This window comes from Equus asinus, unplaced genomic scaffold (assembly GCF_041296235.1).
Source record: "Equus asinus isolate D_3611 breed Donkey unplaced genomic scaffold, EquAss-T2T_v2 contig_583, whole genome shotgun sequence".
Taxonomy (NCBI): Eukaryota; Metazoa; Chordata; class Mammalia; order Perissodactyla; family Equidae; genus Equus; species Equus asinus.
In genome coordinates this window covers 183,884-246,949 of record NW_027225275.1, presented here as the reverse complement: position 1 = coordinate 246,949, position 63,066 = coordinate 183,884, and the positions used below count along the sequence as shown (strand labels likewise).

Below are 63,066 nucleotides of genomic sequence, written 5' to 3'. Positions count from 1 at the left end.
GAGCCGCCCGCCACGCCGCTCGCTGCAAGGGTCCTGTTCTCGCGGCGCCTTGGAGAAGACGCGCCGCGGTGCGCCCGGAGCGCGCGACGGCCCGGCCCGGGAACCGGGCTCCCCGCCGCGGGCTGCCGGCCCGCCCTCCCCGCGCGGCCTCGCCCGACCCTTCCCGCCGGCTCCCCGCCCGCACAGCGCCTAAGGCCGCCAGCGCCGCGCCGCCGAGCCCCGGACCCGTGGAGGCCGCGGGCCCGCCCGGGTCTCCCGCGCCGAGAGGGCGGGGCGCCGCCTGGGGCGATGCGTGCGGGCGCCCGCCCGGCCGTCCCTGGGCCGCGGCGCAGCCGGGTCCCCCGCGGGCCCGCCCGTCCCTGAGCCGCGGCGCAGCCGGGCCCCCCGCGGGCCGCGAGCTGGGCCCCCGAGACGCCAGGGTAAGCGGAACCGGCGGGGCCTCAGGGCTTGCGGGCCGGGGGCGCGGAGGCGGGCGCGGCCCTGGGGTGCGTGGCTGTGTGCGCGCTCACTTGTTAGTTGTTGCTGCCGTGGGTTTCTCTCGTTTATTTTAGTTCTTAAAACAACCGGAGGGTGTGGCTCCTGTGGGCCGAGGTGCCGCTGCGCCCAGACGCCGCCGCTGGAGCCGGCACCACTGTCGAGTTGGGGGCGGCCGTGCTGCCCGGGCCTCCCGCGGGGGCGTCAGCGGCCCTGCAGCCGGCGGTGCGGGCTCTGCCGCCGGGGCTGCGTGCGCGCTGCGGGGCGCGGAGAGATGCTCCTCTGCCTTCCGGCTCTTCTGGCCGCTCTATGATCAGATCGCCACGAGAGACTCTAACGGGAGAAGGAAAGCCTAATAGCGTGTGTACACGAGAGAAACCCAGGAAAACAAGTAACTTGCCAAAATGGCCGAGGCCCTCGCCTTAAATGCCATCCTCAGCTGAAGACAAAAGATGTTGGGGGTGGGGAGAGCCAGGGGCTTCAGAGGGTAGGAAGGCAGTTCACAGGTAGGAGAAAAGGAGCAAACATTTGGAAAACAAGTGTTTGGCCACGCAGAAACAGAAGACAGAGGGGAGCCCAGCAAACAGGCTTTTCTAGGCTCCTCCCGCTCTACTGCCTCGTTCTTGTCACACCAAGGTGACATAGCTCGCTTCCTGAGACAGGTTTTTGTATCACTTTTAGGCGCTTAAAGTGAAGGTAACAAGAAAAACCTCTGAGTCTTTTTTTTCTTACAAATAATCCTAAAATAATGTTCATGTTGAAAGAACACATTTTGGGGTCACACATTTTGTTCCGCTTCAGTACACTCTGATGCTTGCACAACAAAATTGCCCGAGAACGCATTTCTCAGAACTATCAACATGTCAAGTGACTGTACTTCCCAGGCAGCAGCCTGTTATCTCACCCTAGAAGCTGGTGTACTTGTTGCCCTAGAAGATTAACAGCAGGAAGCCACATTTCCTTTAGCCTCCGGTCAAGAAATGGATAACATGAGTGGATAGAGAGAGGCAGATACCCTACTGAGACAAGTCAACCTCTGTTTCCACTGAAAGACTAAAAGCCCTTTTCAACCCCACTCCATCTCTCTAATGGGGCCTCCGCCTGAAGTTATTGCTGCTACAAAGTGCTCTCGTGAAATTCTAGTTTACTGTTTCTCTCCAAGTCAAGAATGTAACGTTTCAATTCAGCAAGTACCCGTGTGTCTTCTCTGGGCCACGCAGGCATGGGGACAGGAGATACAAATATGAATTAAATAAAGTTTCTGCCATTCAGTAACTCAAAATCCAATGGATCAGAATATACCTAACAAAAAATTAGGTAGTGGATTCATGGTATGCTAATGATGTGAGCAAAGTGACTGAATCGCATAATATATTTTCCAGCATATTTTGCCTGTATTTTTATTTTTTAATTTTTTCCTTTTTTTAGGATTTCCCTAGAAGGCATTGTAGAATTAGTGGGAAAAGGTCGATGATGTAGGTCTGAGCCCTGGGGCCTACACCAAAAGTTGCTATCCTGGATGTGGAAGTTTGGCCCTCACATCCATTCCTGCTTGCTTCTTGTATGCCTCTTTGTACAGGCGAAACTGGAAAGCTAAAGTATTTCCTAGACTCCCTCGCAGGTAGAGTTCTGGATGTAAAATTAGCGTCTGGCAAGTAGATGACTTGCCTGAGATTTCGAAGGCAGGGATGAGGCAGAGGCATCTCCCTGCTATTTTTGGCGAATTTCTGTTGACAAGGACGGTGCAGGAGATGCGAGTGTCCAGTCTCCAGAACTGTGGGTGTTGGGAGGGCCTTACAGCAGCAGGGACAGCCAGGTCAGCGTTGTCGTGTTGAAGCACCAGCTCTCTGGCTGTCCGGAGGTGGTTGAGGGAGGTGGGAAACATCTTCTGTGTTCTCTGTCCAGGCAGCTTCCAGATCCCAGCCTCTCTGGGTCTCAGCTACAGTGTTGTTCTTGAACGCTGTAGTCCCTGTGGGGTCTCCTGATTGAGGCAAAAATAGTACATTCCCCAGTGGTTCAGTTACTAGTGTTCTAGAAGTCCTTCCTGGAGGCCCAGCGTAGACCCTGCTCTCTAGCCCTTTCAACAGTTCACTCAATTCCCTGTAGAATCTCTTTCTGCTTAAAATACCTGGAGTGGTTTCTATTTTCTGCGCTGACTCATTAATATGTTTGCTCTGTAGCCTCCAAGAGTCATCTAAACCTAATCTCTTCAGTTTCTTTTGATGGGAAGTGAAGACATGAGATGAGGCCCAGGGGTCTGCAGTGATCTGATGCCTTCAGCTGGGCTGTGCCCTCACCGGGTGCTGCAGACCCCACATTGAGTTTATCCCTGAAGGTATTTGAGTTTGTTACGCATAGACTAGATTATCTCTGACATCTCTTGCTGTACAAATATAATGTAAACGCCTTCTTCATTTAAAACATTTACAGAATGTATTCTGTAACAAGAAATTGTTGAGTATCTGGTTCATGCCCAACTGTTTCCTAGTCCTATTGATAATTGATAGGCTGCTCACAGACCCCAATGATAGAACAGATGTTTCCTCTAGGGGAAAGGATTTACATCTTTTGCACACAAAGCCTAGGAACACAGTATGTGGGGAATGGAGCTGCCTGTATATACACTTGTGTGAGGCGGTGGTGTTCTCAGTGTTTTTAGAGTCATGTATCCTGCATGTTAAAGAAAGCACAATTATGATAAGTTCTAAAGAGTTTTTAACAGCTTTATAAAGTTATTAAAGATATCTTGTAGATATCATAAAAGCTCTTTGCCTTTTTCGAAATCCATTCCTTTATTTTTCTGTGCTTTACATGAAGGACTGAAAGGTTTGAATTTACCAGTGTCCCTTCAGCACATGTATGCTTTCTTCTCAGGGAAAATCCTATAAAAGGAGGAGAAAGCATTGAGGGGACTATTTTGGGACTGCATGATGTACTTAGTACTTTTTTAAGATTTTCTGTGACATAGGCATTTTCACCATTTTACTGATGAAGAAACTTATCTGTACTGGTTAAGTAACTTGCCCCAAATGGCCCAACTAGGAGGCAGTGACACAGGATTTACAGTAAGGATTAATCCCATTGTCCTCTAACCACTCCGCATCTTGCCGTTTATGGTGTAGTTGATGCAGATATACACAGAGTTCCCTACAGACACATTCTCTTTCACCTCTCATCCTTTAATCCTGTGGTTTCTCTGCCTGTACTGGTCTTTATTTTCTTCACAAGAGTGGGTCCTCTTTCAAGGCTTGACCCCAGCCAAGTAGGCAATACCTCCTTTCTCCATTTAACTATGTGACTGTACTTCTCACATCACAATTAAATTACCTTGAGGTAACACTAGCTGCTATAACAGATAAACTCAAAATCTCAGTAACAACACAGAGGCAGCTTATTTCTCCCTCATGGAAAGTTCAATCAGGTGTTCAGCTAGTGGCCTTCTACTCAGTGATTCAGGAACCCACACTCTTTTTATATTATGGCTGTGCCATCCCCTAAGACCGTCGAGTCCTTAGTTTCCAGGCAATGGACAGGAAAAGAGAGGGTATGTGGAAGACTGCATGAGAGGTTTCTTACAAGTGAAGAGTAGAAGTAGCAGACATTGTTCATGCCCACGTCCTGTGGCCAGAGCTCAGTAACATGCCACACTGACTTGCAAGAGAGGCTAGGAAATGTCAAATACCTGTGTGCGCAGGCAGCAGGGGAAACTGGTTTGATGAACACATATCAGTCTCTGTGCCTCCCTTAAAGAATAGAGACTGCATCTCAGTCATCTTGGTATCTTATCCAGTGAAAGTCTGATGAACGTCACTGATTTTGAAGTGATGGGGTTGCTGTCTTATGTGCCCCAAATTGAAACTTACTACATTCTATTATGGTTGCTTAAGGAATGATCTGTCATTCTCTGATTAGGTTTTAACCTCTGAGTAGAGGAACTATGTCAGACTGTTTACTTTTGAATCCCCAGCACAAGGACTAGAACATAGCAAGAGCTTAATAGATGTTTGTCAAATAAGTGAGTGAGTCCTCAGAGAGAAGAAAGAGGGACAGAGCTAGTCTATGTGGAGTTAGGAAATACTAATTGACAAGGTGACTTGTAAGTTAAATGTTGAATGACTGATAGAATTTTACCAAGTAGAGAGAGCAAAAAGGAAGTGCAGGCAGGGATGGTAGTGGTGTTGTGTTACTGTTTTGTTTGTTTCATGGGTAGAAATTTAGAAAACAATCACATGTTTATAAGCCCAATTTTTTTTAATTCGATATTCAAATATTACAAATGAACTTCAGGGATGGGGAGGGAAAATATACAACTTTACAATGTATATGATCTCTATTGACTAAAAGGGTGGTCCTAAAAACCTTGGTATTGGTCTTTAGCTACTAAAATTGTTATTTTCGGTTTATTTGTTGAGATATATCAATACAAAGGCAGTGTTCTGGTTGTGTGTCCTCTGAAGATTTTGCACCATGTCAAGAAGCTAGGGAGATAGATATGTGTGAGCCAAAGGTCCCTCATCACTGCTCCTCATCAGAACTTCTCAGAGCTGGCTCTGCGTCAGAATCACCTGTTGGATTGGTTAGGGTGCTTTTGGCTGCAAGTAACAGGATATTTGGCCAAAATTACTTTCAAAAATACAGGTTTAATTTTTCCCACACAACAAGATGTCTGAAGGTAAGCGCGTCCAGGGTTTGTTCGGTCCCCAGTGATATCAGGCTCTAGGTCACTTTCTATGAGCCAATCTTGCCTTTTTCTTCATGGGTGAATGATGGCTGCTAGAGTTCCAAGAAACATAGTGCCCCTCCACAGCTCCATTTCCACACACACACACACACACACACACAATTTAAAGGCACAAAGAGGAGAGGGTTCTCTTGCTTCCCTGTCTTTTTATTAGGAGTCTTACCCAGTGGCCTCCAATAGCCTTGCTCACAAACTTCATTGGACAGAGTGAATTACGCTCAGCTCTGAACCACCAGCCGGCAGAGAGGAATGGTGTTAGAGAGATTGATTTAGCCCAGTTGTGATTTACCCCTTGGGGTGGAGGAGGGCCCCACCGGCATGCCTGAGCAGTGGTTTTAGGTAGTTAGTAAGTCCTGTCTGCCACACTTGGGGGGTTCAGTCTCTGGAGATTCTGATTGTAGTAGGCCTAGAAATAATATTTTAAACTTTCAATTAAATGCTTTTTTCCTAGGTGAGGAGAGAGATTACAAAGGAGAAAAGCAAGTACTGGGTCCTTTCTTACCTAGGGATAATTTCCTTTCATTCATATCTCATTATACAGTGTTTTACTTTACGTGTCTGTATCAGTTAACCAAACAGCAGAGCAGTTGTTTTTCTCTGATAACTTGGTCCCATGTGGTTGGCACGCTAACACTTTCAGATGAGGTCGTTCTTGTTCAGGAAAACATTCTCAGTCGTTTCAGTACTTATTTATCAAGGACATTTTAAGCCCTACTCTTCACTTGATCTGAATTCGTCACGGCTGGGCAGTGCTCCTTTTGGAAAATGAGCCTTAGATCAGAGTTGGTTAGCAGGACCCAGGAACTGGAAGGTTTCTGTATGTTCTATATAGAAGTACTGCGTGAGACTGAGAACCCCCCCTTTCAACACGTGAATGGATAAACCCCGAAGGTAGGTGATGTTTATCATTGTAATCATTATAGAAGGCTTCATGAACAGTCCTGGAGATGCTCCTTCAAATGTACGAATACAGCACATATTGTACTCCAGCAATATATGTAAATTCTCAATAAGAACATCCCAGTAAATGTTGGACAGTCCATATCACAGACAACAAACAACAGGAATAATCAGCCTTTATCCATGTAATGATCTTTTAGCAGTAATTCAGTCGATAGCAGTAAGCCTTTGGACATTTGCAAATCATAGTTCTTTTATTTCCTCTGAAATATTACTGAAAGCACTTTTTTTTTTTTAAGGAAGATCAGCCCTGAGCTAACATCTGCCTCCAGTCCTCCTCTTTTTGCTGAGGAAGGCTGGCCCTGAGCTAACATCCATGCCCATCTTCCTCTACTTTATATGTGGGACGCCTGCCACAGCATGGCTTGACAAGTGGCATGTCGGTCCGCACCTGGGATCCGAACTGGGGAACTTTAGGCCACCGAAGTGGAACGTGTGAACTTAACCACTGTGCCACCAGGCCAGCCCGCAGAAAGCACCTTTAAACATTTAGATTAATAAGATAACCTGAAAAAGAGAAGGCTGATTTAACAAACATCTCCTCTATGTGAAAGCGTGTTTACAAAAGGGTTTTAATTGTGCTTCACTTGCCAGAAGGAGCAGGGCAAGTGATAGGCTCCTTCAGCTCCACCTTTTCTCTGTCCCATTTGTTGGGTTTCAGGAAAAGGTTTCATTTGGTGAAAGATTTTTGGCTTAAGAAATATTTGAAAACTGCTGTAGAAGATTCTAGGCAGTTCTCCATTTTCTTAACCACAAAAACAAAAATGACCTTAAATTGTAGCGGGTGGGATTAAGTTACCTAAAGTCAAATGACGAGATTCTATCTCTGAAAAATAGTGTTACCAAGGAAAGCTGTATTCCTTTTCTCTAAAGCTTTAAGAATTGCATAAATTTTTTCAATGTATTTTAAATTGCGTAAGAAAGTCTTCTTGTAAAAATCCTAACAGTACAGAAATATAGAGAATGAAAATGAAATTTCAACCTCTTCAATTCCATTTTCCACCCCAAAGGCAACTACTATTAACAGACCTTTTTTCTCTATTTACATCCATACTCATATACAGAACTGCTCATCTTCTTGATGTGCAGTTTTCTCTCAGGTTTGGAGGAAAGACTAAGGAAACTGTTCAGGTCCACAGCTCTATGATTTTGGTGGCATATATCCATAATACTGGAAAGCAAAGCTCAAATTGAGCCAAGATTGTTTCTAAGTGTTTGGGTCAGTCCTGTAGGAAATTCTGTATATTAAGAATGCTAGAGAGTCAGCAGCCGTTGGCGTGTGTATGCAGGTGACACCTGACCTACTGACCTACATGCAAGTGGACAGGCAGATGGTCTTAGCAGCCACGTCCCTGGGCTCAGGTCAAACCTCCTTCTTCTATTGAAATCTGTATTTGAGTCACAGAATTTGATTAAATTCATGTTATTTACTGAATTTATGAAATCTATAAAATTTCACCATTTGACGCAGGATAGGTTTTTTTTCCTAATATAGTGTACAGGTTGTGATATCAGTCTGAATAAGGCACTACCTTGATGGAGAAGCAGAAAAAAACTTGTTTCTGTGTATAGGCGCTTTTATCTAAAATATCTTCCGAGTTCTCAGTGTAATTTTCTGATAAACAAAAATCTCTCAAAGCCTCTCAGCTTAACTGGATTTTTTTAAAAGAAAACCTCCTTAATTCTTAGAATCTTAAGACATGGTTAAGTGGCAAGGTGTCAGCCAGTTAACTATTAATTGAGAATATGTAAATAATATTTGTCATGAGAATAGGACAAAAGTTCTTGTTCCATTCATTTTGTCACCAATGTTGTACAACCATTTAGGTTAGTACAATTTTTTATTCATAATAAACTCTATTAACATTTCTAACAATGGGAAAGAGTAAAGCTGAACATAATACAAGGTAGAAAATAAAAATATTTGTATTTGCTTGTAGAAGATGTTTTCAAACTTCTTGTGGAATGTGTTTTCAAACTTAGAATTAACTATGAGTATATATGAGTGGGATTTTAAATAAAATATTATAGCAAAAATGTAAAAATATAATATAGTGATTTGGTAGCGATGCATGAAGTCAATGATACAGATTAAAGAACCAACTCATTTCACAAGTTTTTACACGGTTTTACTGTGAGGCTTGGCTGACATTGGCTATTAGTTGAAAAAGTTACTTAGCTTCTCTAGGCAGTAGTTTTCTCATTTGAATGTTAAAGAGATTAGACTAGGATATTTCTAAAGACCTTTCCAACTTTTTTTATTCCATTACCCTGTGATTCTTAATTTCTTGGAAACCACCTAGTTTCTCTGAATTTCCCCACTTTTTCATTTTTCCATCCCAGATACTCAGCATCTCAGATGCTTAACAGCTCTTAAAACTTCCCTGGGACTGAGGACTTCAAAAGTCTTCCGTGAACACAATGAAAAAATAATTAAGGTCCATTAACTAGAGTATTTTATTTAACCAACATTGTTTAAAGAAAGAGCATTTCACTTAAATTTATTTTTTGGATAACTGACACCTATTTTATTGAATACCAGATTTTTGCTTATTTTAACATTCTCTTTAAAGAAAATCTCTAAATTGTATTATATATTTTAATGCCTTTAATAACAGAAAATATCTCCACATCATTTTCTTTTCTTTTCTTTTCTTTTTCTTGGAGATGTAGAATCACCTTTCTAAACATCTCTTATAATACTGGGGATCTTTCAGGGCAGTTCAGGTATGAAGGTTCTTATGAAGGATGCATTTGGTGGCAAGTGACAGGAACCCAGCTCGAACTGGTGAGGAATTAATTGGCTCACCTAACTGAAAGGAGCTGCTTCTAGGTGTACCAACAATATGAGTATTAATCTGGAGCTCTCTCTCTCTCTCTCTCTTTGCATATTCAGAATCTGCTTTGCTCTATGATCATTCTTTGGAAGGCTTTTCTTATATGTCACAAAGATTGTCAACAGCAAGTCTGGGCTTAGCAACTCTAAAAGAAAGCAAGCTCTTTCCCAGTGATTCCAGGAAACACCATAAAGCTGACTCTCATTAGCCAGGTATGAGTCACTTGCTCATGCCTAGAACAGTCAGTGTGACCAGGGAAGGAGCTCCTCATTGTCTAGGCCTGTCCCCCTCTCTGGAACATTGGTGCAGTAGGGGGTTGGGGAGGTGAGGATGACGTGAGCCTCACATGAACCATGGATGGAGACTAGGGGAGCTGTGGATTCCACAAGAGAAAATTAGTGTGCTGTTGCCAAAAAAGGAGGGGAAGAGACACTTGGCAGGACAAAACTGTAAATACTCCTGTGGAAAAGACATTTATCCCCACGTTTTGTACACCTAGATTGCTCTTTTCCATCTCTTTCACTGTCAGCTGTCACTCGTGCTGTTGTCAGTTTGCTTCTTTACAATCTCTTCATTCGTTTGTTTTAATTTATAACGTCTTATCTTCTGAGGGTTTGGAAACCAGATGAGCAGAGTCATTAGAGTTGTTTTCAAAATAAGAGTTAATGGGCTCTGAATGAGGACTGGAGAGCCTCTCTCTGAGTAAGGGGTATAAACTTTCTACTTTTTAATGGATTTCATCACATTTCTTTTGGCCCTTCAAAAGTCATTTCTGGGGGCCAGCCCTGTGGCCAAGTGGTTAAGTTCACACGCTCTGCTTCGGCGGCCCAGGGTTTCGCTGGTTCAGATCCTGGGTGCAGACATGGCACCGCTCATCAGGCCACGCTGAGGCAGCGTCCCACATGCTGCAACTAGAAGGACCCACAACTAAAATATACAACTGTATACTGGGGGGAATCTGGGGAGTTAAAAAGCAGAAAAAAAAAAAAAGATTGGCAACAGTTGGTAGCTCAGGTGCCAGTCTTTAAAAAAAAGTCATTTCTGCATATTTTCTGATTTCTTTGCCAAAACTGCTTTCTTAATAGGTGATATACTATTGTAATTTTAAGATCCAATGACTATGAACAGTAAATGCCATGAACACAGTTGCTTTAAGTAAAAGTTACATTTTTGTGATTTTTCTAAATTTAAGTGGGTTTCTGACGATAGCTTACGTGTTCTTTTGGAAATGAAAACAGCAGAGAATAAACAAAGCTGAGCAGCTGTAAGTTGCTTTACTGGACTTACTAAAAGACTGGCATTTTATTTTACCTTTCCTCTTTGTAATACTGCTCTGATTGCAGATAAGTAGTTTAGCATTCATGGTGGAGTTTAGGGGAGAATAGGGAAATTTTTTTGAAACACAAAACTATGTATTTCCACAAATATCATATACTGTGCAACACACCAAGTTTTGATCATTTATGTTAAAAAGGACCAGAATAACATTAATAAAATAAATTCTCAAAGGCTTCATTTTAGTTAATAGTTTATCTCTACTAGAAATAATCAGTTGTACTTGTTGGCTGTTTAAAAATACTCTTCGTAAGTAGCATAATTGGCTGATTTTGAGAATTTGGTGGAGGTAGTTCTAGTGGCGCTGCCCAAGAGTTTCTATGTAATTCTACTAAAGAAAAAGGTGAAGAAATGACAGTGGTGAGTGTTACATCCACCTAATCAAGAAGCTGGCCTTGACAGAAAGAAGTAAAAAATATGGTCAAAGAAAATCAATGGGCTTAAGTAATAAATTCTTCAAGGTTAATAGGAAAAGCAGAAGGATTCTTAGAGATTTATGATAATTAGAGAGAAGGAATATGAGTGGCTTATAACCAACACTGTTGGATGCTTATCGTGTGCATGGTTGGAACTACTCGTCTCCATTTTGTAGATAAGGAATTAGTTAGAAAGAGGCTAAGCGATTTGGTATATGATGGAGCTGAACTTCAGACCCAGGTTTGTCCAACTCCAGAGCCAGCAGACCTGGTCACTTACTCTGAGATGAAGGGTCATTCTCTACAGAGGGTAAAGGCCAAGCCCCATGGTTTTGGACGTGATATTCCAAATCTCTACCCTCCTCCCCCGTTACTCTCAGCCTCCTCCTACATGCAAAGTGGGAGCAGCAAAGTTTCCCTCACACCCCACTGGCTTTCATGCTTCTATGCCCTTAAGACAAGGGTTTTCTGAGCCCAACATTTTCCTGTCAAAATGCTGTTCTTTCTCATTATGAGTCTAAATTTTGGAGTAAGTTTTTTAATTCAAAAAATTATATATACATATATATAATATGTCATCATATATGCATATGTTTATTATACATAATAAAAATCAAGCTGAAGGTTCTTTGAGATGCCTTTCTGGCTAACACTGTGTTTTGTAAGGAAGAAAAATGGTGGTGGTGATGGTGGTCGTGGTGGAAAGGATATAATTTTCTTTGAAATTTTAAATTCAAACATCTTGGCACTTTGTTAAACAGAAAATGATTCCTTGAGGCAGGAGTCCTGTCTAATTAATCTTTGTCTTTATGGCCTAGCATAGTGCCTGGCACATATTAGGCACTTAAATATGTGTTGAATTAGATTTTCCCTTATCTTACATAATTTTTCCTTTGGTCCTACCTAGGTTTGTAGTTTGTACCTCTACTATAATATTCATCATACATGTTGCATTAGGAATAACTTTGGTTACTAGTAAAAAGAAAACTTGACTAATAGTGGTTTAAACCATTACCTCAAAGCTTGGCAGCCCAAGACTGATGCAGCAACTCAAGGATGTCATCAGGGAACCCACTCCACTTCTGTACTCTCTTTGGTATAAGGCTTTTTATTCTCTTGGTGGAAAGAGGGCTGCTGTCCCCCAGGTAGTGTATCTACATCCAAGGAAGGAGAAAGGGAAATGTTAGAGGTGAAAAGTAAACAGTATGATTCTCAAAAGTCCTTCCCTTATTATTTGGGAATGAAAGCCCTTCCCAGGGACTCCCACTTATGTCTCATTACATAGAGCTGGGACACATGGCTACCTCTAGCTGCAAACATGGCTAAGAATTGGATTATGTGGCTTTTCAGCCTCTATAGCCTGGGCAGCCAGGGGAGAAAAGGTTGAAGTGGGTGTTTACGAAGCCAACCTTGTAGGTCTGCCCTACAAGTTTTTAGTTACTTGGTATAAGTTTATGTTTCCTGGCATACCATAAGCCTATGGAAAACAAAGAATGTGTTTTGGCAATCTTTGAGTTACCCATAATAACCAGCAGGAGACTACCATAGCACTTATAGTGTCTAAGACATTGTGGCTACTCAATCAATGTTGTATTTTTTTACTTTAATTCAGAAATAAGAGCCGGGCAGGAATTAGTGACTCTGGTTTCTCTGAAAATGATGGAGTCCATAGATTTCTCTTTGGTGACTCATTTCCTCTATCAACATTGGAAAATTACCTGGAGCTTTCCTGCTTCATCAAGTTGGCCCATTACAGAGGACAATTTAACAGTAATATTGCCTGGAATGTGTAAAGTATAACTCAAAAAACAGGATGGGAGAGAAATCATGAACATATGATGGTCAACAAGGGCTTTTTTAAGAGAGATAAAAAGGTAGATAAGCAATAGGATAATATATTGTAATCAAAGAAAAGATTAGCAATTGAAAGTTAAGAATAATCTAAAATATCTTAGCCATTCAGAGTTCTAAGGGGAAAAATAAGTACAATTCATTCCTTTAAATGGCTCAAATTGCTGTCTGATTCATTTATTTAAATCCCAAATTGCTATTCTATATCTATACTGTTTCTCCTTCAGAACAGATCTTGTTCCTTTTCCCTCTATCATCTTACTCTTAATTATCAATCATGGAGAATGAAGATAAGACAATTGAACATGAAGATTTGGCACCATCCACAGAGATGAATAACATAGCCTCTACGGATCAAGAAACCCAGGTAAATCTGTGATCAAGTGTAGACCGTCTCAACCATTTCCTTAAGGAAGGGACTTCCAAATCTATGATAGCAACGTGTCCTCTTCGTTCTCTGTCACTCAGTTAACAATTCTCCCATTCTTAATCCCCAAGCTTGTACAGTAGGTGTGACTACCAATTTTCCCAGTCATTTTAGCAGCTAGCCCTACATAAAACTGCAGAAATAGAGAGCCTGTGAAATGCTTTGTGTTCGCAGCCTAAACCCTAGAATGCTTCTGGTTTCTTCCCTCTCTGTTTTTATTGCTTAAATTTAAGTAGATGAATGAATGTGAATTGTTTTTCATCACAGATAGTTATTTTTTTTCTGAACCACTTTGATATATTTACCAACTATTGCTTTGAATCATATCTTAAATAGGCTAATTTTTAAACAGTATTGCAAATGTAATGACATTGTATGTGACTCAGGCATTTATAATGCTACAATAGTGACTCAGTGGTAAACACCCCTAAGAGAGTTCTTGTTCCAAGCAGTAGCTGATTAGCTAGAAATGAAGCTGTATATTTCCCCTATGAACTGTTACCCTTAATTCTAATAATGGAAATTTTATTCGTGATGTGGTGGCTCAGTGAGTATAAAAATGGACAGCAAATGTACAGTTTTAAGTATTTTTTTAATTGCTTTAAACACAGGAGGAGACAGTTATGAACCTCAAAGGTACAGAGGGAAATGAACCAACAGAAGGAAGTAACCTATTGAGTAGCAGTGAAAAAAGGCTGCAGGAAACACCAACTGAATCAACTCATTTGCAAAGACTGAGACAAACATTTGCTTGCCTCCACATGGTTTACTGGATAGAGTGATAACAAATGGTATGTAAATGGTACGGGTGAATTCAGAAAGATGGTAAAAGATGAAGTTGTCATATAATGAAAGATTTCAAATAATATGGTTTAAAGGACAAAAAGAAGTTTATTTCTCTCACACATAAAAACTACTAGGTGGGGTCAGCCAGGTGGTGTACTGGTTAAGTTCACATGCTCCCTTTCAGCAGCCCAGGGTTTCACCATTCGGATCGTGGGTGCAGACGTAGCACCCCTCATCCAGCCATGCTGAGGCAGCGTCCCACACAGCAGAACTAGAAAGATCTTCAACTAGGATATACAACTACGTACTGGGGCTTTGAGGAGGAAAAAAACAAGAAAAAAGAGGAAGATTGGCAACAGATGGTAGCTCAGGGCCAATCTTTCTCACCAAAAAAAGGATACCTTAAAACCATATTTAAAAAAAAAAGAGGGGTCGGCCCCATGGCCGAGAGGTTAAGTTGGCAAGCCCCACTTTGGTGGCCCAGGGTTTCACCAGTTCAGATCCTGGGCGCAGACATGGCACCACTCATCAAGCCACACTGAGCGGCGTCCCACATGCCACAATTAGAAGGACCTACAACTAAAAATACACAACTATGTACCAGGAGGCTTTGGGGAGAAAAAGGAAAAATAAAATCTTAAAGAAAAAAAGGGGAGAGTAGAAACGGGTGGGCTTCCCTTCTGAAAAGAAAAAAAAAAGTTACTGGGTGAACAATTCACAATGGTATGTGTCTTTATTCCACACAGTCACTAGGGGCCCAGGCTGAAAAGCTCCACCATCTTCAACATGGAGGGCTTCCAAGAGCACTGTGGTCACCACCATTCCAGCTGTCAGAAAGAGGAAAAGAGCAGAGATCAAGGACCTTTTCCTCTTCTGCGTCAGAGTAATCTCACAGGATTATGTTAGACCTCCAATGAGAAAAGTGATTGAGAAATCAGTTGTAAACAGAAAAGCATTACATAAATGTTGGTTGTTATTACTGTTAAGTAATGCAACTAAGGTTTAAGCCAACACAGCTACACTTCCAAATGTCACATCATTTTATAAGGAAGAATCCTCGTTTGCAATTCAATTTATTCCCATAGAGCTGCTATTACTTAAAACATTTGGGAGGAGTGACGTCAGCAATATGGCTGAGTGAGCTAGTCCCTTCCTCGCTCTCCCTTTTGAGTTATAACTAAATGGACACTTACTGACCAACAGAGGAAACCCACACAGCACAACAGGATGCCTGAGAGACACACGCAGCTATAAATCTGAGGGTGGGTGGACTGGCCCCCCAGGAAGTGATGGAGACAGGTGAGCACACCCTGTTCTCCCCGCTAACCCTGTGCATGCAACACGAACACTCCAACCTGGTGCAAGCACCTGGAAAGTGGGAACACGCAGCAGGGCAACCATAAGAGGAGGCGGCGGTAACCCTTAGCCTGCACTCGTGGTTGATCTCCCAGTGGAGAGAGGGAGCCCACCACACCCCTGTGCGGTAAAGGAGCAGCCATAGCCCAGGTCCCAGCAGGGAAGCCCTGCCCACCAAGCTCAGCAGCCCCACGGACTGCAGATCGTAAACAGGGACCTCAGCAGATTTCCAAGCTGGGGCAAATACTTCGCAGGTGTGCATGAATGCTCACAGTGCAGCTGTGCTCCCAAAGAGGTAACCAGTCCAGGCAACTGTGGGAATAGGTGTGGCAGCTTTGAACCCACATGCACTTACTTTCCTGGTGGGGAGGGGGAGCCCACCATGCCCCAGGGCTGTCAAGGAGCAGCCATAGCTCAGGTCTCTGCCTGGAAGCCCTGCCCACCAAGCTCAGTAGCACCACGGACTGTGGATCATAAGGGACCTCAGCAGATTTTTGTGCTGGGACAAACACTTCCAGGCACACATGAGTGCTCCCAAAGAGGGAACATGTCCCAGGCAGCTGTGGGAATAGGTGAGGTAGCTTTGAGCCCACTGGTGATCACTTTCCGGTGGAGAGGGGGAGCTCAGAGTGCCCCTGAGGCACCAAAGAGTGGCCCTAGCCTAGTGAGGAAGCCCCGCCTGACAAGGACAGTCCACACAAGTGCCTGAATGCATCCCAGGCTGGGGCAAGCACCCATAATACCCCCACAGCTTCCAGCAGATGGGGTACGGCCAGAAACACTACTCCTGCTCCCCGCTAGCGGTAACAGGGGGAATCTGCATCCTAAGAATACCACAAATGCCACAACAAAAGATTAGTTCATCAAACACCATGAGAAACTGCAGCAACAATTCAGACCAGGAGGAAAATGACAATTCTCCAGAAACCAACATGGAAGATACAGAAATATACAAGCTAAATGACCGAGAATTCAAAATAGCCATCATAAGGAAACTCAACGATTTACAAGAAAACACAGAAAGACAGTTCAAGGAGCCCAGCAACAAAATGGATCTCTTCACCAAAGAGATTAAAACTATAAAAAAAATCAAGCAGAAATTCTGGATATGAAAAACACAAATAATAATCTAGAATCATTAAGAAATAGAATTGATCTTATGGAGGAAAGAATTAGTCTTCTTGAGGATAAAAATGTAAAAATTCTACAGGTGGAGGAGGAGACAGAACTAAGATTTTTTCAAAATGAAGGAATTCTTCAAGAAATATCTGACTCAATTAGGAAAAGCAACATAAGGATTATAGGTATCCCAGAGGGAGAAGGGAGGGAGAAAGAAGCAGAGAGCTTATTCAAAGAAATAATTGCTGAGAACTTCCCAAACATGGGGATGGTTTCAGATTTACAGATAAATGAAGTTAATCGTATGCGCAACTTTATCAATGTGAAAAGACCCTCTCCAAGGCATATAATAGTAAAAACGGCAAAAGTTTGGGATAAACAAAGAATATTAGGAGCAGCAAGGTACAAGAAGATAACCTACAGAGGAAGCCCCGTCAGGCTTTCAGCAGATTTCTCAGCAGAAACCTCACAGGCTAGGAGAGAATGGAATAATATATTCAAAATACTGAAAGACAAAAACTTTCAGCCAAGAATACTCTATCCAGCAAAACTTTTCCTCAGATACAATAGAGAAGTGAAAGCTTTCCTGGATGAACAAAAGCTGAGGGAGTTCACTGCCACCAGACCTCCCCTACAAGAAATAATTAAAGATGCCCTCACACTGGCAACAAAAAGGCGAAGGTCTACAAAGCTCTGAGCAAGAAGGTAAATAGACAGACATGATCAGAAACCTGCAGCTCTCTACCAGAATAGGAAGGTAAAGACTCAATTACAACTTAAAAGAGAAAGGGAAAGAAAGCATCAGAAGCAATGATAAACACTTCAACTTAGCCACAAACTCAGGAAATTAAAAACAGAACATTGTGTAACAGCAATTACCCAGAAGGGGAGAGGAAATGGAAGGAACTTGCTTAGGTTAATGGCGATAAGAGGCTATGAGAAAATGGACTGTCTCATCTCCAATATCTTTCATACAATCCTCACGGTAACCACTAAACAAAAAAATCAGAGCAAAACCACAATTCACAAAGAGAGAGAACTGAGAAATCCCTCTTGGAAAACCAACAAAATGAAATGGCAGTCAGAAATGGAAAGGAAGAGAAACAGTGGAATCATAGAACAACTAGAAAACGAGATAAAATGGCAGCATTAAGCCCTCATATAACAATAATCTCTCTAAATGTAAATAGACTGAACTCTCCAATCAAAAGACATAGAGTAGCTGGATGGATTAAAAAACAAGACCCAACAATATGCTGCCTCCAGGAAACGCACCTCAGCTACAAAGACAAACATAGGCTTAGAGTGAAGGGATGGAAGACAATACTTCAAGCTAATGGCCAACAAAAGAAAGCAGGGGTTGCCATACTTTTTATCAGACAAGGCAGACTTCAAGTTAAAGAAGACAATGAGAGACAAGGAGGGGCAGTATTTAACGATAAAAGGGAAATTCCATCGAGAGGACATAACACTTATTAATATATATGCACCTAGCACAGGGTCACCAAAGTACATAAAGCGATTATTAACAGACCTACAGGGAGAAATTAAGAGCAACACAATCACAGTAGGGGACCGCAGCACCACACTTACTTCAAGGGACAGATCATCCAGACAGAAATTCAACAAGGAAATTGCAGATTTAAATGAAACACTTGACCAGATGGAGTTAATGGACATATATAGAGCATTCCATCCAAAAACAGCGGAATATACGTTCTTCTCAAGTGCCCATGGAACATTCTCAAAGATAGACCATATGTTGGATAGCAAGGCAGCCTCAATAAATTCAAGAAGATTGAAATCATCCCAACCATCTTTTCTGACCACAATGCTAGGAAGCTAGAAATCAACCACAAGAACAAAACTGGGAAAGTCGGAAATATGTGGACATGCTATTGAACAACCATTGGATCATTGAAGAAATCAAAGAGGAAATTAAAAAATAACTGGAGACAAATGAAAATGAAAATACAACATACCAATTCTTATGGGATGCAGCAAAAGCAGTCATGAGAGGGAAATTCATAGCAACACAGGCCCACTTCAACAAGCAAGAAAAATCTCAAATAAGTAATCTTAACATACAGCTAACAGAGCTAGAAAAAGAAGAACAGATAAAGCCCAAAGTCGGCAGAAGGAGGGAAATAATAAACATCAAAGCAGAAATAAATGAAATATAGACTAAAAAAGCAGTAAAAAGGATTGATGAATCTAACAGCTGGTTCTTTGAGCAGATAAACAAAATTGACAGAACCTTAGCCAGACTCAACAAGAAAAAAAGAGAGAAGGCTCAAATAAATAAAATTAGAAATGAAAGAGAAATTACAACAGATACGGCAGAAATACAAAGGATTATAAGAGACTATTGTGAAAAACTGTATGCCCACAAATTTGATAACCTAGAAGAAATGGATGGATTCCTATACTCATATAACCTCCCAAAACTGAATCAATAAGAAACAGAATCTGAACAGACCAATCACAAGTACAGAGCTTGAAAGAGTAATCATAAACTTCCCAAAAAACAAAAGTCCAAGACCAGATGGCTTCTCTGGAGAATTGTACCAAACATTCAAAGAAGATTTAGTACCTATTCTCCTCAAACTATTCTGAAAAATTGAAGAAGAGGGAACATTTCCTAACACATTCTGTGAGGCCAACATTACCCTGATACCAAAACCAGACAAAGACAACACGAAGAAGGAAAACTACATGCCAATATCACTGATGAACTTAGATGCAAAAATCCTCAACAAAATATTGGCAAACTGAATACAGCAATACATTAAAAGAATCATACACCATGATCAAGTGGGATTCATTCCAGGGACGCAGGGATGCTTCAACATCCATGAATCAATCAGTGTGATACACCACATTAACAAAATGAGGAATAAAAATCACATGATCATCTCAATAGATGCAGAGAAAGCATTTCACAAGAGCCAACATCCATTTATGATAAAAACTATCAATAAAATGGGTATTAAAGGAAAGTACCTCAACATAATAAAGGCCATATATGACAAACCCACAGCCAACATCATACTCAATGGGGAAAAACTGAAAGACATTCCTCTGAGAACAGGAACGAGACAATGGTGCCCACTCTCACCACTCTTATTCCACATATTACTGGAGGTTTTGGCCAGAGCAGTTAGGCAAGAAAAAGAAAAGGAATCCAAATTGGAAAGGAAGAAGTGAAACTTTCACTATTTGTAGATGATGTGATTCTATATATAGAAAACCCTAAAGAATCCACCAGAAAACTCCTAGAAATAATCAACAACTACAGCAAAGTTGCAGGGTACAAAATCAATTTTAAAAAATCAGTTGCATTCCTATACGCTAACAATGAACTAGCAGGAAAAGAAATCAAGAATACAATCCCATTTACAGCTGCAAGAAAAAGAATAAAATACCTAGAAATAAACTTAACCAAGTAGGTGAAAGATGTGTACACTGAAAACTATAAGTCATTACTGAAAGAAATTGAGGAAGATGTAAAGAAATGGAAAGATTTTCCATGCACATGGGTTGGAAGAAGAAACATAGTCAAAATGTCCATACTACCTAAAGCAATCTACAGATTCAGTGGAATCCCAATCAGAATCCCAATGACATTCTTCACAAAAATAGAACAAAGAATTCAAAAATTTATATGAAACAACAAAAGACCCCAAATAGCCAAAGCAATCCTGAGAAAAAAGAACAAAGCTGGAGGTATCACAACCCTGACTTTAAAACATACTACAAAGCTACAGTAATCAAAACAGCGTGGTAGTGGCACCAAAACAAACAGATCAATGGATCAAAATTGAAAGCCCAGAAATAAAACCACACATCTATGGACAGTTAATCTTTGACAAAGGAGCAAAGAATGGAGAAAGGAAAGTCTCTTCAATAAATGGTGTTGGGAAAACTGGACAGCTACATGCAAGAGAATGAAAGTAGACCATTATCTTTCACCACACACAAAAATTAACTCCAAATGGATTAAAGATTTGAATGTAAGAACTGAAACCGTAAAACCCCTACAAGAAAAAACAGGCAGTACACTCTTTGACTTTGGTCTTAGCCACATCTTTTTGAATACCGTGTCTACTCGGGTAAGGGGAACAAAAGAAAAAGGTAACAAATGGGACTACATCAGACTAAAAAGCTTCTACAAAGCAAAGGAAACCATCAACAAAATGAAAAGACAACCCACCAACTAGGAGAAAATATTTGCAAATCATTTATCAAACAAGGGGTTGATATCCAAAGTACATAAAGAACTCACACACCTCAACAAAAACAAACAACCCGATCAAAAAGTGGGCAGAGGATATGAACAGACATTTTCAAAGGTAGATATACAGATGGCCAACAGGCACGTGAAAAGACGCTCAACATCACTAATTGTTAGGGAAATACAAATCAAAACTACAATGAGATATCTCCTTACACCAGTCAGAATGGCTGTAATTGCCAAGACCAAAAACAACAAATGTTGGACAGGATGTAGAGAAAAGGGAACCCTCATCCACTGCTGGCGGGAATGCAAACTGGTGCAGCCACTATGCAAGACAGTATGGAGATTCCTCAAAAAACTAAAAATAGAACTACCATGTGACCCAGCTATGCCACTACTGGGTATCTACCCAAACAACTTGAAATCAACAATCCAAAGTAACATATGCACCCCTGTGTTCATTGCAGCGCTATGCACAATAGCCAAACATGGAAACAATCCAAGTGCCCAACGACCAATGACTGGATAAAGAAGATGTGGTACATATATACAATGGAATACTACTAAGCCATAAAAAGACAAAATCTTCCCATTTGCAACAACATGGATGGACCTGCAGGGTATTATTTGCTAAGCGAAATAAGCCAGACTAAGAAAGACAAACACCATATGATTTCACTTATATGCAGAACATAAACAAACACACGGACAAAGAAAATAGTTCAGTGGTTACCAGGGGAAGGGGGCTGGAGGGTGGGCACGAGATGAAGGGAAGCACTTATGTGGTGACAGACAAGAAATAATGTACAACTGAAATTTCACAATGATGCAAACTATTATGAATCTCAATTTTAAAAAAACAAAATATTTGGAAGATTTTTCCTTGAGAATTTATCTCAGCACAATTTTGGATATTGTTAGAGTTGGGGTATATTTGTCTTTTAGGAATGGATTTGGTCTTTGGAGGCAGCCAAACATTAAGCTGATATCAATTTGATTAATAAATGGATGTTCAGATTCAGTAATGCTGTTTTTTGTTCAAAAAAGAAGTGTGTGAATGTACCTGTGTGTGTATGTACGCTCTGAAGCTCACGAAATGAAAATGAAAGACATTTTACCATTCTCAACTGGAACAATGGTATGTTATACTTTAGACTCTGAATATGTTTTTACTGAAATTAGTTAATTTTCTAAACTAGCATGAGAAAAAAATCTCAAACTTTATTTAAAACACATGGAGAAAACCAGGTTCCAAAATGTACACTAGTTCATAAGGCAACAGATAATTTAATACCTTTTCTGTCCTTTTTATTATTTTTTTAAACTTTTACCCTTCAAATTATGGCACATTTCTAGTTAAAACATTTACAGGAAAACTGATACAGATTGACATAGGAAAGGTGTAAATGAACGATGTGGTCTGGAGACTCACTGTTTTGAGTTCTGTAATCGTTGTCCATCAGCTGCCTGAGAAGTGGACTCACGTGTGTGAGCGCCTCTTCTCTTGTTTTCTGTACTTCTGTTCCTGAGGCTCACAAGAGGGCTTTCTCCTGTACTCCTTCCTGTGCCCATTTAGAATACATAAGTATTTGTCTTAAGAAGTCAATCTTACATGTGAAAAAATGATTTTCCAAAATCATAAATGAGAAGTAAATTATTAACTAAATTAAAGATGATTTAGAGAAACCTTATACACATATATTTACTGTGTATTTAGAACTGAATTTTGAGTATGGGAGAGGAAAGGAAAATTAGAGATTTTTTTTAAAAGTGGTCTTGAAGTAGAAAACTACCTTGCTGAATTTAGTATAAAATCAGGTTCATGCTGTGATACAGTAAAATTTAGTAGCTGGTAATTCCTACTTTCCCATTATACCTTCAATACTGTATAGAAATTTCAGCCCCTATAGCCAACTGGAAAATACTGAAGGCCTTAAGTTATTTATTTCATTATAACATCATCATAAGCCTAGAAAATCAGGAAGAATTCTGTGAGGATGTAAAAACTGGGGCATTAGATTCAGTCTCTAGCAGTATGGTAGACAAGATTCAGTGAACAATTCTCTCACTTATGCCAAGATGAAAACAGTATTTTAAGTCTTTTTAAATGTACCTTTTTTCTGTGAAGAAAACAGGAAGTCATTGGACACCAAAACCAAACTGAGCAGAGGAGATAAATATGCACTCAAGCTGGCCTTCACCCTGGAGGCTTCTGCAAAACACCTGTGAGCTTGAGAGTCATTCTGAGGCCCTGAGAGCATAGGGGGCTGCGCTGGAGCTGGTCCAGGTGGGCAGAAGTCTCAGGAGCATTCATCCTCCCTCACCCACACAAAGCTGGAGCCCAGCGTGGCAGCTGCAGATGGGGCCTGCACCCACACCTATCTCAACTATGGTGCTGGCTGGGGGAGAGGAGCGTCCCACTAAAAATGTGTAACTCCATGCTGATCTGTGCTCCAAATTCACATAAAAAACACAAGCTGAAAATATATCTAAAAGTGATCCCAGATTGGAAGCTTCTAAGCACATGGTAGAAGCAAATGCAGATCCGATCCAGGAAAACTCACATTCAACCTAAGGTTCCAACAATCCCCAAAGGTAAAGTTCCAAGGAAGAGGTCACTGTCACAACAAATTTTAAAAGATCACAACATGCACAAGGAAACAGAGATTTCAAAAATTTGCATTATCAGAAAATAGAATAGAAAATATTTTTGGTATCTGTAAAGAAATTAAAGAGGAGATAGCAAATATAAGTACAAAACAAGGAACTATTTTTAAAAAATAAACATTTTGCTAACGACCAAGTCGAATTTCTAGAAATGAAAGATATAGTACAGTAATTGAAATGTAAAACTCAGTGGATAGATGAAGCAGTGGGTTAAGTGACAAGAGAATTGGTGAACTAGTAAGAGATCTGAAGAGATTATCTAGAATGCAGTTCACACAAAGATGGAAAATGTGAAAATGAGGGATAGCAACATGGAGAAGAGTATGACGGTCTGATCTTAGTTCCAGAAAAAGAGAATAGAGAATGGAGAAGAGGAAATATTTGAAGAAATGAAGACTGAGAATTTTCCAGAATTAGTGAAAAACTTAAATCCCAAGCAAACCGAAAGGAAGTCATACCTAAATACATCAAACTGAAATTGCAGAAAACCAAAGAAAAGGAAAAAATCTTAAAAACAGCCAAAGAAAAAGAATTCCCTAAAAAAGCAGAAATTAGACGTAAAAGCAGCAATGAAAGCCAGAAAGCCAAAGAGTAATATTTTCAAGGACCTGAGAGAAAGTAACTCTCAACCTAGAATTGTATATGCAGAAAAACTCTGTCTTAAGAATGAAAATGAAGATAATTTCAGACAAAACTAAGACTTTACTACCAACAGAGCCTTATGAGAAACATAACATGCTTTGCTACAGAGAGTTTCTGTACCATCAATTAGCTCTTATGCGATGGTAAATAGGGAATTGTGTGAGTGCCAGATGGAATTTGCATTTTTGTACATAATTTTTCCTGTCACCTTAGTATTTTTCATCATCAAGCAATAGCAAGTGAATACAAAGTGAATTGAAAACAAAAATCAGATAGATGTTTTCTTACAATTAAAGATAAAGCCTTATCAACTTGAGGACCTTTTAAAAAGCTGAAATCTCTGTGAAAGTGCGTTCTTTTTGGGCAGTTAGTTGCTGGTTTAGGGGCTTCAAAGACTTTTGAAACTTCCCACAATGTTAAGCTATCTAATGAAACCACACGTGGATGAAGAAGCTGACAGTACAGGTGAAGAAGCTGCCAACACTTTTCCCTCAGTTAAAAACAAACAAACCTTTGTTTGATGAATAAGCTACAATCTGCATAAGATTTTGATGGAGCTGCTCTCTATTTAAAGCAAATGCCCTCAAGATTCTACATCTCGGGAAAAAGGAAGTGTGGTTCCAGGGTTTAAGTCTGCAAAGAAGAGACTGACTTTAGATGCGATGTCAGTAGAGATTTAACTGTGCTGATACTGTATTAGAATTGTTACTGTTTTTTAGTGCTTTGGTCACAAGTTTTGAGTTTTGAGTTTTGGGTCGTCTGCTCCAACTCTGTTTTTCCCATAAGTCTTTTTGTTTTCAGTGTCTGATTTTGTAGAACACAAGGTTTTTGAAACAGGGAAACATATTTTGCATTCTAACAGAAATGCCTCTACTAAAGCAAATACTTCAGGTAACCAGATGATTGTCCCAGAGGAAAGGTTTGAGGTGCCACAATGAATGATGTCCCCCCCAAAAAGGTAAGTATCTGAGTAATTCTAAACAAACGTCAACATAGAAGAGAAACAATGATAATGTTTAATTCAAGGCAGAGCTAAAATAGGGGAGTGTGGTTGTTCAAGTATTCTCATGCTCCTGTGAAGAGGTTAAAGATAGTGATTGTTTCTCTTTTTATTAACTACTGATATATTTATAGTAAAATTAAAAAGAATAATAAGGGAATGGTAAAAAGAAAAAAGTTCAAGGTAGTAGTTGTAGCAGTGTGGAAGGCGATGGGGGATGGGATTAAGAGGAACACAGAGGTGCCTTCAAGGCACTGGTAGTATCCTATTTCTTCAGATGGTTGGTAATTACCCAGTTGTTCATATCACTGGTGTTCTTCAAAACTTACACATGGTTGTAAATATTTGTATGTGTATTCAGTATTTATTTTTAAAAACTTTTAGATTATATCAAAACCGACATATGACAACTTATTGATAGAAGTTTTCCTGGTTTATTTCAGTTACCATCCTTGTTCTTCTGTGGGCTGTAGTGTGGTCAATTACTGGCAGTGAATGTCTTCCTGGAGGAAACCTATTTGGAATTATAATCCTGTTCTATTGTGCCATCTTTGGAGGGAAACTTTTGGGGCTCATTAAGTTACCTACATTGCCTCCACTGCCTCCTCTTCTTGGTAAGTACCAAACACTTCCTGTGTCCTTCAGAGTAAATCATATTTTTAAAATAGTAGTTTGGGAAATAAAGGAATAAACTATTTCTGTATTTGCTGTGCTGGCCCTTAAAGCTGATTGTTAAATTGTGATGAGTTTTATGAGCCAGTTGGTAAACAGCAATTTGAAAATTAAATTATATATACTTACAATTAAATAACTTGCATTAAACACAAGAGCAATACTCAAAACCAATCACTTCTTAATTATTTTACTACATTTTCCTCTTATCTCTCCTCTTGAGATTATGGAAATACTATATCACGGTGTGTCACTGCCCATCTGTTCCCAGCTCCACGTTCAATGACGTCAGGTTGGTAGGTTAACATCAGCCCTGGTAGAAGTATCTGTAATACAGAAATCAGCAAATGCTGCAGCCCAGGGCTTAATATGTTGTCAGTCACTCACATCATTGACAAACGAGTGAAGTTCCAACATGTATTACAAAACTATTCTTCCAGAGGCCATGAGAACTGTGCAGATACGACACGTAAAAATTAGTCTTAAAACTAGGTATTATATCTTTAATGTTTCTTTTAAAAATTCCATATTACAAAATTTCAGTGTACTACTTTCAGTATACCACAAAAGACATTTTGTGTCCCTTTCTCACAGATTTATAAATCATTAAGTTTTATTTAAAAACCATGTACCTTTTACACATGCATATTTGCACACATCTCCTTTTTTTATTTCAAAAGATTGGCCCTCGGCTAACATCTGTTGCCAATCTTCTTTTTTTTTTTTCTTCTTCTCCTCAAGGCCCCCCAGTACATAGTTGTATATTCCAGTTGTCGGTTCTTCCAGTTCCTCTATGTGGGACACCACCTCAGCATGGCCTGATGAGCGGTGCTAGGTCAGTGCACAGGATGCGAACCAGTGAGACCCTGGGCTGCCAAAGCAGAGTGCATGAACTTAACCACTCAGCCACAGGGCCAGACCCCCCCACACACACACATTTCCTAAGTAAAAATTTTTTTCTATTAGTGAGGACCTCAGGATTGCTTAACATAGACCAAAATTATTTTCTTGTGAATTTGTGGTGAGCAATTGAAACTAAATGTAAAAAGAAGTAGAATTATTTACATCTTACTCTACACTGTTTCTCAATATATTTTTCAATTTAGGTAAAATTCAAGTTATTTCACTTAATTCATATTGTTTATCATGGGTGCTTTTTGTTAAAGTTTTTAATTGAATTATTATGACAATGGGTTGTTTCTAGGCCAGCCCGGTGGTGTAGTGGTTGAGTTCCGTGCACTCTGCTTCAGTGGCCCAGGTTCGTGGGTTCCGGTCCTGGCTGTGGACTACACCCTTGTCAGCTATGCTGTGGTGGCGTCCCACATACAAAATAGGGGAAGCTTGGCACAGATGTTAGCTCAGGGCAAATCTTCCTCACCAAAAAACAAAAGGGGGGCTGTTTCTAAATATGCCTGTGTGCTATGATAAAGGGTTGGCAAACCATCTCTTCTTGTAAATAAGATCTTATTGGAACACACTCATGCTCATTCATTTACATATTGTCTGTGGCTGCTTTTATACTACAGTGGCAGGGCTGAGAACTTATAACAGACACCATGTGGCCCACAAAGCCTGCAGTGTTTCTTGTATGGCCCTTTACAGAAAATGTTTACTAACCCCTGCATCTAAGTCAGAGCTTCTCACACTTTATTATCCAGAGAATGACCTTGGATCTTGTTAAAATGCAGACTCTAATTCAGTAGGTCTGGGGTGAGGCCTGAGATTCTGCCTTTCTAATAAGCTCAAAGACCACACTTTCCACAGAAAAATCATAAGTTTTCAAACCTGGCTGCACGTAGGAATCATCTGGGAAATTTTTTAAAAAGCTGATGCCTGGGACCCACCCCAGAGATTCTGAACTAATTGAATGGAGTAGCCCTGGGTATCAGAATTTTTAAAAGCTCCCCAGGTGATTCTAATATGCAACCTAAGTTGAGGACTACTGTTCTAGACGCCATGAAAAGGCCCTTTACACCTCATCCTTCTCTTTTCCACTCCATGCCTGTTATTGCAACAATCAAAATACACATGTTGCAAAATGATAAATCCTTGGGCTTTGTGATTACATGAAATCTCCTGAGGTCACTGAAATCATTCTTAAAAGTCACGTACGTAATGTGTCTTACCATCCCTTTCTATAGTGGTACGCTTGTGACAGAAGTTTACTGGCTCTTAGCGTATTAGGGCCAGTATCTAAAACTGAAACATTATCTGAATCCATAAAGAAGACTTGTTAAGACAGACATGTGTGGTGATCTCCTATTCCATATTTTTAAAAATTCATTGAAATAATTGCCAGAGATGGAGGATGAAGGAGCATTTTTTATTCCAAAAATGAATGTGAAAACAACTTTCCTAGGACACTGTTTCCTTTGCTGATGGTCTGGGTTGCTGGAAATTTTTTTCAATAATGATTTGCTTCAAAATAACTTGAGAGTAGATGAAATAAGATTGGCCATGTATTGATAATTTTTGCATGTTTTAAAAAATTTCCGTAATAGAAATTAAGGAGGAAAGAAGAATACTCCTTATCAAAGAAGGTATTCTTTTCTCCACACCCAAGGGAAAGGCCCCCCCCAGGGGCTCAGAGGCCAGAGGGGGCGCCTTCCTAATCACAGTCAGGTGGCCACATCAACGGAGGCCATCGGCAAACAGAACTGTCTCAGGGAAATTGTTTGTACATTCATCTCAGAAATGAAAAATGCTCCTTCATCCCCTCCAAAACTCCAAAAGAAACTCCTACATATTTGTGAGTTCTTATTAGACTATTATTCCTTTTGATTTCAGGTAGTTGTATGCTATAATCAATTTAGGGCTGGTTTAGATTCACATTTTAAGTTTCAGTAAAGAACTGTTGACAAATTAATGAAATGTAAGGTTAGTGCAGCATTTTTGGCTGGTAATTCATTAATATCTATAAAAATGATATACACTGTACCCTGGAGCCTAACATTTCCACTGCTAAGAATTATCCTATGGATATACTTGCACAAACCTACAAATATGTAAGCTCTATGTGGACAAGGCCCATGTTGGTGTAGCTCGCCTCTGCATTACCAGGGTAGAGTAAGGGTCTGGCATGCAGTTAATAAATACTGTGCTCATTTCAGCACTGTTTGTAATGAAAAGTCTGGAAAGTTCCTTCAAGTCCCTTACTTAGTCCAAAAATTATGGTACTTCCACACAACGAGAAACTATTCCAACTATTAAAAAAAACAAGGCAAATATATATGTGCATCATTGGGAATATGTCCACGATATATTGTTAAGTGGAAAAGAAACAGATTATACAATGGTATTTAAACATGCTCTCATTTGTGTCCAGTGCAAAAGAGCACACGTACACACACACAGAGAAGCATGCTTTAATAGGTAGAGAAACTTTCTGGAAGGGCACAGAAAACTCTGGACAGTGGAAACCTTTGGGGAATGAAGCTGGAAAGTTGCACTTGGGGTAGGACATGTACTGGTCACTTTACATTGTCTGTCATGGTTTAATTTTATCATGAGCAAATATATTATTATTCTTTTAAAAACAGCTATTGTAGGCTGGTTCTTACTTTCAAAAATTCTAGAAAGATCATGACTGCAGAATTCATAACTTCTTCTAGATTAAATGGCAGCAATGAGAAATGCCTGGAAGAGATGCTTCCTTGCCTAATGGTGTCTGGAACAAGTCACAAAAAGCTATACTTGTAATTCATCTCTATTCTCATAAGCTTACATATAAAACAACCCAAAGTTAGTAAATTTATTTAGTCCTTTGAAGTGTGGTCCATATAAGGACGTGGTAAGAAAAGAGTCCTGCTGGAGAAGAACAGAGTGTGGACGGCTTGCAGTCTCTGAGGAGAAATCCTTCCCCTATCTGGGCATGTGGTATCAGGGAGGGCAGGATTCTCTGACAAACTACCCGGCTTCCTCAGGCACACTCAACTACTTGCAGTTCCCAGAATGTGTCACACTTTCCCTTCATACCTTGGAAGAAACTGTTATTTCTCCCAGAAACTTCTCAACTTCTCCAGCCCCTTCTTCATTCCCCTTCCCCTTCTTTGGCCCCTGCTGACTCACCCTTCCTTGTCTCAGCTTGTATAAGGCCTCCTCATGCTTCCATAAAATTGAGGTTGCCCCCATAGACTGAAAGCTTGTTGAGGGATAGTACTGAGCCTTTGTTCATTGCAATATCTCTAATACCTACTATAGTGTCGAAAGTACCGAAGGCATTTGATAAATGTTGAATGGCTGAAGGAAAGAAGAGTCACCAGCTGACATGACAGAACAATGTCTATTTCATGATAACTCACTTCTAAGCCTTTGCAAAGCAGGTTATATGTTTTTTATTAAATTATCTGGTTTGAAAATAGGTAAAATAGAGCCCATATAGGTATTGATATTTCAAGTAATCTGGCATGGTAAATAATTTTAGAATCTTTCTGCTGTTTGCATACAAAGAGATGACTGAATTGGGCCTTGTATTAAAACATTTTATATTCAGAATTTGATCATACTTTCTACCCAAATACTACATCCTGTTTCTCTCTTTCAGGTTCAATTATTAATGAATTATTAATTATTCTAATCTTTCATTTTTATCTGCATATTAAAGCCTTTTCTTAGCTCCTGTAATTTTTTTTTTCATTAAAAGTTTGACATAATTTCATCTAAGGACTAAGCATAAAAGAAGTGGTTCCTGGGATTATAATCCTGGGATAGTCTCTTCTACATCTAAAGTACTGAAAATATTTTCTGTATTTGAAAACTAAAGATTTGTTTGATTTCTCCATCCCAGGCATGCTGCTTGCTGGGTTTCTCATCAGAAATATCCCTGTCATCAATGATAACGTACAGATCAAGCAGAAGTGGTCTTCCGCTTTGAGAAGCATAGCACTATCTGTCATATTGGTTCGTGCTGGCCTTGGGCTTGATCCACAGGTATTGAAGTATAAATTTCTAATTATTGACTTGGAATTTTGTTCTTCCAATATTGCAAGTATTTAGAATGACTGAGCTTTAGGAAATGGATGTGGACACTTTGCACAGCATTCAGAACGACAGAATGAAATTTATTTCATACAGGACTGTCCCCAAAAGATGTTCCCATACTCTCTCTTGGAGAAAGGTGGAGTTACTGTCTATCTAGGGACAGCACCAAGAATAAAGGCTCCCCTTTTCTCTGACAGAGATACAGGCCGTAGTTATAAATAAGGGTTGTGAGAGAGAAGACATCATATTTTTGGTGTGGAAAGCCCTATACGAGTGTTTAGGACTAACTATGCTGGCTCAGAAAACTGCCTAGCATACAGAATGAGTCTCAAAGTGTGCTTTTTTCGTGTTTGCTTTTGAAAGCAGGAATGAATGTTCTTGAGGATTGCCTTTACATCCCGTTCATTCTGGGGCCACAAATTATACATATGGCCAACACCGAGACGGTTAGATCAGCTAGTGTGGAGGTTATGAGCACAGACTCTGAAAGCAGCCTGGCCGAGCTCAAACCAAGCTCCACCACTCACTAATTTCATGATCTTGGAGAACAGCTTTAACTTGTGCCTTTTTGGATGAGAAAATCTAAACAATGATGATAATATTATCCCCTGTGTCATAGGTTGCTATGAGGACTAATAAGCCAACTCTAAAACACTTAGAACACTGAAATGTTTGTTAAATAAAACTCATTACCTGGAAAATTCATGATGGATGATCCAGACAGTCTGAACACTGAAGAAAAAGCATTTAATGTCATTCTCTCTGTGTGTCTTTAGAGGGTTATTTCGTATGTCTATTTTTATATTTCAGGCCCTGAGGAAGCTGAAGGGTGTCTGTGTAAGATTAGCCATGGGTCCCTGTCTTGTGGAGGCATGCTCATCTGCTCTTCTTGCCCACTTCCTAATGGGTTTGCCGTGGCAATGGGGATTTATACTGGGGTAATGATTTTTCTTTGTCGTATGAAAATACACACGGACATTTAGGACTTTCTCTGACGCTATATAAGTGAATGCATAATATTTTCGTAAGGACATCAGAAAATACAATACAGATATTCCAGCATAATATTATGACTATTAATATACCAGCATATAAACATTATAACTTCAAAATATAGTGTATGTCTTTGTAGGTGCTAACTTTGACAGTTTTATAATAATTTAAACTATTGAGGAAGTAATAGACTTTTATTATGCCTGATTCCATGCCAGTGAGAGATGCCAGATCTCTCCTCAAAGTCCATACAAAGGATAACGAATGCTCAACGGTGATCCACACCTAGCACAGGCCTCCTCCTCCTTTCACCAGGCTCTTATGATTATCTGTTCTGCTGTATTTTCCTCCTGCTGTTAGTTCTTTCTTCTTCTTCTTCTTCTTCTTCTTTTTTTTTTTGGTGAGGAAGATTGGCCCTGAGCTAACATCTGTTCCCAAGCTTCCTCTTTTCTTTTTTTTTCTCCCCAAAGGCCCAGTATATAGTTGTATATCCTAGTTGTAAATCCTTCTAGTTCTTCTATGTGGGATGCCACCACAGCATGGCTTGATGAGCAGTATATAGGTCCACACCAGGATCTGAACCAGCAAACTCTGGGCCGCCGAAGCAGAGCACATGAACTTAACCACTATGCCACTGGGACAGCCCCCGGTTCCTACTTCTAAGATTTAAGAGCCATAAGAAGTAAATAAATATGAAAGTACTTGGTAAGAATTTGGTGTTGGGGCCAGCCCCACGGCTCATGTTGAGGTGGCATTGGCGTCCCATATAGCACAGCCTGAGGCACTCACAACTACAGTCTACAACTATGTACTGGGGGGCTTTGGGGAGAAAAAAGAAAAGATTGGCAACAGATGTTAGCACAGGTGCCAATCTTTAAAAAAAATAATAATAATTTGGTGCTGATAAGTAGGCAAGAAGTAAGAACTACTTACTTCTCACGGTTAACACTCTCGAGCTATACTGCCTAGATTCAAATCTCGGCTCTGACTTTCCAGTATGTGATCTTCGGCAAATTACCTAATCTCTTTGTGCCTCCATTTCCTCATTTGCAAAACAAAGATAATGATTGTAGCTACCTCATAGGGTGGTTGTGAGGATTAAATTAGTTAATATATGTGAAGTGCTTAAAATGGTGTTAGGTACATAGTGAGCTTCATAAATGCTTTCTGCTATCCTACTGCTGCCGTTATCAGTGTCACTGTTACTGTCACTATGGCCTTCCTCTTCTAATCTGTTGTCTGATTTTTACATGCCAGGTCCTGATAGAAGGCCTCGCATCACTGGATTCCAATCCAAAAAGTCCATGGCCGTGTTTTTCAAACCTCATGCCGTGGATGTTTTGTTTAGATAGAAGGCAGATTCCTGGGGCCTCACCCCATTAGGTCTTCCAGACCAGCCGTAAATACAGATTTCAGACAGGCTGCGTAGTCCCAACGCAAGTTGTCCATGGCCACGCTCAGAAGAAGTGTTCTGTAGAACTTGTAGCTGTGCGTGTGTTTCTGTTTGGGACTTCACTGCCTTTGAAAGACTGTAATTGTCTAAAGTGTAACCTCTGAAAGAGTGGAGGTTATTATAATTTCACTAATAATAGTAATAATGAAGAAGATGCTATCATAAATATTTAAAGTGCTGCCTGCTTAGTTTTGTCTTAGGTGCTGTGTCTCCAGTTGTGGTGGTGCCTTCAATGCTCCTTTTGCAGGAAGGGGGCTATGGTGTTGAAAAAGGTGTCCCGACCTTACTCATGGCTGCTGGCAGCTTTGATGACATTCTGGCCATCACTGGCTTCAACACGTGCTTGGGCATGGCCTTTTCCACAGGTAAACTGATCAGTTCATGTGTGCTGTTCTCTTATGCTCTAGCGACATAGATATGATGTTGTGAGTGTGGCATATTTCCTTGATAATTGATTAAGGCAAATTAAAATAGAAAAAGCAACTCCAAGAGTTAGTTCTATACCTAAGGAGAAACCAGTGGCTTCTTGTCTTTACTCCCTTCACCCTCTAAATATAAAATGCTCAAGTACTGTGGTAGGTGCGTGAGGGGGCTTCAAAAGAGCAAAGTCGAAAGAAGGAGAACAGCTTCTGCATGCAGCCACCCGGGAGGGTCAGCCTTCGAGACTGCGCACAGAGGGTGAGCAGGTGTTTCAGTGAGCACAAAGGACAAAGTAGTCCAAGTGGGAGGGACAGTTTCTGTTCTCTCGTCTTTAACATTTTAGGGGAAATAATTATTTTAATGTGTATCTTATTAATACTTAATAACTGTCTGATACAGACATATTTTGTTTTAAGTAGTAATAAAACAGGAACTTAAGGCATTTTTTCCCTACTGTTATTCAACACCTTTATTATCCTTTGGGACAGCACACATTTAAGTTCACTTTTTAATCTGTTTCCAAGACTGGAAGATAAGATTTGCAATTTCATATTATTGACAAAATGTAATTGTGGGCTAAGTTTAGCTTCAGATTATTTAGTGGGAACACACCTTAGAAAGTCTTGTGTTCTCAGTCTCTCTGCCCCATGGTTATCCTCCCATTTTATGACTATATTTGACGTATGCCAATTACCTAGTACTTCACCTCTTCCCACACCCTGAAGTTGCCTTACGTCTAGTCCCCACCGTGTATCACTGGTGAATTAATCTTCTCAAAGCATTGTTTTGATAGTCTTACTTTCTTGTTCAAGCACCAGCAAGGATTCTCTATTACCAATTAGGTCGAATCTACACCCTTGTCTCTATTTTAACTCTACTGTACCTGTCCAATCGTACATTCTCCCTGCTTCCTGGTATACACCTTTAAAACAATAGTTCTCAGCCTCAGCTGCACACTATAATTACCTGGGAACTTTTTAAAAATACTCATATGTGGGCCCTACCTTAGGCCACTTAAATCATAATCTTTGGGAATGGAAACCACAGCTTTAGAGCAACAGAGTTTGCATTAAAATCACACAGGAGCAGGGTAGGGAGGGCCGTGGGGAGCGGCTGCTGGGGTTTTCATAATCTGAGGGGTGGGGGTGGGGGTGGGGCTAGCCTGAAGAACCTTCCTACTTGACAATACTCTGTACCCTCTGCCCTGCCCTACTAAATGCAGTCCTTAGACCATCTGGATAGGAGCTACCTGGAGCCTCTTTAAAATGTGGATCCCAGGCCCGGCCAGACTTACTGCATCAGAATTTTCAGAGGTGGGGCCCAAGAAGTCTTTTTTTCTTTTAAACAATCTTACTATACGGGAGACTGAAAGTGGTTAGTTACTTTCTACACATTTATAGTAAATTATTTACTGTAATATCTTGCAACGTATACTATTATCACAGATAAATGTTTTTGACAGTCACACTATTACCTAATAGAGAGCTGTCCTAGCTAAATAAAACTACTACAGAGGTAATCATTTTTTTAAATACAAGAGATAATTGAAACTGTAGGGGAGGAAAAACCGTTTCCCACACCAGGTTCGTTGACTGGGGCCCTGTAATCAGACTGACAAGAGACAGACTAACAAGAGAAAAACAGTTTATTAACGTGTGCATTGTGCTTACACAAGACCTCAAAGATGAGTAAGTCAAAGGAGCGGTCAGAATTTGGGCTTGTTCAGCATTTTAGCAAAGAACAATAATTATGTGGAGAAGCACAAGATAAAGGAGCTTTGAGCTTCTAGAGGCAGCAAATTGTGGGAAAAGAAACATATGGGGACCTAACGGTAGATAAGGGCTTGTTTTAGCAAAGTTTGTGATGTGAATTCCTCTGGTGCTGTCTTGGGGCTGATAAGGGCCCATAAGTGTCCCAAGTTGTCTCAGTGATTAACTTCTGTCCTTCCTGGTAAAAAGGAGAGGGGACACCTTTATGAATGTATGTCCTGCTTTTGGGCAAATAGTGAGAGGGCAGAGAGCTTTTCTTATATCTGCTTCTTCTCAATTGCCTTCAACTCAGAATAATCCTTATGCCCCAGTGGCATATTTGGGGTGACATATTGCGTACTCTAAACCACAATGACAAAAACCCACAATAACTAGTTAGTACATTTTTTCTTAGAATAGTGTGTGAAGAAGGGCTTTATGTGTTGAACAACTTTTTTTTTTTTTTTGAGGAAGATTAGCCCTGAGCTAACATCTGCTGCCAATCCCCTTTTTTGCTGAGGAAGGCTGGCCCTGAGCTAACATCCTTGCCCATCTTCCTCTACTTTATATGTGGGACGCCTACCACAGCATGGCTTGCCAAGTGGTGCCATGTCTGCACCCGGGATCCAAACTGCCAAACCCTAGCCGCCAAAGCGTAATGTGTGAACTTAACCATTGCACCACTGGGCCGGCCCCTTTGAGCAACTTTAATATAATTTTCTGCACAATGTGTTCACAAAGTTTTTTTAATTAAAGTTTCCTAAGTTCTGTATGATATGGGGGAAAATATTGGTTCTACTTACCTCTCTATTATTTCAAAGAAGCTGAGTAAGAAATAAAGATTCTTCTAAGAGCAATTTCAAAAATAATTTGTTTTCAGTTTGCTTTTAGAATAAACATTCAAGAAGGAATGAGTCCTTTACACTCATCATAGTAAGAAAAGATTCTTGATTTTAATTCTCAAATTAAGTTCCTGTATTCTATACATATCAAACCTACTAAAATCAGTGTACATTTGTTATTTTAAAATCAGGCTCGTAGGGCCAGCCCTGTGGGGTAATGGTTTAAGTTCGTGTGCTCTGCCTTAGTGGCCCAGGATTCGTGGGTTCAGATCCCAGGCACGGACATAGCGCTGCTCTTCAAGCCATGCTGTGGCGGTGTCCCACATAAAATAGAGGAAGACTGGCACAGATGTTAGCTCGGTGACAATCTTCCTCAAGTAAAAAGAGGAAGATTGGCAACGGATGTTAGGTCAGGGTCAACCTTCCTCACACAAAAAAAAATCAGGCTATTAAATGGCTGTTTGAAAACTAGATCAGTCTACTCACCCAGCCTATGCATATCATACCAATTAGCTCTGAATCATGAATTTTATCTTTCATATTTTCTTAGGCCCTTTAGGTAAAGTTTTTTGAAGTAAATGTACAAAAAAGTGCACAAATCATAGTTTATGCCTATTTTGAAGTTTATCTCTAATAATGCATACCTTTCTTATAAGATAGGCCCATTTTATTAGACACTTTAAGTCACATATATTTAAGACTGTGGAGAGCAGGAAATATCTGTAAACTTTTCCTTCTGTGTAATCAGATGCTTTGTGTGATGATTGAAGTAAAGTCTTTGTATTTATGGATTTAGAGTTCTGACTGAAGATTTTTTTATGTGTGTCTAAGGTTCCACGGTTTTTAATGTCCTCAGAGGCATTTTGGAGGTAGTAATTGGTGTGGCGGCTGGGGCTCTTCTTGGATTTTTTATTCAGTACTTCCCAAGCAGTGACCAGGTAAAGGAAACCATCTGTGGGAAAGTCGTGCTCTAAAATGTCACGGGAAAACATTCTGGAACACTCCCTCAGAGCCATGTGAAGGACGTGATTTAGCAAATGACCCCCATTTTAAAACTGCTTGCTGCTCTGTCAGTGCTGTCTGTGAGGCTTAGGAAGACAGCTAAACCTTGAAGATGTTAATGCAGTCCTGGGATTTTCTTCTCCTATTTATATTCTGTACACTTCAGCTTGCACTGTAAAACAAATAACATGAATTCCAAACTAATAGGATATGCAAGTCTTATTTTTATTTTCATTTTTTTGAGGAAAGATTAGCCCTGAGCTAACATCTGCTGCCAATCCTCCTCTTTTTGCTGAGGAACACTGGCCCTGAGCTAACATCCGTACCCATCTTCCTCTACTTTATATGTGGGACGCCTGCCACAGCATGGCTGGACAAGCAGTGCATAGGTTGCACCTGGGATCCGAACTGGCCAACCATGGGCCGCCGAAGTGGAACGTGCGAGCTTAACCACTGCGCCACCCAGCCAGCCCCGCAAGTCTTATTTTTTTAATTAATTTATTTTTTATTTTTATTATTATTCATAATACTCAACTAAATCAAGATATAAAATGGTTCTTTGGGCCCACGGTTTTAGTGTCAAAATACCTTAGATTCTAATACTATCAAATAGATAGACCTTAACATTTCATTAAAATATAGTCTCTTTCTCACCGAGTAGATTGAAGTTCTTTACTGTACATAGTGATTCTTAATGAGAAACAAAGGCTTGTTTGTTTTCCTTTACCCTCTTTAGTCTCTTCTGATAGGTAAACATATAAAAACCTTTTCTTTTCTAAAAGAATTGGTGTTATTTTGAGATTTCAGAGCATTTTGAATGGAATTCAAATCTTAACTGAAGTAAAACTTTAATTAAGAAAATTAATGTTTGCATTATCAGAATGTATGTTGATTTGAATTTTTATTGTGCTGCAAAAAAACTCCAAGTAAAATAGTCTGTAAAAGATTTTATGAATGCATAAAAGAAAATTCAAGGATTTTCTAATTATGCAACAAAGTACAAAGAAAAATGATGGCTTACATTTTGTTGCTTACTGTGTATAAAATGACAGGTGAGTTGAGTAAAGTCCCGCTGTGCTCATCAGGGCAGCGACTATCTACATGCAGCTCCAGCAGACACAGGACATTTCCAGAGACAGTACAGACATAGAAATTTCCAGCATCACTGATCGTTCTGTTGGGAAGCGCTGATCTAGTGCAATCCACACAATAACCCATGAAGAGAATACCTTTAATATGACCATTTCACTGCTGAGGCTCAGGGAGAGATGACTTAAACAAGGTCACGTAGCTAGAACGCCGTAGAGCTGGGTATGAACTCAGTTCATCCACTGCCAGGGCCTGTGCGCTTCCAGTCGAACCCTTCTAAGGACCTGCTGCCTTCTAAAGCAATCAAGAAGTTTAAAGGCTGAACAGGGACAAGTAACGAAAGAGAGGAGCACATTGCTTAGATTTTAAAAATCAACACCACAGACTCCTCTCAGTCTACAGCCACCTAGAGTTTCTTGGTATTCAAAGATTTAGAAAGAAGAACTGGAGAGCATCACATTAAAGAGTAAATAGAGAACCTAAAAATAATAGAGATATCATATCTTTAAGCTTCACAAAAACCCCATGATGTAACTGCTTTCAAGGAGGAGGAAACAAAGCTTGGAGAGGCTAAGTAATATGGCCACTGCATAGCCAATGGTGGGAAAGAGCTTGCATTTTAACCCTAATTTGTCCACTTCCAAAGCCCACACACTCTTTTCTGCTGCTCCGTTCAGCCCTGCGGACTTCTGCGTCAATGACTTCAGAGGAGGCTCACTGAGGTTCCTGAACGGGGAAGCTGCGTTTGTACACATGCTAACTCTACTTTTGTTAAGGAAAAGAAAGTAAATGTTATGTCATGCATTTATGTGCACAGATACAGACATTTTTATTTTCTACTAAGTCCTGAATATGGAAAAATCAATAATTAAAAATCAGTTCTATGAAATAATTGAGCTAATCCACGTTTTTTCTCCTCAAGGACAAACTTGTATGGAAGCGGGCGTGCCTTGTTTTGGGGCTGTCTGTGCTGTCGGTGTTCAGCAGTGTGTATCTTGGTTTCCCTGGGTCAGGAGGACTGTGTACGTTGCTCATGGCTTTCCTTGCAGGCATGGGATGGAGCAGTGAAAAGGTGAATTTCATTTTAAGTTCTTCTTCTCATGACTACTTTCTGATTAGATTAGTTTTTTTCCAGATACTTTCATAATATCAAGTTAATAAAATTAATCATAAGAGCTATTTTCTGTACATATACAAACGTATGCCCAAATGCACACATACACTTCCTTTTTTCCTGTTACATACCAATCTATAACTTGATGTTTTTACTTAAAATGTATCATGGTCATATTTCCATGATGCCTCCCTTATTCTTTGTAAGGGTTGCAGAGTATTGCATTGTATAGCTGTACTGTACTTTATTTAACCAGTTTCCTGCCTAAATTTAATTTAACAGACATTTAAATTGTTTCTAATTTTCTGCCAAGACAAAAAGTGCATCAATAAAATATCCTTGCATATACCACTAAGACACTATCAAGTCTAAGAAGCACCATTATTTTACATGCCACCAAGAGAGAAAAAGAATGCTGCCAATTAAACTATGACATCACTTCCTAATTTCAGAAATGAAAAAGTGTGTTTCTTAAAATCAACAAAATATAGCATATCTTTGAGTGTATCTATAGGATTAATTTCTAGAAATAGGATTTCTCTATGAAAGAGTATGCACATTGATACTTTTGATAGTATCAATTTGCCCTTTTTTTAACGTATGCTTTTTAAAAATTTTTTGGTGAGGAAGATTGGCCCTGAGCTAACAGCTATTGCCAATCTTCCTCTTTTTTTCCTCCCCAAAGCCCCAGTACGTAGTTGTATATCCTAGTTGTAGGTCATTCTAGTTCTTCTATGTGGGACGCCGCCACAACATGGCCTGACAAGCGGTGTGTAGTAGGTCTGTGCCCAGGATCCAAACTGGTGAACCCAGGCCGCCAAAGCAGAGTGCACGAACTTAACCACTCAGCCATGCAGCCAGCCCCTTGAGTTGCCCTCTTAAACAGCAGTACCAATTTATATTCCCACCAACAGTTTGTGAAAGGATCTGTTTTTCTGATCTGTGTACTTTCAATCTTTAGATATTTTGCTAATCTGACAGGTGAAAAATGTTTCTCATTATTGATCTGATTTGTATTTCTTTACAAGTGGAGCTAATCATCTTGTCATATATTTACTAGCCAGTTTATTCAAAAGCCTGTGCCCATTTTTTATGATTGTCTGTTTTTCTTACTGACTTTCAAGATCATTAAAATTATTCATTTCCTTTATGTGTATTATGGAAATTAGCTGGTTGCCATTTATTTAATTTCAAGGTACATTTTTATGGATTTGAACTTGAGAGGATCATATACTATTCTGCTTCATGAAGAAATTAGATGTGGGTGACCTAAACTAAATACACATATATCATTTGGGAAAACCAAAGACAACTGTTGAAAATAATTCAGCTTAAAATAATACTACATGAAAAATATATGTTGATTATCAGTCCTGAGGTTGGGTGTGCAGTGCCCTGCAGGTGAGCGGTCTCTGCAGAGGTCTGTAGAGGCAGGGCTTCACTGTGGGCACATGGCACTCCGTTGGAGGCTTTCACTCTCGGGAGGCAAGACATGTGCAGTTGGGCATCCCTTTGCTGTAGAGGAGGGTGGATTGGTGGGGCTGCCTGGAGCCTTGTGTAGATAAGGGACTGAGGCCCCAGGAAAGCAGGCCGCAGTGGATTGGGCTTTGCAGGCAAGGAGCAAGGCTCTGCAGAGCCCTGCTGCAGGCACTGCATGGGCCCAGGGCTGCTGCGTCCTCCTGGGGAGGCTTGGCTGTAAGGCTTATTTCAGGTCTACTTTTTTTTCCTTAGCAGCACCCGTATTATTAAATTCTCCTTTGTGATTTCACGTAACTTAACATCTGACAAGAGGAAAGCTAAAACATAAACTTCCCAGTATAAATTGGGTCCTCTTATCATCCCTCATCTCTTGTAAACATTTGCTCTTGTCAAAATTTGCTTTTCCGTGGCTTCACTTTCCTTGCAGGCCGAGGCAGGTGATCACACATTGCTGTTCAGTCTCGGGTCTGATCTCGGCTCCCTGGCTCCTCGCTGAGCGCTCACTGCTGAGTGCCTTCCATCCTGCCTGGGCTGCTGACCAGCGCACTGCTCTTGGAGCACTCTGGCCCCCTTGTCCGGGACAGAGCTCGCAGTCTTCACTCCGTGAAGGCATGCCACTGTGTGTGCACTGTGACCCTTGTCGAGCATCTGGGAGCTTGCCTGACATTAGCATTTTACAAACTGTCCCTTCACTTTTGAATGGTAACCTTTTTTAGCATTTAAAAAAATAAATTACCAAAGAGAATATTGTTTAGAATAAAGTTTATTTGATTTCTGAGTATGAAAGCGGTATATGCTTATTGTAGAACTTTGAAAAATTTTTTAAAAGTCAGATAAAAGGAAAGAAAAAATGATTTGTAATTTCTCCACCTAAAGCCAACAGCTCTGTAAACTATTTTGGTTTATTTCCTTTCATTTATTCAACAGGAAAATTCTCAAATATGCTTGTAGTAAGTTTCTTCAAATTGAATTTTATAGGTAAATGCTTTCTGTTGTCACTTGTTTAAAAGTCTTCAAAAATTACAACCAACTCATTATATTATACTGTCATGGGTGAAAAGAGGGAAGAGAATTAATCAATTTTTATTGCCACTCCGTATGGCCCTGTGCTAGCCAGTGAGGGGATATTCTCATTTATTCTCATCAAAAAAACCTTTGAAAAAATATTACCATTTACATTTTATAGAGACTGTAAGTCAGAAGGACTTAAATAACATGTCCAAGGTCACAAAATTAGAAAGTGGCACTGGGATTTAACTCAGGTTTATCGACTCCAAAGTGACCAGAATATACCATCATTGTGCAGGGCACGTTTTTATGTTTCGACATCTATTCGAATAACATATAGCAAGTGTATTAAAAACATTATACTTCCAAACTTTGCAATTTCAGATTGTTTGTAAATTAATAAATGATAGGATAAAAAATAAACAGTGAAAAGGAACCATATCATTTGGAATAGAACATAAAAGAGTAGTTTTAGCAACAGACGTCGAGGGGAAGACGGGTGCCCACCGCAAGTGGACGTGAGCCACTCGCGCAGAAGACAAGGGAGGGGGCCCGGCCAGTTCCGGTTACACGATTCTTCAGAAAACGAGGATGTGAGTCATGTAGAAAAGACCGTTATAAACCAAACAAATCATCTGTTTTTCTGCATTTGCCATAACTTTGCCTGAATTGCCAGCAGCCTGGCTGATTACATAGAAGATCAATGTAATCCCAAAACCCGGAGAGAGAACTGACAGCTTTTTTTTTCATATTTACCTCTGGTTAATCTCCTATGTATGTCTCTTTACACACACACACACACACACACACACACACACACGTGGATGCACCATAAGCTTTTTAAAACCAGTCTCTGCTATTTTAAATTATGCTGAAATCCAATATCGTTTCCTTAGGGCAGATTCTTAATGCTAAATTTTTTGGGTCAAATAACATGAACATTTTTAGGTTTTTGACACGTATTACCAAACTGGTTGCTTTCTAGAGTTGTATCCATTTACTTTTCCACCAGTAATATGTGAGGTACCTATATCATTACATCGTCATCAGCTTAGAATAATGTTTATCCAACTTTAGCACCACCTGGAAGTCTTGTTAAATTGGACTTGTGGACCCCACTCCCGAATTTCTGATTTAGTTAGACTACGGTGGGGCCTGAGAATGTGTACTTCTGATCAGTTACCAGGTGATGCTGATGCTGCTTCCCTGGGGACCACACTTTGTGAAACACTGCCTTAGAATATTATTGTTTTTAATTTTTATCCTTACTGATAGTCAAAAGTGGTATCTTTTTTTGTTTTATGCCTCCTTGCTTAACAATAAAATTGAATGCTTTTTCATATATTTAGCTATTTGTATTTTTTCTTTTTCTTTGATAGGTTTTTTGTCCATTATCTCCTAAAGTTGAATGTACTGATTATATATACGATATTAGCCCTTTGTGCCTTTTTTTATTGTTCATTTTTAACACACAAATATCTTATAGTTTCACGTGGTCCGATCTATCAATCTCTTATTATGACCTTTCCTCAGTTTATTTTTTCTTAAAGATTCCTTTCCTAGTGAAATCTTACCTATGTTATCTCATTTATTCTTTGCAATAACCTTGAGAGGTAGATATGAGACCCATTTTACAAATGAGGATACCAAGGCCTAGAGATAGTAGATAGAGTGCCTAAGGTCACCAAGCTAATAAGTGGCAGAGCCAGGATGAAAACACACTGTTTGAGTATATGAAAATGATTTCCTAAAGACAGGGTAAAAAAACCTTCATTGAATCACTTATATGGCAGACACTCTCCATATCTTTTCTAATTTAGTACTCAGGCAAGTCCCTACTTCTGGAGGCACCAAATCAATGAGTCCAGGTTTTGGACTGCTTTTCCTCCTTGTTCCATGGTGTAGCATAGGGTCTGAGCACTCAGACTTCCTGGATTAAGCTCAGCCCTACACCTGAGTAGCTGTATGCCCATGTACAAAGTATCTGACTTCTCAGTCTTCGATTTCCATATCTCTCAAGTGGGGAATGATAATAGCAACAACTTCATAGAGTGGAGGATTAAGTGAAATAATCTATATAAGGCAAAGTGCTTAGTCAGAACACACTAATAATTTTTATGACTATCTCTGAGCAGCACAATGTAATAAAAAGAGCATAAAATTTAATCTATGGAAATTGGGATTCCAGTCCCAGAGATTCTACTGTCTAGATGTGTAATCCCAAGCAAGTCACTTACCTTCTCTAATACTCAGTTTCCTCAACTGTACACTGAAAAAAATAATAATAATCACTAAAGAATTATTGTGGCTATTATGTGGGAAAATGGAAATAAAACACTTGTAAACTCAGTGCTGTAGCTATATTGTTGTTGAATTATGCTTTGACAAGCTACAATATTTTATAAAATTTTGTTTGCGCCTGTAGTTTTCTGACATTATCTCATACTTTCCTGCTTGGTTTTCCTTATAATCTTGCCATTATTGTATTCAAATGCACTCACTTTTTTAAGGCCTTTTTCATCTATATTTTTCATCTGTTTTCAAATGCAGTGCTTCTTCTGATGACTTTAACAGCTACAGGATGTTTTTCTTGATATATTTTCAATCTTCTGAATCTTGAAATCTTCTCTCTAAGAAGAGAAGTGTCAGCTTAAGTAGATATTTAACTCATGATGAAACTTCTGTTTCTCTTAACTTTCTCTTTTTGTCCATAATGGAAAGTGATTTCCATTGTTGAAGATTCTTACTAATGGTGCATACAGATAGGTAAAGTGGCCTTAACTTTCAGTGGACACCACAGTCTTCATTCCTCTGAACTCATGTCTTCTTTTGTACTTAGCCTATTTGATGACTCCTTTTTCTTTCTTTTTTTTTTCCTGAGGAAGATTCACCCTGAGCTAATATCCATTGCCAATCTTCTTCTTTTTATTTTTGCTTGGGGAAGATTGTCACTGAGCTAACATCTGCACCAGTCTTCCTCTACTTTGTATGTGGGTCACCACCACAGCATGGCTGATGAATGGTGTAGGTCCACGCCTGGGATCTGAACCTGCAAACCTGGGCCACCAAAGTGGAGTGTGCCAAACTTAACTACCACACCACGGGGCCAGCCCCTCTATTTTCTTTATAAACAGATTCATTTTAGTTTTGAAGTTACAAAAAAACCCACAAGAAGGTACATTGTGGCTCCTCTCTCATCTTTAAGTTTTACAATATATAGGGCCATGTCTGATATTAAATTAGTCTACAGTATTACAATCAAAAACCAAATCGTGGGGCCAGCCCTGGTGGTCTAGTGATTAAGTTCAGCATGCTCCGCTTTGGTGGTCTGGGTTCAGTTCCCAGGCACAGATGTACACCACTTGTCTATCAGTGGCCATGCTGTGACAGCAGCTCACATACAAAATAGAGGAAGACTGGCAACTGATGTTGGCTCAGGGCGAATCTTCCTCAGCGAGAAAAAAAAAAAAAACCAAATTGTGGCCTTTGTCCAAGTTTAGAAATAAAAACAATTTGATAGAGAAAACTCAATATGCCTCTGCCTTCATTGGAGTTCTCAGTACATGAAATACTTTCGAGGACTTCTGTTAAGCCATTAGTCATGGCAACAGAAGGCTAAGTAACCTAAAATTAATAGAGTTGATTTTTGTTCTTTACAACTATGGATATCAGCTAAAGTCTGAACTTTAGCTATGATATACTCTAAAAACTAAATTAAAAAGTAAAATTTAAAGATATGTAGAAGGGTGGCATCTGGACCTTAGTTTGGCAGACGATTCACTGTCATTAAGTGATAAAGGATCTTGGACGTTATCTAATGTAAACCTCTCATTTTACAAATGAGGAAAATTAGGTGCTGAGAGGCGAGTGGCTTGCAGTTGGTGTGTGGCAGAATTTGAACCTCAGTCATGATCTGATTCCTTACGATGTGAAAACATAACTTTATAATGATATAGGAATAGAACTATATAAATAAATCAACCAACCCCTCATATACGGTGTCTTTAAACATTTATAAACTAAGAGGAAATAGAATCTTCACCTTAATAAACATACCAGAAATAACAAAAATTAAGAAAATAGGGAAACGAGGTAATCCTCCTTTGTCAAACTGCTGAGTACGTAAATGAAAGTATAGATCCTTAGATGTGTAAAAATGGTAAAAAAATGTTAAAATGTCGTTCAAAAACATAGATTCTTATTAGTTGATTGAAAAAATCTGTTAAATGTAAATTCTTAGACACTGTTAAGGGTACTGCTAAATTGCCCTACAAAAAAAGCATTATCAATTTGCTCTCCTACCAATTGCTTAGTTTCCTTACAGTCTTATAAATACTAGACATTATTAAAACTTTTTAGTGTTTTTTTCCAATATGATGGCTCCCCCCCCAAAAAAATATATGGTATATCATTTTAATTTGTGTTTCTCTGATTACTGAGTTTTAGTATCTCATGTTTTTTGGCCCTTGTGTTTCTTCTGGTACAAATTACTTGTGTGTATGCCTTGCCCATTTTTCGATTAGGTTCTATGTCTTTTTCTTATTGATTGGATATTGCTCCTTATTCTGTTACACATGGTACAGATATTTTCCCCTGGTTTGTCACCTATCCTTTTTTATGGTTTCTTTTGCCACAAAATATTTTCGTTTTATTCTAGTCAATTATGTCAATCTTTTCCAAGGGTTTTTGTATTGTGTGTCATAAAGTTAGTACTTATATCAATTAGGGTCTTAGAAGGAATGAGAAACCATATAGTAACTGGAATAGGGAAAGCTTATTATTAACCATACTAGGGATTGTCTTGTAAGATGTAAAGAGGCCCCTAAAGAATATAGGAATAGCAGCTATAAACCCCTAGGGCTGAGATGCAGCATCCGCTTCCACCTCCCCACCCCACCCCACCTACTTCGGCACCCAGGGCTGAGAATCCAAGCCTTGTTAGAGCCTTGGTTCACTGGATGGCAGAGAAGTCACCATGGTACCCTGCCTGCAGAAGTTGCTGGAAATCTACCCTCTAAAGGTGTATGGGGTGGTATGTTGCCCAGGGCAGTTGGCTATGAAATCACCCGAGGAGGAGGCTGGGGGCAGCTGCTGACCGCTGAGTGCTGCTGGCCGCCATACACCCTAGGAGCCTGGCTCTGGAGAAGCCACCCGGGCTGCAGGACCCGGTGCGGAAGCATCCTGCTAGGAGGAGCCACCGAACCAGACGAGCGCCTTCCTCTTGGAGTAGCTCTTGGGCGCCCTCTAGTGGCAAAATTTAATATGGTCCAGCTAGCAAAGGGGAAAGACTTAAAAGGGTCCAGCTCCATCTTCTTTTTTTTTTTTTTTTGAGATTTTATTTTTCCCAAGCCCCCCGGTACATAGTTGTGTGTTTTTAGTTGTGGGTCCTTCCAGTTGTGGCATGCGGGATGCCACCCCAGCATGGCTTGTTGAGCAGCGCCACGTCCACATCCAGAAATCGAACTGGCGAAACCCGCGGCCGCCAAAGCAGAGCGCGCGAACTTAACTACTCGGCCACTGGGCCAGCCCCTGGCTCCATCTTCTGCAGAGCAACAATTGAAAGGAGGATTTGGAGCCGAGGGGCAGTAAGTTAATAACTGGCACAGCACTTCACTATACCGGAATTTTATTTTTGTGCATGATTTGAGATAGTCATAAACAGTATTCTTTTATAATAAAATAAAATTGGAAACAACTTAAAGGTCTATTAATAAAGAAATGGTTGAATAAACTATGGTACTTCCATATCATACATTATTATGCAGCAATAAGGTGCATTTCTAGATATATGTATAAATATTACAAGATCTTTTAATCATATTGTTGAGTGAAAATTAACTATAAAGTAATACTAAGTATTATGGACACACACATCATGTATTCAGAAGTCGAAGTCCTCCTGAGATGACTTGATGAGATTCTTTATAGTTAACATCCTTTTGCAAACCAACACCAACGCACCTTATGTAATACCTTAACTGTTAGAAGTATCTTTATGCAATTTTTTGCTGTATTCTAGCTACCTTCTTATTTATAGATGCCACATAGATAAAGCCTATCTCAGGTCAAATTGACTCAGATTTCAAATTAGTAAAATTCTTAGATCTTCTAACTTCACATAATAAAAATCCCTGTATGTGTATGTGTGTTTCTTTTAGGCAGAGGTTGAAAAGATTATTGCAGTGGCCTGGGATATCTTCCAGCCCCTTCTCTTTGGACTGATTGGAGCAGAGGTATCTATTGCATCTCTCAGACCAGAAACTGTGGGTGAGAATTTCAAAGTAGTGTTTTTGCTAAAATCAACTTTTTATATTCAGTTGTAGTATCTGTAGTAGGTTTATATTTGGTGGTTCCCATTGTCACAATTATATAAAAAGTTAATACTGATCTTTTAAGCAGTTGGTTAGAAAAGAATGTTTGTCAATCTAAGACAGTAAATTTTATGCCTTCAATATTGTTGCTTGTAAAGAAAAGTGTCGCTCTTAACTACTATCAAGAAAATGCAGGCCTTAAAATTTTTTTCCAACGATAAGAATGTTCATCTAGGCTTGTCCTGATCAAGGGCCAGAATTTTAAAGATAATTAGGCAGTTCTATAATATGTATCCATGGGATAGAAATGTTTGTTCATTCATTCTTTTATTCATTCATACATTCAAAAGCCATCATATTAAAACTGTTGACTTTTAGTACCATACTCAAAAATTAATTTGTACACGTATACAGATGGTCCCCGACTGACGATGGTTTGACTTAGGATTTTTTGACTTTACCATGGTATGAAAGTGATATGCAGTCATTAGAAACCATACTTCGAATTTTGAATTTTGATCTTTTCCCCGGCTAGCGATATGCCATATGATCCTTTCTCGAGATGCTGGGCAGCCGCCAGTGAGCTGCAGCTCTAGTCACCACAGGATCATGAGGGCAAACGACCCATACACTTCTACCCTTTCTGTTTCTCAGTTTCAGTAAGTATTCAAGAAATTACATAAGATAGTGAACATTTTATTATCAAATAGGCTTTGTATTGGATGATTGCCTAACTGTAGGCTAATGTAAGTGTTCCTAGTACATTTAAGGTAGGCTAGGCTAAGGTATGATATTTGGTAGGTTAGGTGTATTAAATGCATTTTTTTCTTTTTCTTTCTTTCTTTCTTTCTTTTGGTGAGGAAGATTGGCCCTGAGCTAACATCTGTTGCCAATCTTCCTCTTTTTGCTTGAGGAAGATTGTCGCTGAGCTAACACCTGTGCCAGTCTTCTTCTAATTTGTATGTGGGATACCGCCACGGCATGACTTGAGAGCGGTGCTAGGTCCACACCTGGGATCCAAGCCTGGGAACCCTGGGCTGCTGAAGCGGCAGGTGCGAACTTAACCACTATGCCACCAGGCCAGCCCAAAGTGTATTTTTGACTTACAATATTTTGACTTAAAGTTGACTTTCAACTTATGATTGGTTTATCAGGATGTAACCCCATCGTACATCAAGAAAGACCTGTACTCATTATTTCCTTCTTTTCTTGCATCACAGTATTATTCCGTCCATACTAGGGATCCCATCCCTGCCACCTCCTTCTAGATCTCACACAGAGTCTCCCCTTTTTCTGACACATCTTCAGATATCCTTGTCACAGCTTTCTCTTCTGCAGAATTGAAACAGATTTTAATCTCTCCTATCTTAAAATAGTATCTTTCTATTCTGACGCATGTGACAACATAGATGAACCTGAGGACATTACACTGGGTAAGATAAGCCAGTTACAGAAAGACAAATCCCGCATGATCCCACTCCTGTGAGGCATCCAGAGGAGTCAAATTCATAAGGACAGAAAGGAGAGCGGTGGCTGCCAGGGTTTAGGCGGGGAAATGGGGACTTGCTGTTTAATGGGTGTAGAGTTTCAGCTTTGCAAGATGAAAATGTTCTGGAGATTGGTTGCACAAAAATGTGAGTGTTTAACTTAATGCTGCTGAACTGTACACTTAAAAATTGTTAAGATGGTAAATTTTACGTGTATTTTACCACAGTCAAAATTTGAATAAATATATATACATATATATATATATATCCCTTCTTCATTTCACTTCCCCCCTCACCTACCACTCTCTCTCTCTCTTCCTCTTTTCAAACTTTTCTAAAGAGGTAACTGTGTCCCCCTTTTCCATTTCAACTCTCATGCCCTCCCTCAGAACATTTCAGCCCAGCTTCTGCCCCATTCCACAACCAGCCCCGCCCTCACCACGGTCGTATTGCTGGATACACGAAATACGTGTTAGTCTTGACTTGACTTGATCTCTCAGCAGCATTGGACGCTATTGACCTCTTTACAACACTTTTTACGTTGAATTTTTACATTTTCCAGTGCCCTCTGAGTCTTCCTTTACACTATATATGGCTTAAGTGCTGCTCTTCCTCCAAGTTCTTTCAAAAGATTTCTACACTTCACGCTGGGTATCATTTCTCTGAGCTCAGCTACACTCAGTGGCTTCGATTATAAACTATGTAATTGCAAAATCTTTATCTCGAATTCAACATAGCCAGTTGCTGCTTGGACATCACCACTTGTAAATCCCACAAAACTTGAGGCTCAGTGTGTCCAAGGCTTCCTCATCATCCTCCCCAGACTGCTCCCTCCTGGGAATGGGATCGTCCCTTTTGTATCTTGTACTTAAGGCAACAAATACTTTTGAAAATCTACCACGCTGGGAAAAATACCCTCCAATAAAGAGCCACAGAACCTTTTCATAAAGAAACCATGTTGCAGATTCACAATAGAGCATCAAGCAATGTCTGTCTGGTGTTTTACCAGCCTCTTGAACTTGAGAAAGTTATTTATCCTTTCTGATCTTCATTTTTTTTCAACTGTAAAGTGAGAATAATTACTCCACAGGTTGTAAAGACTAAGTAAAGAGATGCATTTAAAGCTTAATACAGAACCTAGCACAGAGCAAGCACTCAACAAATGTTACTTTTTCAAAAACCACCCTATTACCTAGTACTCACCTTAGCTTTGCCTTTCTCAGGTCCGGTAGCTTGCCTTGCCCTAGTCACAATCTCTTATTTTGCAAATCAGAATGAACTTACCTTTATCAGCAAAGGATTCTGAAGGACTGAACGAAGTAGCTGTACACATCAGCCAGGGTGATGGGCAGTCAGTGCACACACCAGTATGGGGAAACAGGTGTAGAAGCCAGTGTCTATTCTGACTGGTCAGTGCCCAGCCAGCTCTCTTCTGACTGCCTGATTGCCTCCATACTTGCTGATAAATATTTTGAATATCACCTCTGGTCTTATCCTCTGTAAAGAATTCTCAACCACTTTGATGAAAATATTAAGTTTTTTCTCTTCTGCGCCCTCTTACCGGTATATTTACACTGCACTCACCTTTTGGTTCTTTATGTTTCTGTCTTCCTCTGACTTTGGAGTTCATGGAGGCAAAGTCTGTACGTTATGCGTGTTTGGGTATCAGAACCTAGTCCAAATTCTGTTATGCGTAGTTATAGTTTAATAAATTCTTGTTAAATAAACACATGGGAAAAAGTGTGGTTCTTGCTATAAAGCATAAGATAAATAACATTCAAATCTCCTTTGTGGAAATTCAAATATATTTAGTTAATTTCTGGCTTTAATTTAGGGCAAATACCTTCTTTTAAACAAATGGTCTGATTGATCCTTAATATTGATGTTTTGACAAATTATGCCTAATCATTTTTGTCTTTTTAATTTTTTAATGTTTTTAGATTATTTCTGTTGATAGAATTTTGAATCAATAATCAGGAGATTCCATTTCTTCCCCAGTATTTCGTTATGTCTAAAAATTGAGTATTTCTTACAGGCCTTTGTGTTGCCACCCTGGGTATTGCAGTACTGATACGAATTTTGACTACATTTCTGATGGTGTGTTTTGCTGGTTTTAACATAAAGGAAAAGATATTTATTTCATTTGCATGGCTTCCAAAGGCCACAGTCCAGGTAATGATGGATCTTAACTCCTATTTCAATATGATCCCTTAAAATTTTGAATAAGAGGGCTTGTCCAAATTTGGTGAACAAAAGTAACTAAAGTTTGATTTATGAAAAGAATTTTTACTAATCTACTCTAAAAGTTTTATTTTTGGTATGCTGATTCCTTTAATATGATGGCTCATTTAAATTTCTTTAGATCTCCAGGGTACAACTGAAAATCCAATAAATCCCTATGTTACTAGAAAGCAGTAGTAGAGGGAGGGAAGAGTTTGAATTTTCATCAGTCAGAGCTCTCTGAATCACCTAGAGATTTTTCGTTTTGATGTCTTCTAAGAAGAGAGTGAAACAGAAATAGCGCGGCCCATGTTAGTGTTTGGAAATACTTCACTGTCAATATGATTGATGATCAGTTATGCTCAACCTCGGTCTTTATATATAATGGAGAAAGATTTATTGAGAAACAACTCAGAAAATGCTTTATTGATTTCCTAGATTATTAGTTAATATTAAATTTTTCAAACTAGCTGTACTTCCTGTCAGTTGTCTCAATCACATGACCCAAAATTTGTGCACTCTAACAAGGCACTAACAGGTGCTTGAAATTATTGACCATGCATTTGGTAGAATACCTATAATTGCTAATTAAATTAGAACTGTATAGATTATCATTTGTTGCAAATAGCCCTGATTGTATTGTATATTTTCAGACTAATTATAGCAAACAAGATCTAACTGTTGCATCCTTGATTATTTTGCAATTATTTAAATATGTAAATTTCTATTTCATGAGATGAAAATCAGATATTTTTAATTTAGGAAACTTTGAGGGTTGTGTATGCTCTGTAACTATATGCCAGATTTGGTGTGGCTATAGGTTTGGGCATTATCCCAGAGAAGTTTTTTTTTCATCAGACTTTGAAAGATGTCTGGGACATAATGGCTAAGAATACTGTGAGGTTTATATGGTACAATAAGTGGAATAGTTTCTCCCTCAGTGTCTCCAGCTTCTACACTACTTCTGGTAACTTTATTAGGTAACTATCAAAATAATTACTCTAGTAGCTTTGGTTTGAAAGATTTGTTTCTAAAGGTTAAAATTTGAAAGACAGCACTTTCCTGCTGTCAAAGCAAATTTATAATAAGGAGAAATTATCTTGGATGTGGTGAATAATGTATGTACTGTGAAGCAAGTATTGTATGGAATTTTCTTTTTTCTTCTTTTGCCACTGCCTAAGAAACAAGACTTTCTTGTATGCTTTTTTCCATATTAGTGTTCTTCAAACTTTTTGGTCCATGACCTGCTGTAAGAAATATATTTTAAATCACAATATATTTTAAATCAGCATACCTACAAACCTCAAAACATACACACACAACGGAGAACTGAAAGAGAAATATACATTGTAATGAGTGCAGTTCTTGCCAAGAATTCTTGAAATGTTGAATTAGTTATGGTACAAGGAACCTGAAATAACAAAGAGCCCTCACATACAGGGACTAAGTGAGATAGATTTTTCCTTCTCTCCCACCAGCAGTCCAGCATGGACACTCCAGAGCTGGCAGGGTGACACTGTCCTCAGCATGTGCCTTCCATCAGTTCACCATTTCTCATCAGGGGGAAGGGGAAAAAGAATGATGTGCAAGTGTCCATTTCTCTTCAGGGAACAATCCAAAAGTAGCATTTATCACTTCTGCTCACCTCTCAGTGGCCAGAACTTAGATATATAGCTTCATCTAGTTGCAAAGAAGGATGAAAAAAAGTCTTGGTTTGGACAGCAATGTGACCAGCTAACACTCAGGAGTTCTAGTTTAGAAGGGAAAAGGGGCATTCAGATATTTGTGGGCAATTAGTAGTCTCTGCCATTGTGTCTCATCCACACCAGCATTCTCTCTTCTGATTCATTGTCCTAGAGGACAACATTGTTGTGTTTTGTGGAATAAGGGAATAACCAGATTGATTAATATATTATTTTCCCAAGTGCACTAATATGGCATTTTGCCTCTAAAAGAAAATGAAGGTTTTCATAATACTTCCCAGTAGACAAATTTTAAATAAAACATTTCACCAAGACCTAAGGCAAAGAGTTCACCAAATACCTAATAAGATTACCTTCAAGTTTTGACAGTGCCTACCACTTTCAGGTTTCTTTATGTTTAACAATTAGTTTAGCTCTATAGCAATACATATTCTTATGTTTTTTCATTTAAAACTTTGCCATCTTCCAGTAAGTATCACTAAACTTTTTTTAAAAGATTGGTATCTGAGCTAACATCTGCTGCCAATCTTCTTTTTTCTTCTTCTTCTTCTCCCCAAAGCCCCTCAGTACACAGTTGTGCATTCTAGTTGTGAGTGCCTCTGGTTGCGCTATGTGGGACGCCGCCTCAGCATGGCCTGATGAGCGGTACCATGTCCACCCCCAAACTAGCAAAACTCTCAGCCGCTGAAGTGGAATATGCAAACTTAACCACTCGGCCACAGGGCTCACTGCACTTTTTCATCTTGTTCTTTTTTAATTCCAGATTCCTGAAGATAAAAGAGTGAGATGACCAGTGACTTTCTTTACTCATAAGGAATTTAGTATACAGAATCGTCTTATAGTCAATTATATCATGAGGCTGTATTTACCTTGTGTTTTGAAATATATTTGCCTGATATTTTTGTAACCCTGCCTTCTGCAACTAAGTACATATGAATCACCATCCCTTCCCCATGCCAGGGCAGGAGAATTTTCAGAATACCAAAACCAATTGCAGTACACTTTGAAAGAAAGAACTTTCTTAGTTGAACAAAAGAACAAGCAGTTTGTTTTTGCAAATGATAAAATAATTCACCTTTTTTCTATGTGCCTGTCTTATATGCCTGTGTCCAACTTTACCATTAAACTTTTACAGGCTGCAATAGGATCCGTGGCCTTGGACACAGCAAGGTCACATGGAGAGAAACAATTAGAAGAATATGGAATGGATGTGTTGACAGTGGCATTTTTGTCCATCCTCATCACAGCCCCAATTGGAAGTCTCCTCATTGGTTTGCTGGGCCCCAGGCTTCTCCAGAAAGCTGCACATCAAAATAATGATGGAGAAGTTCGAGGAGAGCCCTCTGAAGAAGTTTAGAGGTGAAAAGAGAGAATGCTAAATATATGATTAGAAAGCTGTACCAGAGGCTGCTTTTATCAAGATAGATATTGAAATATATAATATTTAAGCTTAAAATGTAACAGAACTTAAAGTGTGGTTATTTCTTTAAACAGCATTTTCAGCCATTACCCTTTCCATGTAGGTGGTAATGTTCTACATTTCTAGCCTGATTTCTCTATCTTCTTCTTTTTGCTTCAAACACTCCATCATTATCTTAATCTGTGTGGGGAGAAATACTCTTTAATGTACTACCACGATATCAGATTAACAGGGGAAAGACCGAGTTCGGTGTGGCGTTCTGCTGGCCAACAGCTCGCTCTGAGTGACTGTTGCCGCCACAGTTTTATGATGCGTGGCCACCTAGCCTCTCATGCCTTGAGTTGTTTTTGGATCCTCTTTTCTTTTTAAATACATTGTAATCTCTCATCAGTTTCTCCCCTCGCTTTCCCTGTTAATCTGCCTCTTCTCCATTTCTGCCCCTCTTACTACCTTTCTGTGAAGTATTGTAACTGATTGGCCCCACCAAAATTTTTATGTACACAAAGTATCTTCATTGGCTCTTCCTCTTGCACCTATTTGGATGACAAAAGCCCTCATTCAACTTCCTGCCTGGCTCCACAGAGTCCCCCACTTCAGTGGCCCCTCTGAGTTTGCCTCCCGCTAAGACGTGCCCTGGTCTAGCCCTTTCTTAGTTGTTTCTTGTGACCCACGTCTTCAGGCTCTTCCTGTTCTCTAGGTGACAGAGAGCCAATTTTCAAATCTATGCCACTCTCAAGAATATCATATTAATCAGGGTAAGTTAAGCTGCTATAATGAAGAAACAAGAAATACAGTACTTAAAAGAAAATGGAAATTTATTTACCTCTCATGAAACTGGCTGCCTGGTCGATGCTGACAGGGTTACTCTGCTCATGAGGTCTACTGAGATTTGTGTCCTTTTTTTTTTCGGAGGAAGATTAGCTAACATCTGCTGCCAATCCTACTCTTTTTGCTGAGGAAGGCTGGCCCTGAGCTAACATCTGTGCCCATCTTCCTCTACTTTATATGTGGGACGCCTGCCACAGCATGGCTTGCCAAGTGGTGCCATGTCCGCACCCAGGATCCGAACCAGCGAACCCTGGGGCCGCCAAAGTGGAATGTGCGAACTTAACCGCTGCGTCACCAGGCCAGCCCCGATTTGTGTCCTTCTGTCTTGATGTTCCGCCACGCCCTAGCTTAGGACACAGGTTGGAAGTAGATCTCTCCCATGTCTCCTTTCTAGCCTTCAGGAAGAAGGAAAAAAGAAAGTCCAAGGCAAGCAATTTATTTTTAAGAAAGTTGTGAGGAAGTTAGACACATCTCTTCTCTTACCTTCTATTGGTGATAACCACACCCAGCTATGAGGAAGCTGAGAAGTGTCTGTCAATAAACATTCACATTCCTATGAAGATGGAAAGATCAGATTTGGGAGTCAGAGGTACCATTGTATTGGGTGTTACCATCACTTAGTAGCATGTTCTTGCATGTTAACAAGGGCTTTCTAAAGATAGTACCTTTGACCAAAAAACTGACTTCTGTGGCAGGAATTTCAGACGTTGTGACATGACAACAGAGATGATATTAGAAGAAAGGCTTATCTGCATAGGTCATATTTTATCCCACTTATTCAACAGACCATCTTGGCTTTTGTGTATCACCCGTAAGTTTCTCTTTAGTCTAGGTCAACTCCTGCCTAGTTGCTAGAATAATCATGTTTAAATACAGTTTACACCTTTTATCATGCTGTATACCTGAAGCGTTTATTACTTATCACTTCCCATCTAAACTCTTTAATCTAGAATTTGAAGTTGAAGCTAATCTTGAAGGAGATATTAAATACGTATTAAATGAATGAATTAGAATCTTCTGATCCCACCAAGCTGATCTGCATATAGCCTGTCCACTCCTCTCGTCATTAGACTACCATTCCAGCCACTGCCACCATGACTTTCACCCCTGTCCAAAACTAGCTTAATTCTTATTAAGCTAACACAATATGAAGCCTTAACAGGCTTAATTTTTATGTCAGCCTGACACTGGTTACTCCATGGTAATATATTCCCTTAGTGTTTGTGCTGTCAGTTTGGACTGGGTTAATTCATGCCAAAGTTCAGACAGATGTTTCAAACTGCACTTCGTTGGTTAGGTGCCCCTTGGTGGTACCATAAACCGAATGCTCGTCTGGTCCTCCACTTTCACAGACTCTGAAACTAGATCCATTCAACAAATACTTACTAAAGGGCTTTGGTGACCCAGGCACATTATTAAGACTAATATTGTTCGTGTCCTTAAGGATCTGACAGTCTGATAGAAGAGAGAGACAATTAAACAAGAGATTGAAGAATGGTGTGATAAGTGCTGTGAGGCAAGAAGTACAGGAGTGCTAGGGAGCTCGCAGCAGGAGCCCCCAGCTAATCCAGGGGGTGGCCTCGGCTGGGACATGGGGGACGATGAGGACCTGGACAGCAAAGGGCACGTGAGACCGAAGGGCGCAGCAGTTAGCGCTCGTTCCCACCTTCACCAGTAGTTTAAGTACCAGGCTTTGAATACTTACTAACTTATACAAAGTACAGTTAGTATAAGTAAATGAGAATGTTATTATAAATATCCAAGTCCCCAAAGAAGTATCAGAAATGGAACTTCAGTGTGAAGAAATAGTTGAAGAGCCCACTAAGCCCCTGCCGATAGCGTGTTCCATTTTGCACAGCAGGCAGCAAGCTCTTTCCTCCCTCTCCTCGGTGGATGGCCACTGTCTAAATCTCTGTGACTCTGTCCAGTACTGGCCTCTGCAGGGCTCACCGTGTGAAGTCTCAGGTTCATCACCACATCCTAAGTCACAGCTCTTGACTTGGTTGGTGAACTCAGAGTTAACTTGATACAGAGTGTTGACTCCCACCAAGCTAATTTACTCCACCCCAACCACAGATAGAAAGGGTTACTTTAACCTCTGGGTGCCTGAAAGAAGGCTGTATGTACCCTACACACACTTCTGTCAGAGGACTTAGAACCTTTTTTCAGTTTTTTTTTTTTTTTACAGGTTTGTCTCCTATTAAATCAGCCCCTTAGGGGTGGGAGCCTTGCCTTGGTCATCTTTGAATCCTCAGCACTTTGCACAGGGCATGGAACACAGTAGGCATTTAATAAATGTTTGTTGACCAAATCAGGAGATCCTCTTCCAGTATCAGAAAACTCCTTGCCACTTAAGAGTTCAGATCTTAGACTGCTTCATCTGTCTCAGTCAGCCCGGGCTACTACAGCAAAACACCATAGACGGAGGGGCTTAAACAGCAGACGTTGACTTTCTCACAGTTCTAGACACTTGAAGTCCAACAGGAGGGTGCCAGCACGATTAAGCTCTGATGAGGGCTCTCTTCCTGGCTTGCCGATAGCCTCCTCTCCCTGTGTCCTCACATGGTGGGGAAATAGAGGGGTTTGGGGCAGAGTGTGCAGCCTCTCTGGTCTCTTCTTATAAGACACTAATCCCATCATGAGAGCCCCACCCTCAAGACTCGTCTAAACCTAGTCACCTCCCAAAGGCCCTACCTCTAAATACCATCACACTGGAGGTTAGAATTTGCTGCGACACAATTCAGTCCACAGCAGGGGTGTCAGAGTTCCAAGGATGGTGCTAGATAAACAGAATAAATTCTTGTTCTTCAGTGCCCTTTTCTCCTAGGGCTGGTGTCATCCATCTTCCCTCTGAGAAGCTCTTTTTTTTTTTAAGCAGACTAAGTTTCAGCTCTTTAAGTATTAACTCCAAATAACCCTGATGAGATTTGAGTGTCCTCAAAATTTCCTCAGCCATAGATTTGCAAATGATCTCATCCATTACATTCTTTAAAAATAATATTATTTTTTTCTGATTACAAAATAATATATTTCCATTGCAGAAAATTTAGAACACAGAAAAGTGCAAAGAAGAAAACTGAAACTACTCTTAATGTAAACACCCATTTTATGATTCTTTTAAATTTTGCTCTTACAGTTTTGGGAGGTGTCTTATTTTCAGAAAGATATATCATCCACTGAATTAGTTGGGTGAAAGGTAACATAAATACTTTATATTTGAGTTCCGTGAAGATATATAGATTGAAGAATTTTTGTTGTCTATAATGAATGCTAAGCTTTCCAAAAAAATCATTTATTCACCTGGTAATATTCAAATATTCACTTTGCAATGAATAAAACAGACAAATCCCTGCCTTCATGGAGCTTATGTTTTAAAATCCATTCATTCACTCACTCGAAATATTCTCATAACATGCCTACTATGTGCCAGGCATTATGGTTGCTGGGGAATACAGTGATGAACATGATAGTCAAGGGCTCTGTTTGGTGGAACTTGTATTCTAGTTGGGAGATTGACCCTGTGGGGAATACAAATATGAATGAGACATGATACTTGCCTCCAAGAACCTTACAAGAAAATAAAATATGTACAAATAGCTGTAATCCAAAGGAAGGATTCAGAGTCTGAGTGAGGGGAACTTCTTAAAGGAGATGACACTTGAATTGGACCTTCAAGGGTGGCTATGGTTTGCATTGGTGGGTTAATATTAGGGAGTAAGGTGAAGAAAGGATTAAGTAGGTGGAGGGCCAGTATATTAGCAAAGTTTAAAAACAGTAAAGCTTAGGATATAGTAAATGATTGACACTTAAGGTTGATAGAATTAGTGAGAGGTAAGACTGGAAGAGAAGATTGGCACTTAATTCATACCAAATATATCATTAGCCAAATTTCTATTTTTATTGAAGTGCTTTCAGAAGTACAGAACCATTTATATAGAAGATATTTTAAAAACTATTTTTGGGGCCGGCCCCGTGGCTGAGTGGTTAAGTTTGCGTGCTCTGCTGCGGTGGCCCAGGGTTTCGCTGGTTTGGATCCTGGGCGCAGACATGGCACTGCTCGTCAGGCCACATTGAGGCGGCGTCTCAAACTCCACAACTAGAAGGACCTGCAACTAAGATATACACCTATGTACCAGGGGGGATTTGGGGAGATAAAGCAGGGGAAAAAAAAAAAAAAGATCGGCAACAGTTGTTAGCTCAGGTGCCAATCTTTAAAAAAAAAAACTATTTTCATCATATTAAATTTATTGAAAACTGCTGTCATGAATAAGGTTCTCCTTGTTCCTCAGAAGTTTTTTGCTTTCAGTGGCATTGATGCTAATATAAACAATTTAATTATTTTTAAGTTGCTGTTAATTTTTTACGAGAAAAAATATCAGATGTTTCTTTAGATGTTGTTTAATCCATTATTAGATGTTCATCACATTGTCCTTAAATAAATGAAGGACATTATTTTTTAAACATTTCTGAACGTATTTCTATATGAATAATTTCTGTAGTTCTCCGTAGCAGGTGGGAATTGCTTCATGCCATTTTGGGAGCAAGTAACATCACAAGTGTTAGTTGACTAACTCAAATCTGGCCTGAGCCCTCTGACCTGGTGAGAATTCCAAAACGCCATTTGTTGATGTGCCCTTCTCTTCTTTAGATGGACCCGGAAGCACTTCACCTCCAGCAGTCCACTGCATCTGAGGCACAGAGCCGTGCCCTGGAGGTCATCGGACTTCTCTCAAAGGTCCTTCCTCCCAGTATCCTTGGGGATCTACCTGCTTTCCCTTTCCCTACCATGAGAACAAAGCGTTTAACCCTATAAGCACAAAAGACTTTGTCTACTCTTCTAAAACAAGGAGGAAAATAACTTTCCATCTTTGCTGAGATGTCTACACCATGCTGAAGGTGGGAGGGGGTTACAATGAAAAGAGAATTTCTCATTGTCACCCAAGAAAGAGTTGTAATCTGAATCAGATCTTAAGTGATAAATAGGAAAAGGAGAAAGAGAACACTGCCGATAGACAAACTAGAAAAAACACAGAGGCAAAAAGGAGTACTGTCTGCAGGAGGAAAAGTTCGGATTATCACAAGAAAAATTAGATACAAAAGAGCAGTTTGTCCTTCTAAGAAGTTTGGATATTCTCCCATAATAGTTGTTTTTGTCTATATTTTAGGAAGCTTGGAGATTCCATTAGAGGAACCTTATAGACAACCTTTGGGATTGAGAAATCAAGGCTTCTGGGCCCACCTTCAACCAGAGCAGTTCTGCTTTCATTTGTTTCCTATGAAGGTTATTTTGTGAGGGGGAAAAGCCAAAGGTTCTATACTGATAACAGGATATTGTGTTTACTTTGTACCAAGCCCTATTCCAGACACTTGCCAGGTATCAATTCATTTATTCTCACCACCACATCCTTTACAGTGAGAAAACCGAAGCTCAAAGAGATCATGTAATTGCCGGTGGTCCCATAGCTAAAAAGTGGCAGCGCTGAACTTTGAACCCTGACGGTCATGACCCCACAGACTATGCCCTTTTACGATTGCACTATACTTAAGCTGATTTAAGGGGAAATACGATCTGAGTTTTGATAAATTACTTCTGGCACGTGCAGCCCCTGGCGCTGTTTTTTGGCTAACGGGCTCTGTGACGTCAACTCTGTCCCTGGACTTGTATAACCCAGTAGGTCAATAGTCAGAAAAGACTGAAAACACATCAGGCGGTCCCAGGTGATCCTGGAACCCACGCCTCCGCAGGCCGAGGTGGCCGCCAAGCCACTGGAAGGCGCCGCCGCCGCCAGCCCCGCCCCGCCCCCACCGGCCTGCACCCTCAGGCCCCGCCCCCGACCCCCGACCCCCGACCCCTGCCCCCTGCCCCCTGCCCCGCAGGCCGGCCCGCCCGCTCAGGCCCCGCCCCCGCCCCGCCGCCGCCACCCGCCCCGCCCCGCCCCGCCGCCCCCGCCGCGCCCGCGGCCTTCAGCCTGGCCCCGTGACCCTCGCAGAGGTCCGCTCCTGGCGGCTTCTGCCAGAGCGGCGCGCGGTCTCCGCGGCGGTTGCTGGGTGCCAGGGCCGCTCCTGGGGCGGCGGGGGATGCTAAAGGAATTGTAGGTAGGGTCCATTTTTCTCGACACTGCCCCTTTCCAGGCCCCGGGGCACCAGCGCCTCGTCCCCCGCGCTGGTCCCTTCCGGCGGCCGCGGGAACGCCGCTCCCCCTCCATTCGAGGGAGCGCCCGTCTTCTCCCCACGACGCGGGGCACAGCCGCGGACCCCTCCTCTCCCCCGACTCGGTCCTTCACGCCCTCGCGTCCCTCGCATCGCTGCTCCTGTTCGCTGCCTCCTCTCTCTCGTCTTACAGGTACTCACAAGTAAGAAAAAAGCGGGTCTGTCAGTCCAGACCGCACAATCCATTTTATTCAGCGCAGCCTGTTGTACAAATAGTGAATACCTGCACAGGAGCCTTCACGCGCGCCTGTGACTGGAGACGTGGCCCAGGATTGGCTGCTGATGCAGGGAGAGCGCTCCTCCGTGCTCCTTCACCCTGCCCCGCTCCCGGTGTTGGCTTTCTCACAGTGGACCGCGCTGTAGCTCAGTGCGTTTAGAGGATGGGACAGCTGTTGCACATGCACCGTGTGTCAGGCGCATCATTTAGGAGGCCGCCCAAGAGCTCTGCAGGCCCACGCCAGGCCCCTGACGCCCTCCAAGTGTGCCCTGTAGTCTGTGACAGATCAGACGCAGTGATGGAGAGGGCGATTGGCCCGGTGGCACTGAGGGAGGCCACACCCTACTCCCTGGTTTTTCGCAGGGAGGTAAATAGAACTGTTATTTGTGCAATACAAATGCAGAAAATTAACAGATTACTATCACATCTAAAACATTAATGCGCCAAACGTCTTAGTCGTTTGGCACATTATGAAAACCTATGAAATGCTATTCATATTTGTTACTTTCTATGAGTACCAGAATTTATACTTGTGTTTCTGTCAGTTGATTCTCTCTTGTCATAAGCTCCTGCCCATTACCAGACAAAAAGAAAGAGGCAGGTGCAGGGATAGTAATATATAAGGTAACATTTTGATAGCAGTCCTCTTTTTGTGCATAATTTTCATACTCATCCTGTTTATACACTCTGTGAGATAGAGTTAGTTAACAAAACTCCATTTTACTGAAGAGGGAACTACATAATGACATTGAACAGGACCTGGAACATAGTAAAATATGCATTCAGTATATATTTGTTGAAGAGATAAATGGATAAGATTCTCAAGGAGCCATGCCTTATTCACCTTTGTAATCCCGACACCCAGAGCTAAGTCTAGCAATAGTAGCCCCACAAATATGAGTCAGAGAAGTTGAGTGACTTGCTCAGAGATGGGCATATGTCACATCTTTTTAAGGAATCTACTGCTTTGCCAAGCGTTGTGAATACAACGGTAAGGAAGACTGGTAAGATTCCTGTTCTCA

The 63,066-nt window shown here is 40.3% G+C and overlaps 1 pseudogene; it reads left to right on the top strand.

The window, feature by feature from the left end:
* Nucleotides 1–2,758: 2,758 nt before the first annotated feature.
* On the top strand, nucleotides 2,759–54,835 carry LOC139044072 (sodium/hydrogen exchanger 9B2-like; annotated as a pseudogene).
* The last annotated feature ends 8,231 nt before the right edge of the window (nucleotides 54,836–63,066 follow it).